This window comes from Spea bombifrons, chromosome 4 (assembly GCF_027358695.1).
Source record: "Spea bombifrons isolate aSpeBom1 chromosome 4, aSpeBom1.2.pri, whole genome shotgun sequence".
NCBI classification, from domain to species: domain Eukaryota; kingdom Metazoa; phylum Chordata; class Amphibia; order Anura; family Pelobatidae; genus Spea; species Spea bombifrons.
Genome location: NC_071090.1, coordinates 68,280,477 through 68,352,565, shown reverse-complemented (window position 1 = coordinate 68,352,565; position 72,089 = coordinate 68,280,477). Strand labels below are relative to the sequence as shown.

Sequence of the window (72,089 nt, the reverse complement as noted above, 5' to 3'; positions counted from 1 at the left end):
TGAATATCTGTTTTAGGCTAGGTTTCCACTTGGGTTTTTGTCCGGCGTTTTTTTCTTGATGAAAAACGCCAGGAAAACTGCCAAGAAAACTGCCACTGCATTTACCTGCGTTTTGGCGTTTTTTCTGGAGTTTTTTCTGGCGTTTTAGCCTTTCTGTGGAAATTGCTTTTTTTGACCTTAGGCAGTTTTTCCAGCCTTTACAAGTTACAAGTTTCACCCAGCTAAAAGGGATTAGGATAAATGGCAAGTATCTGCCCTCTCCTGATGTCATTTACTTGGTAGACCCTTTTGTCTCTTTTCTGTGGTTTGTAAGGCATGCTTTATTTCGAATGTCTGCTCCTCTGGGAAGATTGGCCCCAAATGATGGTGCAAATTGTTTGCTGTTGCTTTTGGCTTGCAGGATCCAGTTGATGCGTCGGGTATGTTTGTTTGTAATGGCATGTTTGTTCCAAATGGTGTAAAATTCAATATGAACCAGTCCAGAACTTTGTTTTGTGTGAAACTGTTTGTTTTCAGCCTATTTCTCGTAGGACACACAGATACTGGGTCCATCCTCTGCATTGTAACTGTGGAAAAAACGCCATAAAAAACGCCAAGGCAATAAACCCACATGGCTTTTTCATGGCGTTTTTTCTCTCCCATAGACTTCTATTGGAGAAAAAACGCCAAGATTTCTTGCAAAAAACGCCAGAGTGTGAACATGCTGCGATTTTGAAAAACTGCCACAGAGCCCAAAAAAGCAGAAAAACGCCAAAGAGGACTGAAAAAACGCCAAGTGGAAATGGCATTTTGCGATTTCCTATTGAAGAACAGCTAACATCTGGCTGCAGCCGTTTTTTAAAAAAAAACGCCAGGTGGCGCTATTGGCGTTTTTATAGGCGTTTTTAGCAAAAAAAACCAAATGGAAATCTAGCCTTAAGGCTAGGTTTCCACTTGGGTTTTTGTCCGGCGTTTTTTTCTTGATGAAAAACGCCAGGAAAACTGCCAAGAAAACTGCCACTGCATTTACCTGCGTTTTGGCGTTTTTTCTGCAGTTTTTTCTGGCGTTTTAGCCTTTCTGTGGAAATTGCTTTTTTTGACCTTAGGCAGTTTTTCCAGCCTTTACAAGTTAGAAGTTTCACCCAGCTAAAAGGGATTAGGATAAATGGCAAGTATCTGCCCTTTCCTGATGTCATTTACTTGGTAGACCCTTTTGTCTCTTTTCTGTGGTTTGTAAGGCATGCTTTATTTCGAATGTCTGCTCCTCTGGGAAGATTGGCCCCAAATGATGGTGCAAATTGTTTGCTGTTGCTTTTGGCACACAGGATCCGGTCGCGTATGTTTGTTTGTAATGGCATGTTTGTTCCAAATGGTGTAAAATTCAATATGAACCAGTCCAGGACTTTGTTTTGTGTGAAACTGTTTGTTTTCAGCCTATTTCTCGTAGGACACACAGATACTGGGTCCATCCTCTGCATTGTAACTGTGGAAAAAACGCCATAAAAAACGCCAAGGCAATAAACCCACATGGCTTTTTCATGGCGTTTTTTCTCTCCCATAGACTTCTATTGGAGAAAAAAAGCCAAGATTTCTTGCAAAAAACGCCAGAGTGTGAACATGCTGCGATTTTGAAAAACTCCACAGAGCCCAAAAAAGCAGAAAAACGCCAAAGAGGACTAAAAAAACGCCAAACAGAAAAAACGCCAAGTGGAAATGGCATTTTGCGATTTCCTATTGAATTACAGCTAACATCTGGCTGCAGCCGTTTTTCACAAAAAAACGCCAGGTGGCGCTATTGGCGTTTTTATAGGCGTTTTTAGCAAAAAAAAACCAAATGGAAACCAAGCCTTAAAAAGGTAAGACAGGTGGAGTTAGATCGGCCCCTAGGGTTGACTCAGGTAGGAGTGAGGACCCCGGGGAGCATCCAAAGGATGCTGCCGTGGCTCACCCAGTATCATAGAAGGCGAGACACTCTTGTTGTTAGATGGTTTTTCTCTGGGTTTCTGGATTCCGGTTGTTCCTTCAGCTATTCACACTTTTTCTGAAAATGTGAGTTTGGTAAGTGATTAAGAAGTTATAGTTCCAGATAAGTTGTTCAAAGAAGTAGATGTGGGTAGGATAGCGGGACCAGATAGAATAAGCTAGAGATCAGAATCTCTCCGTTAGGCCTTATACCTAACAAATACCAAGAAAAATTATGTTTTATACATCGTTTCTCTTACCCAGTTGGTACCTCAGTAAATGATGTTATAGATAAGGCTTTAACTAGCGTTCATTATGCAACTTTTGACAGGGCTTTACAGTTGATGAGGGGGGCTGGACACGGTTGTCTCCTAGGTAAGACGGATGTGGAGTTGGCCTTTCGGCTGTTGAAGGTCCATCTGAATTGTTTCCATTTGTTAGGATTTCAATTTAATGGTGAATTTTATTTTGATATGTGTTTGCTTATGGGTTGTTCAATTTCTTGTTATTTTTTTTGAGGTATTTGCCACTTTTGTGGAATGGGTTGCGGTTCATAAGTCATCTTTAAATTCGGTTTTGTATTACTTAGATGATTTTCTGTTTGTAGGTGAACCCGGGACTGTGGAAGTCAGCATTTGATGGATAATTTTCAGCAGTTACCACTGGAATTCGATACACCGTTAGCAGGGGACAAAACAGAAGGTTCAAAACGGTAATATCATTTCTAGTAATTTGGGGGCACTTAAGCTTTTGCTGGATATAAATGGTTCTCATAAGGTTACCTTAAAAATGGTTCAAGGTCTCTTGGGTCACTTGACATTTGCCTGCAGGGTATATACGGTATTACCGTATTGGCCCGTATATAGGCCACATTTTTTTTGCTGTTCTTAAAGACGCCTTGTGTAAATTTAGAGGATTTTAAATGTATACTTATGAAAAAGCAGGTTAAAAATATTAAAAATGTTAAAATGTAAAAACTTTGTTTTAAAAAATATTTAGTTATGCAGTAAGCAGACTCATTGAGCACTGTGCATTTCAAATTTGTTCCCAAATTAATCATAGGAAGCAACAGTTACACACCTGTGAATTTAGACCATTAAGAGAATATATTTATTAGGAGACATTATCACATTGTAGTTAAAAACATGAAAAAAATGAGTCCTTTTTTATTGTGTATGATTCCACCGCCCCCTGCTGGTTGTAGTATAACAATGCATTAACATTCAGTTCACATACTGCAGACTTTCCATTTTCTACTCATTACCTGACAATGTTAAAACTACACAGTTTAGCTGGGATGGTGGTTCTGGGGCAAGATTACACTAATCCTTCACTTCTGAGGCTGACTCATCAGACTTGCAGGCTATTTTATTTGGCACCATCCTCTGAATCCTATTATAAAGGCACTTATTATAACAAGCGCCTCATTATAAAATAACAAAATGCTTATCGGTTTAAAAAGTGCAGGATGTCCTAATTTATGTCAGCGTTTTGATTACCTGACAGGTGCTTTTGCAGCTGCTTGTTACACTACCAGATTTTGATTAGCTTGTCATTAAAACCTTTCTGGCCTTATTTTTTATCTCTGCCTTGCAAACAGCTACTAATGAAATATTGGAAGGAAATGGAGGTAGGAATTAACAGGGGGGGGGGAGATTTTGCTTTGATTAACAACAGTCTTTTGTGTTTGCAGCCACATTAAATGTCACAGTCTTAATAATATGTTTTAGATTTGAGATATTTGTAAAACCACATTTTAAGAGCTTTTTAAGAGCGCAGGAGAATAGAGAGATAAGCAGAATACGATGTGTAATATGACATAATATGTTAAATGTCCTCTAAGAAATGAGTATTGTGTTATTAGGAGAAACACAATTACCTCAGAAAATTTGAATGTACTATGGGATTCAAAATGTATTCTGGTGAAAATAAAGTTTGATTCTTGGACCGTTCCATTGGTTGCTATGGTGATAAAGCCACTTCTTAAACATAGCACTACAGCCACTTTACAAATAAATATCCCATGTGTATTACATAGAGGCATGGTATTCCTAATCATAAATAAAATACATTTTATTGTTTTCCTTTTGATATTTATGGGGTGTCATTACGATGGGCTTGGCTTTTTGTTTATTGAGCTACTGCTTGTCTATTTTAAACAATAAGTGCTTACAGTGTGCATTTTGATGCATTTTCCCTCTTTAAATTATGAGGTTTGAAATTCTCAGTGAAGGATCTACTGACACCTGCTATTGACGTGAAAGCTAGTTAACACACATACAATTGATATAGGGGGTATTAAAGCATATCTAGAAATTGCATTTAAAAATATTCAGATAACCAGTAGGCTGTAAAGATAATAAAAAAGTAAACTTTTGTAGCAAAATATTTTACAAATACACAAATATGCCAACTGTTTAACGTGCAGACTAGGTGGGTACCGTCAAATTCTGTTTCTATGTTTTCCACTGTAAAAAGGAGGAAACAATCTGCTTAGAGTATACAAGAAATACCTGTCTTTTTTGAATTTGACAACCAAAAAAGTGTTGTACGTGTGTTATTGAAAACCTATCAATTCAGAAGGTAGTAGGCCTAAAGAAAGGTAAATAATGTATGATAGAATCATTCTATTGTTATAACCATGAAAATGACTTTTATGTTTTGAATGTAAGATTATTCTGTAACTGTCTATAGGTTTATTATATCCGGATATCAATGAACTCTCGTTTTTATAATGAAAAATAAGATGTTAGGCAACTGAGGATTGCTTTAATGATCCACTTTTAGCAGCTCGAGTCTCTAGCAGAAGTTTGTCTTGTGATGAGAATTGCAGAAGGGCTTCTTGTAAATTTCTAAGTATGCAAAAACAGCAGCACATTTTAATACAGTATTTAGCAGTCAGCTTAATTTAACATTTTAACTAATTTTTTTATGAAACATATCTCAAATAACCACGCTGACCTGTTGGGTTAAATACCTTTTTCCTTACAATGTAATGTTATGTGTGGGTGATTCAGTGTTGGGACTGCCATCTCTATGATTTAGGGCCTCTCTTGGTACTTCCAGTATTCTGCCTCTAAATTTTGAAACCTGAGATGCCCACTGCTTCCTCAAACGTCATCATCACACTACCCAAAGAGATATGCAATGCCTTCTTACCTCCTCCTTCAAAATGTTTTAAGCTGTTAATATTGTCCTACTAATGTGCCAAGTTTTTATGTCTTCTTCAAAATCAACATAGGTTATCATTTGGAGAAAACCAATATAAACGTAGTGTTATATTTATATTTCATATTTCAATAATTTATTGTTTGTAAGCTTTTTATCTTTGTGTTCTGAATATATTTTGCATTTCTTGTGTATATCTGTGATGCAGAGTCAGTGGTAGATAAATGGAACACCCTCCCATCAGGTAGAGGCTGGGATAACCGTAAAGCTATCCAGGATCTACGAAAACAGCACAGACTAATTAAGGTCCGAGTTTTTATGTAAGCAAACATGAGCCGACTAGATGGGAAAAATTGTTATTTTATGTTTCTATACAACTAAAGAGAAAGAATAAGTAGGCTATGGATTGTGTGTAAAATTACACTTAATTCAAGGATTCCAGTGTGCTTTAATGTCGCGCGATTGCTATGGACGGTATAGCCAACCATTTGTATGACCTATTGCCAGGGAGCTCTAGGTTCTAGTGCCCCTTGCTGTATCAATATACACAGTGGTATGGACACCACCAGCAGTACTGTTTGACATCAGAAAGTTGCTCCCGGGTGAATAAGCAAGCAGCATGTATCTGTTCAGATTGCAGGGAAACAGAAACAATAAAGAAAACCCCATGACATGAAAACATGTGACTTATAGTACATGACAGAAAAAAAGTCCAGGTCTTCAAAAGGACACAAGAGAATGCAAAGGCTATGTGTAAGGCATTGTTGTTATACACAAACTCTAGCATGACGTTTCTAGACATACACTGAGGTACATTTACTGATGTAGAAATATTTTATTGAACATTGTTCCCCTTCACAGTGAAATCTCCATGCCAGATTTTGACTCTGTTGCCCAAGACTCCATTAATTAATTGAATTCAAACCGACTTTACACATGGTGGTTAAGATCTTCTTTTGCCCTTTATTTATATATGTACAGACAGATCTTGGAAGACCTATAATCATCATTGCTAGGTCTTCAGCAATTATGTAGAGGTGTAATGGAAAATGGAGGTTGAGGTCATGTGACTGCCCTAATTGGGTTAGAATAGAAAATTGAGCACATTTAAATGTAACATGCAGACAATCGTGTAACACCCTCATGACCTCGCTTCTTTCTTAGCTGCTATATAATCTTTATAATCTTTACCAAATGAAATATTTATTAACTTTATTATGTTTTGTTCTACGGCTTTTGATATAAAACACATAATAGTTCCATTATTAAAGTACACATACAAACTGATGCTACATTACTACAGTTATTGTATACATATAAACTCATGTGATGTACTACAGCTATTTACTTTTCATTAAACAGACCAGATCATTTTGTAAGAATAAATTGTTGCAAAAAAAAAGTTTCTGTTTACACACTACAGCAAGTGGCAAAGGTGACCTTCTAAGGTATATGATTGCATGAATATGGATGAGGCTTTAGAAAAGAAGCAGTTCTCTGCTAATTGCATGACCTGGTGGGAAATGGCAAGTGTTGTGCAGCCAAGCAAGCTATCCTAGGAAGCACAAGTACAGCCTTTGAATGAGTTGCTATAATGGGGGTCGCAGCCCTTTCATTTGGTTTACCAGATGCCACCTTCATATACAAGAGTGTGATATACAAGATGATGTGAAATTTTAATATTATGGGGATTTAATGAGATTATATATTAATAATACATTATTAATTATGTTTTGATTGAGTAAGTGTTGTATAAAATGTGTACTATCATCTATTCGTTAGTAATATGGGTACAAAGTAATTTAAATGGCTGTCACCCTGTCCTAAAATATGGTGACTTTTATGTCCATTGTGCTAGCCACTGCCAAAACATTATGTCAAGCTGAATATTTTCAACTTTTACCCCTAAACAAACAAATTCTGTTGGTTTAGGTCAAAGTAGGTCTTTATCAGGTTAAAGTGATAAAAGTTATGCTATATTTAATTCCTGTTAAGTAATGAACGTATTTAAATTAGCTTTCAGCAAAAAAGTAAGTTAAGAAAGGACTTAGAGTCATAAGTTAGCTGTACTTGTTATAATTGGTATTTATACAGTTGCATATTGTTGAGTAACCTAATTCATACAGCAGAATTAACAAAGACAAGCCAAATAAACATTTTAAGATTTAAGCTTTGCTATGATCTAGTTCAAAAATATATAGTATAGTCAACATTTAACCTATGACATCATCACTGCTCTCAGATTTCTAGGTCTAGCCGTGACGTCAACACCATTCTGCAAAAAATTAAATATTGCAAAGCAAAGTGCATAAGTATAAAAAATAGTCTATATTTCAGCTTATATAAATACCGTATTTGCTCGATTATAAGACAAAGTTTTTTTCAGAGCAAATGCTCTGAAAAATATCCCTTGTCTTATATTCGAGGTCGTCTTCTAATGAGACCTCAAATAGAGGTCTGATTACAAGACTAAGATCCAAATCCCCCTGCAGCACTGCAGAGGACCTGGATCCTCCTCTCTGACAGCCTCTGCTGCTGCTGGCACTTCTTCTGGGGGCTTCTATGATGGACCGTCAGCATCACATGACCTTCCGGTGCTCCACCATAGAAGTCTATAGAGAGTCTGAAGCATGGGTCACAACTAAAGGGATACACTGGTAAGTTGGGGGGGGGGGTTAAGAGTGGCATGGGGCAGGGGTTTTCTGGAGGCAGAGTGGCATATAGGGTGTTAAAATGCATGTCAGGGAGGCAGAATGGCATATATGGGTATAAAAGGCATATCTGGGAGGCAGAATGGCATATCTGGGGGCAAAGTGGCTTATAGTGGGTATAAGACATTTCTGGGGGGCAGAGTGGCATATAAGGGGGTATAAGGCATATCTGGGGGCAGATGTGCATAACTAGGGCAGAGTGGCAAATAAAAGGAAATAAAAACCAAAAAAAATGTTTTCAATCATATTATTAAAATAGTTTACATGTGAATTACCGTATTTGCTCGATTATAAGACGACCCTGATTATAAGACGACCCCCCAAAATCTGAATATTAACTTAGGAAAAAAAGAAAAAGCCTGAATATAAGACGACCCTAAAGGAAAAAAGTTTTACCAGAAAATGTTAATTCATGTAAACTATTTTTTTTAATAAAAGCTATGATTGAGAAAAATATTTTTTTTGTTTTTATTTCCTTGTATTTTCCAACCTGTCCCCCAGTTACGCACATCTGCCCCCAGGCTTGCCACTCCAATATGACACTGTGGCCCATGATATGCCTTTTAACCCTCTATATGCCACTGTGCCCCATGGTATGCCTTTTGACCCCCTATGTGCCACTCTGCCTCCAGAAATGCCTTATACCCCTATATCCCATTCTGGCATTTAGGGGGTTAAAATGCATATTATGGGGCAGAGTGGCATATAGGGAGGTATAAGGCATTCCAGGAGGCAGAGTGGCATTAAGGGAGTTAAAAGGCATTGTATAGAGCACTCTGCCTCCAGAAATGCCTTATACCCCTATATGCCACTCTGGCATTTAGGGGGTTAAAAGGCATATTATGGGGCAGAGTGGCATATAGGGAGGTGAAATGCCTTATACCTCCCTATATGCCACTCTGCCCCATAATATGCTTTTTTAACCCCCTTAGTGCCAGAGTGGCATATAGGGGTATAAGGTATTCCAGAAATGCCCTATGCCCCCATTTAACACACTAACACACACACACTAACACACACACTAACACACACTAACACACACACTTACCGGTGCTTCCAATTTCCTGCTGTTTTGCCGGGGCAGCGGGTTAACGTCTCCTTCCGCTGCAGCCGGAAGGAGGTGGAGTTGGCAGCGGGGGTTTGTCTGCGTCCGTCTCGTATACCTTCCCCGGCTGTCAGAGATCAGAGTTCCCCACACCGGTGCGGGGAACTCTGATCTCTGACAGCTGGGGAAGGTATACGCGACGGACGCAGACAACCCCCGCTGCTAGCCACACCTCCTTCCGGCTGCAGCGGACGTTGTCTACGCGGATCGCTGCCCCGGCAATACAGCAGGAAGCACCGGTAAGCATGTGTATGGGGGGGGGAGACAGGAGGATCCAGGTCCCCTGCAGCGGTGCGGGGGATCTGGATTTAAGTCTCATAATCAGACCTCTATTTGAGGTCTGATTAGAAGACGACCCCGATTAGAAGACGAGGGGTATTTTTCAGAGCATTTGCTCTGAAAAAAACCTCGTCTTATAATCGAGCAAATACGGTAATATTTACTACTAAAACTACTATAGGGTAGTCTTATATTCAGGCTTTTTATCTTTTTCCTAAATTAATATCCAAATTTTGGGGGTCATCTTATAATCAGGGTCGTCTTATAATTGAGCAAATACGGTATTTGAAATTTCTTTAAAAAAAAATCTAAAAATAACCACTAGATGGCAATAGAAAACAATGACAAGATCTAAGGAATTAAATTTATGGTAATAACCTGCTATGCTTAAAATGATCACAAGAGGCGGTAATGCATCTTCCAGAGCAATGCATTGTTTCATGTGTGCTCCAATACGCGCACAAGCAAAGAGCGTTTCAAATGGATATGCAATTCAAAACAGCACTGGGACTTCTAGTGCTGCTGGACGCCCAAACAATTAGTAGAAACAAATGCAAATTCTTGTCTGATTCTATTGATGTCATGTGACCTAGCAAATGAGAATCTTTGTTTCTTAAAATGTTCTGTGTTTTTATTTGTTTAAACCTTCAGAAGAAAAAATATGAATGACAGATCTGCTAAGGTTTATATGTTCAACAAAACTTAATCTGATTTGTGCAGATAAGTTCATAAATTTCGACTCTACCACTGTTACTTTACATTTTCTTTTTATCGAACATAAATTAGTAAGAGTTTACTATTCTCTTGGTAAAGAAGCATAAAAATGGGTGGAATTATAAACAATAATTTGTCTATTATTATTATCAATTATATCTTCACAGCTGTAGCCAGTTGCTAAAAGCCCATAGGGAATACTGTCTACTCTACACACCTAACTAATGGGGGAGCACGCATTCTGGCATTTAGTGGTTATCTCGTGTCAGTGAACATTCTAGCATTGTCGGGTAGGCCTGATCTAGACACCACAAACAGCCAAAAATAATATATATAGAAAGTATCTGACCTTCTTACAACATACTGTAAATTCAGAGGGGTTCGCCTTTCATAGTATATATTGTGAACTCCGTGAATTGCTTTTTAAACTCACCTGTAGACCTTGAATAATGCTGTCTAAGATAGAGCTCAATTGGACTAAACCTCTGTCATGTAACATTAAATGGAATTGGGTGAGAATGGAGGCTATATCCTGACACATGCTGGATATCTAATGTTACTTAAATATGTTTAAATGATTAATAGTATTGTGGATTAAAAAAAATATATGTCTCCATATACTTTATCCTTCAGTCTTCTTTCAAAGTATTAACGCTGTATTAGAATCATCTTCAAAATTAAACTGATATTATTATTATTATTATTATTATTATTATACTTTATTTATATAGCGCCAACAGTTTACGCAGCGGTATTATCTACCACTTTTCTTGTAGAAACCAAATTAAGGCTTGGTTGACACAATTCATCTTGAGAAAAGTATGTGGACTCCCACATATGTTACTATGCAGCTTGTACTTGTACATAATGTCTTTTAGTAACCTTTCACTGAACAAGATTTTGGAGTGTGTCTGTGTGACCCATTCAGCCAAAAGAGAAAATGTATGGTTTGGTGTGTGGACCTATACAGATAATATCTTCATTGAGTAGGCACCTCTTCGGATTCTGTGATGGACATTTGGCTAAGCACTAAATAGACATCAATAATTTCAACAAGCCTTGTCACTGGCACTTGCATATGAACACTTAACTCATTCCTGCCCATTATTACATCAAGTCACCTAATATATTCTTAACTGTACTTGCTGTTTGCTTGCTTTTAATTCGTTTTCCTGCATTCTCGCCAGAATAGAATAATGTTATTATGACTTTTTAATATTGTCTTGTTAATGAGAAATGTGCATTGTATACCCATCTTGGCTACATGCCACTGAGTATTTTAATATTAAACAGCATATAACACAAAACGTAATTAAACAAAACTTAAACAATACTAAATTAAATAACACTACATTATAGTATTCATAATATCATGTCAAAGTTTAATATTTGTTTAGAACAACATGTTTTGAAATGCACAGAAACCAAAGAAAACTGGCAAACGATCAATTCCATTTTTATTTTGTTTTTCATTATCAAGTTACCAACACAGAATCAGTGAAATCCAGGCCTCTTTATGCACTCAGCAGTCTTCAGGGTCACTTTCTCATACTTTGTTCTTCTGTTGTTGTTGAAAGAGGGCACCCTGTTAAACTTCCATCATTGTTTATTTATGGTGTTTGGAGTAAAAGTAAAGGATACAATGAGTGGTTTATTCCCTTTATACCTCTCATTATTGTTAACTTGGTCAATAACAAAAGAAATGTGTTGCCACTAGAAACAAAAGAGATTTCAGCAGTTGCTACACAATGAGATGTGGCAAAAAGAGTGCTTATACTTGTCAAATTAAAACATTGTCTTAAGTGTTACTTACCATAAGCACAGTTTTAATTCTGAAATACCTTTATTAATACATTATTATTATTAACAAGCAAGAACAGTATATTTGTTAATTTTTTTTAGTGTTAAGAAGTTCCTGGCTCTGGGAAGTGTATTTATAATTATGGTGCCCAGAAGTATTTGGTTTCATTATATCAGACTAAGTGTAGGTCTCCACAGCTAAAAACATGCCCGTATAAATGCCTGAAGTATTTAAAGTTATTCAATGAGTTTTGCTACGTTAGTAACTATATTATGCTTTCCCCTGTATTTTCAGACATACTGTGTTGGCCCTCGACCTTTACAAAAAGTCCCTACAGAGCATGTGGGCCCAAATATACAAATACACAAAGGGCAGTTGTGATGGGAAGGTTGAAGTGGGACTTCTACACAAGTAGGTGTTAAAAACTACTTTAATTTCACTATTACTATGTACCAATCACAAAACTGCTAGCCAAAACATTTTATCTAAGATCTAACACCTAAACCATAATACCCAAATGATCATCTACTGAACAAGGTAACCAAAGATCCCATACATTTAAGCAAAATATAACTGATGATAATCTTGTATCAGCTTGACTATTTATAGAGCTCTCACTCCCATCGCACCTGTACAGCTATGTGTGAGTTACGTCTATACAAAAAGGCTGATGCTGGCAAGATATCCCCAGTGTTAAGCAAACAACACTTCCCTTTAATCTAGGGAAGATATACATTAATGGAGGAGCTACATTTATGAACGAGTTCATTTATAAAGCTTAAATCTGTAGGCAGATGGCAATAGCTGTTGATCTAACCTCATTTTTAATCTGTGTTTAACTAATCCAATGTCTGCATTTACCAAGAAACAAAAAGCTGCCCGTCACAGTAAAAAAAAATGACCATTAGTTTTGTACAATTCCAGTCTATACCAAATGGTCAATCAATACATTAGTGATAATGTGAAGTTGGGTGAAGTTGTTGAATAAAAATAATTAAGTACCTTTCCTTGGTCAGTCTCCAAGAAAGACAAAAGACACACCACTGACCTTTCCACTGACCTTTGTTCTGTGGTGAAAGCTGGGAGTTAATTGAAAAACGAAATCCTAACATGCAATTTATTCACTGTGATTTGCTCTTTTTAACTGCCAGGAAGTTTGCATTTTCTGAAATTCCATCAGTTTTTCTGGTTTTTTTTTAAAGAACTATTTGATTGTAAATTTACTTTGCAATTCTTAATTTCACCAGTTATCCTAAGTAAATTATATTGCATAATTAACCAGGGGACATAATTTAGATCTGAGTGATTAAGCTAATGTCTATCTTACAGTATACCAGTATTGGTACAGTAATAAAAATAATACACACATATATATTATTCAAGACATGAAATTGTAAATTAAAAATATGTGAATGTCTGACCCTCAAATGTATTGTTTCTTTTATTCTTTTTTTGTTCTCACAAGCTTTGTAGTTCTGTGTGTTAACCAAAAATTCATTATGGACTTTTAACACCTTTTTTTCAGCAGAAGTGGTAGATGCTAATACATTAATTTAAACATGCATGGGGCAGATCTATAGTGATCCTGGGATGAATTAAGTTATTAGGCATACCTGGGAACTTTTAGGCTCCGGCTACCTGGGGCCAGCCTTGTGGGATGCAGCCAGGACTACCCGCTGATGCCGTGGGACGCCCCCTTATTAAAGGGGGGAAGTGGGGTGCGTCAGGACCCAGAGGATTTGGTGTTCACGCAGAGAACTGGAGAAGCGGCTTTTCTGGCAGATTCTCTGGGTTTTACCTAGTTATCTACCATTAATTTCTATGTTTCTATACAGTGCAGACCAGTGTCCTACCAGATGCTGTTTACTGCCCATGCTTAACCCAGTTGCAAATGTTCTATGTCATGTGTGCCTTCACCCACAACATGTGGGCACTCCCTAACTACATATGATTACATATGATCATGATTTCCATCTGCACTCACACCTTTTGGCCTAGTGCTCAGTTATTGATGCAATGTCTGCAAAGGCTCCTGGTTCCACCATTACTGGTTCCAAGCATCTGTTACAGTGATCCGTGCTTGTTGTTGGTGCTTTTTATTCTAGGCCCAGTTCTGCTTTAGTGTCAAACATCTTAAGGTGTCAGCAAACCAAATAAACAGAAACTGTTCTGGGACATCCAACCGCCTGGATATAAGCCCTACGCTAATAAGTCTAATACATATTTTTTGCAGGTGTAAAAACCAGGGGTTAATTAAAAACTATATAATTGTGCCAAATATTTCCAGCTCCTGACAATTAGTGCAAAATAACATAATCTGTTTATAAAGAAAGTTTGCTTCTTAATTTTAACCGATTTATACAGATTATACATTAAGGGTATGTAACAGGGTCAGATTTCATGTGTTTTTTAACCGTTTTTTTTTATATGAATACATCCAGCAATAAATTCTGACAGCCAAGTACCTGAGTACCAGACTTTTAGCCAATATACCTTGTCTAATAACTATTGTTCATTCTAATACCATTACAATTCAGGGAGTTATCCTATACCAATAAATCCCTAATGTCATGTCCCAGACCCAGCAACTAAATTATCTGCTTCTCTACCAATGCTTCAAATGGCTTAATGCTTTCACAATGCAATAGTTTCAATAGTAATTTTTTATGGGGTTGCAAATAAGAAACCTGCATTTGCAGTCTTGCAATAACTAAATAGAAATGTGATCTTGGGAAACAGGAACTTGTTATTAAATCCTTTCAAAAGAAAACAATGAAAATATTGTTTTGTTACTCCCTATTTGGGGCTATTTTCCTTGATTCAGCATTCTGTGATTTCCAATTAATTAGATGGTAGTTTTGCTGTCTAGCCCCCCCCTGAATGACATGACACATCTGTCCAGTCACTGCCCTCTTATGCTTAGCAGTGAGATTTCAGTCATTCATCTAGAATGTTTTAGCCATCTAATCTACATGCAAATAAAACTTTACTCCTTCAAAAATTGCTTAACTGTTAGACGTAGGTTATCCTCCCAAATGTGTTTTACTTTTTTTGTACAGATTTTATAAATGTGGAGTAAATTATACTTTGTGTTATATTTTAATTACCTTATGTTTGTGCAGTTTCATTGCCAAGGGAGTACCAATAGGTTAAGTGTATTTTTCATGGTAGAGAAGATTTGAATTATTCTATAGTAATGGGACTGATACACATGACTGTTTGTGATAATAATCCTAAAATCTTAAATAAGCAAAGCATAATTTTTATACAGTGGTCATTAGACAATGCACATGTATGAAGATGCACTATAAATGGAGTTACTGCCTGTGTATTGGCAAAGGAAACAAAAAGGTTGGACGCTAGTTGCTGCATTCAGTGTTGTATTGCATCAAGGAGTGTAAGTACTTAGGTGTTATGTTTATGTTATGTTTTCCGCAGTGTAGCAGCATTCCATTTGGAAATATGTCTCACAGACACTTCCATCTTTACTCATTAAAAACCTAATTTTAATCATTGGAATTCCAGTGCTATCTTAATAACAAATCTTCTATGGTTAATAGAGAGAGAGGAATAAAACCATGGATGCCCTAAGATCTCAGTATTACTGGCTACAATTGAGGAACAAACTGGGAACCTGAGATTCTAAAATGAAGCCATTCTTATAATAGACAACATATCCATACATAAGGGGTAGAAATATGTATCCTCAAATGACTTAATATCATAAATCCTAGACTAGGAGTGTAATTTTAGTTTTTACATTCCCAGAAATTCTACAAATATGTTGGTTGTAATCAGGATGTGTACTTTATTTATCTGACGCTTACCTCACATGTCTACCCAAGGACATATTTGTATGTTTATTGATAATACACAGAACAGTTGTGTAAAGTTGTTATAAATAGTAACAATAAATGAATAGGAAATGCATACATACATTCCAAATTAAGACTAAAGCAACAAAAAGTTGGCGGTGAAACATGGAAGCAGTAGCGTACCTAGCGGGGGGCGGGGGGGCGGTCCGCACCGGGTGCCGCTCATCAGGGGGGTGCCAACTTGCCGGCACCCGGCACCCCTCCAGAGACGGACAGTAATGTCCGCCGCTGGAGGAGCAGGCTCGCAAGGGAGCGGTATCGGAGGTCTTTAACAGACCTCCGGCTCCCTTGAGTGATTTTAAGCCGGTTCAAGGATCTCCCTTGAACCCGGCTTAAAATCACTCAAGGGAGCCGGAGGTCTGTTAAAGACCTCCGATACCGCTCCCTTGCGATCTGCGCGGCAACAGCTGTTGTGCGCCGGGGCTTGTTGTCAGATCCCGGCGCACAACACTGAAGCCGCGCCCACCGCTGTCCGTGCCCTCTGACCCGGAAGAAGAACTGAAGAAGAAGAGGAGTGAAGAGCAGGAAAAAGAGGCTATAAGGAGAAAAGAGGAAAGGTAGGAAAGCATACAGTGAGAGTGGATTGGTATGTGTGTGGATTGGTATGTGTGTGTGGATTGGTATGTGTGTGTGGATTGGTATGTGTGTGTGGATTGGTGTATGTGTGTGGATTGGTGTATGTGTGTGGATTGGTGTATGTGTGTGGATTAGTATATGTGTGGATTGGTATGTGTGTGTGGATTGGTATGTGTGTGTGGATTGGTATGTGTGTGGATTACTATATGTGTGTGGATTGGTGTATGTGTGTGGATTGGTGTGTGTGTGGATTGGTATATATGTGTGGATTGGTATATATGTGTGGATTGGTATGTGTGTGGATTACTATATGTGTGTGGATTGGTGTATGTGTGTGGATTGGTGTGTGTGTGTGTGGATTGGTGTATATGTGTGGATTGGTGTATGTGTGTGGATTGGTGTATGTGTGTGGATTGGTGTATGTGTGTGGATTGGTATGTGTGTGGATTGGTGTATATGTGTGGATTGGTGTGTGTGTGTGGATTGGTGTATGTGTGGATTAGTATGTGTGTGGATTGGTATGTGTGGATTAGTGTATGTGTGTGGATTGGTGTGTGTGTGTGGATTGGTATGTGTGTGTGGATTGGTATGTGTGTGTGGATTGGTGTATGTGTGTGGATTGGTGTATGTGTGTGGATTGGTGTATGTGTGTGGATTGGTGTATGTGTGTGGATTAGTATATGTGTGGATTGGTATGTGTGTGTGGATTGGTATGTGTGTGGATTAGTATATGTGTGTGGATTGGTGTATGTGTGTGTGGATGTGTGTGGATTGGTATGTGTGTGTGTGTGTGGATTGGTGTATGTGTGTGGATTGGTGTATGTGTGTGGATTGGCATGTGTGTGTGGATTGGCATGTGTGTGTGGATTGGCATGTGTGTGGATTGGTATGTGTGTGGATTGGCATGTGTGTGTGGATTGGTATGTGTGTGTGGATTGGTATGTGTGTGTGGATTGGTATGTGTGTGTGGATTGGTGTATGTGTGTGGATTGGTGTATGTGTGTGGATTAGTATATGTGTGGATTGGTATGTGTGTGTGGATTGGTATGTGTGTGTGGATTGGTATGTGTGTGGATTACTATATGTGTGTGGATTGGTGTATGTGTGTGGATTGGTGTGTGTGTGGATTGGTATATATGTGTGGATTGGTATATATGTGTGGATTGGTGTGTGTGGATTACTATATGTGTGTGGATTGGTGTATGTGTGTGGATTGGTGTGTGTGTGTGTGGATTGGTGTATATGTGTGGATTGGTGTATGTGTGTGGATTGGTGTATGTGTGTGGATTGGTGTATGTGTGTGGATTGGTATGTGTGTGGATTGGTGTATATGTGTGGATTGGTGTGTGTGTGTGGATTGGTGTATGTGTGGATTAGTATGTGTGTGGATTGGTATGTGTGGATTAGTGTATGTGTGTGGATTGGTGTGTGTGTGTGGATTGGTATGTGTGTGGATTGGTATGTGTGTGTGGATTGGTATGTGTGTGTGGATTGGTGTATGTGTGTGGATTGGTGTATGTGTGTGGATTGGTGTATGTGTGTGGATTAGTATATGTGTGGATTGGTATGTGTGTGTGGATTGGTATGTGTGTGGATTAGTATATGTGTGTGGATTGGTGTATGTGTGTGTGGATGTGTGTGGATTGGTATGTGTGTGTGTGTGTGGATTGGTGTATGTGTGTGGATTGGTGTATGTGTGTGGATTGGCATGTGTGTGTGGATTGGCATGTGTGTGTGGATTGGCATGTGTGTGGATTGGTATGTGTGTGGATTGGTATGTGTGTGGATTAGTATATGTGTGTGGATTAGTATATGTGTGTGGATTGGTATGTGTTTGTGGATTGGTGTATGTGTGTGGATTGGTATGTGTGTGGATTGGTATGTGTTTGTGGATTGGTATGCGTGTGGATTGGTATGCGTGTGGATTGGTAAGTGTGTGAGAGTGATGGGTGTTATGCTGTACCATTTCCAATGTATTTTTCATTATATAATTATGCTCTAAAGTACATCATAACTCCCATCACTCTATACTGTTCCATACAGTGGCAGAGCTGGGAGACAGAGGCCTTGCACCCCCACCGCAGGACTCCTGAAAGGTAAGTGAACTTCAAAGAGGGAGAGGGTAGATAGTTAGGAGGGGTAGATAGGGAGAAGGGAGTGAGAAGGGGTAGATAGGGCAGAAGGGAGCGAGAAGGGGTAGATAGGGCAATCATACTCCTATCATGCCAAGTCTGCGAGTGCCTCCTGGAATCTGGGTATGCCTGGGCATGATAGGAATGTGATTGCTGTTAACAATTATATATATATATATATATATATATATATATATATATATATATTGTTATTTAATTGTTTTGTCCTATTTTGGTGTGTTACTTATTTTAAATTTAAATAAAAGTGTTATATTTTTTATGGTGTGTGGGGGGGTCATATTCAGTTTCGGCCAGGTAGTTTTAAAGTGTGTGTGTGGGGGGGGTGCCACATACAGGATCCGCCCCGGGTGCCAAATACTCTAGGTACGCCCCTGCATGGAAGTGCTCACTTAACAGAAAAACAGGCTTCTCATTGTGACTACTCAGCTCAAATTCAGTTCTTAATACCCTACTCCTACTCCTAATTGTAGGTGCTTGAAGCATGTTAAAGAGGGTGCTGGCTCTAACTCCTAACTATTGTGCTTTGATATCTCTTGCTTGGACAAGTTAATTAAAATGTGTACCAAGCAGTGGATTCTAATGATCTCTGTGTTTCTTTTTTGTATATCTTATTGTCCTAGCATCTCACAGTCTTTCTTCCCTAGTCTCCTTTCTTTTTTTCATCCAACTCTTTTATTATTATATTTATTATTATATTTTACTCCACTCTTTCCTTCTTTCCCTGGTCACTTTACCCATTCCCTTCTCTTACAAAGTTTCCTCTATTTTTTTCTCTCTTTATCCATTTCATTATATTTTACACTTTGGTCTGTGTTGAGCTCTTCTACAATTTACAATCTGCCTCATTCCCTTCTCTCCTGATGTACAACGTCTAGGCCACCTCCCAGCTACTTATGTTAGCTGGCATGAGAGCTCAGACCTCTGTGCACAGAATACAAGTGCAATAGCTCTGTTCCCAGTGATGGCTCACGTTGGAGCATTGGCTATGGTAGATGATTAGAACCTGTCAGTATGAAGGGAACGACCTGTACCCCAACTGGGTACACCCGCCAGGCGATGCTTCCTTCTCCCCATGGCCACCGGGAACACGAAACTTAAACCGTCAGACAGGACTAGTTTCGAAGACAGCAGGAAACACAGCTCTTTGGGAACCTCGCAGCACTGTAGTATACAGAATCATAGCAATACAGTGCTTTACCTCCCTAACAACGACAGCACCGAGGCTTACCTCAATTATTTTTTTTTGGAAGCCTGAGGTGTCATGCTTCTCATGAGGTGCTCTGTGTGGTCACACTCTCATACTCTCATTCTGATTACCTTCCCATGCTCTCTATGAGGACATCACTGAAAGGGCCAACTAGGGGAAATATTTCGTTACCAAGTTAAAACATACCCTTGAATTTTTGGCCTAACTGAATGGGCAGGGAACAAATCATTTTTGGCCCTTTTGCACATGTGTAGTTTGTATTCCTAAAACACACTGATAGAATGATCTATCCACTCATGAGAAGATTCCTTGATAATTATGCCTAATGTGACGTGACCATGAATGCCAAGGCAAGCAAGAGGCAGAATTAAATACATGAGGTTCTTGGTTCCCATGCAAAGTGGGACTTTCCCTGCTATTTTAGATTTTATCCATATGATAAATCTAAGATTTCCATGGATATCTTCCTGCTGTAATGATATAAGGGATGCAAGGGAACAAATATTTCTGAACTACTGTTCAGTGGGTATAATTTAATTTCAAAAGAAGCTTCTCAGACTTGTCAATTGTCAACTGAGCTTCACAAACAATGTTTGGCATTTACATAACGCTGCAATTTAATTTTGGAGGGGTTTTAGGGGAGGGGATTATAGAATATGTGCGGTTTCATTAAATACTGATTTGCTTTTAATCGGGTGATTTCAATTACTTGTCAGTATAGATTGTGAAGACATATCGGATATTATTGTTTTTATTTTACCTGTCTGTAAAGATGTTCCAAAATAATTTCTCCTAGCTAAGTAATGAATTCAACCCTTATCAGGTACAGAGAAATTCCATGCATATTACAGCTGCGGTACAAAGTATAGCCTGTACCAGGATCGAGTTCTTAAGGTTACATTCTTGCCATTTGTGGAATAATTTGACTAAACATATTTTTTTTTCTTTTTTAATTCCAGTGCAGGAAACAGAAAACATATTAATCACCTAAAAGGAGATATTTATTAAAGTATATCCTTATGTTATATTAGGAACACTAAAATAAATTAAATATTTAATATATCAATGATTTTGGCACTGAACTGAAATGTGGAACTGATATTTACTAACAGTTTACAAATTATTCGAAGGAATACTTGTGATTATTTGTGACTTTCACAAATAGTTGTAATGTAATCTATACAGCGTAGTGGCCTAAATAGCTACCACAAACATTGCTTATTTCCGTGTCATGCTCATCCTTGGACATTAATGTCCACATCCTGGGCAATCCGCTTCCAAGACTATATATTGTTTAAAAATGAAGATTGGCGGTATGAACATTTTACTAATGGGGCTTGCACTCTGGTTCCGCTTACCACCCATGTGTGCAGTGTATGGTGCACAATACCTATGCACGATATTGTGCTGCAAACGCTCATGAATGAATGGCCATTCAGGCTCACTCATCTTTACGCAAGTTTGGATACTCCAATAAACAAGGCAAAGCAAAATTCCTGAATTCCAGGACTTAGTCTTTGTGTGAAAGGAATTGTATTTGTAGGTGGGACTGTTTGCACCATTACAGTTTGGCCATTTTGCAACACAGATTCTACAGAAACCACACCCCTGCCTTGGCCACTCCCTCATCAAAGCCACACCCCATTCCTAAATCAAAATTACAAAATGGGGCCACCCCACTGGGAATGCCTTCAGCTGCTTATTACTTTGTCCAAAGACTTTATAAAGGATGCAAATAACATTGAATGTATGAATTACTGATGCTTTCTGATAACTTATTCAACATAGTGTTTCTGAATTTTGTAAATAATATAAAATATATAGCCTAACTTATATGTTTTCACATGTCATGTTTATCTTGCATAAAGAATATATGTCTCCACAAACTTTTAGTAAAAAGCTTCTCGTTCTGTACATCAAAAAGCAATTCTGATTTTGAAACTGTACTGTATGCCAGGAGATACAACAATGTTTTGATACCTTTCTTATCAATTTGTTCTTTCACTCAATGTTTCTTGTAGAAATAGAAGAATTTGGGCGGAGCGACCACCTGCATTTAGGTTTAATTTGAGCAGACCACTACCATGATTTCGAAATTTATGTATTACACAAACTATTTTGTGTTCATTTGAGTTGTTTTTTCCATATCTAAATCCTGTGATACGTTGCGTTATAATGTCACCTACATGGTTTTTTGTGTATTATATATATATATACAGCCATACATACTATATGGACAAAAGTATTGGGACACTTGACCATTACACCAGCAGGGACTTTTATGTCATTGCATAAAAAAACATTACTATGTAGTCGGTCCCCCCTTTGCAGCTATAACGGCTTCCACTCTTCTGGGAAGGCTTTCCACAAGATTTTTTGGAGTGTTTGTTTTTGTTTTGCCCAGTCATCCACTAGAGCATTTGTGAGTTCAACGACTGATGTTGGACAAGAAGTTCATCCCAAAGGTGTTTGTTGAGGTTGAGATCAGGACTCTGGTAAGTTCTTCCACACTAAACTCATCCAACCATGTCTTTATGGACCTTGCTTTGTGCACTGGGGCACAATCATGCTGTAATAGAAAAAGGCCTTCCCCAAACGGTTCCCACAACGTTGGAAGCATAGCATTGTCCAAACAGTCTTGGTATGCTGAAACATTAAACTTTACGGTTGGCACAATACAGTCAGGGAGGTAATGTTTTAATGGCATCTGCCAAACCCATACTTCATTAGACTGGCAAACAGAGAAGTGTGATTTGTCGCTCCACATAACATATTTCCACTGCTTCAGATCCAGTCTGCAGTACACCACTAGATCCTATGCTTGGCATTGTACTTGGTGATGTGCGACTTGCATGCAGCTGCTCTGCAAACCCATTCAGTGAAGCTCCCGCCGTATAGTTTTGTGCTCATATTAATGCCAGTGGAAGTTTGGAACTAAGAAATCCGCAGGGTGTTGGCGACTTTTACACGCCTCAGCAAGCCAGTATATATGTGTGTATGGGCAGGCATGTTTATGAGCAGGTACGTGTAAAGGCAGTATGTATGGACATTCATGTGTATGGGCAGTGTATGTGTATATATGTGTGTGTGTGAGGGCAGTGTCAAAAAATAACCTTTGTAAGAATATAGAGGGGGTACAATTTTTTATTCCTGCCTTGAGTACAAAAGGAGATAGCTATGGCTCTGACCAGCTGGTTTAGGTATATTTCAACCACTCTTGAATTCTCTCTTGGGTCAGCCACTTCATCTTTGAGGGATTTCTCACTGAGGTATACTGTAGATCTGTACTGTAATGTAATCTCTTGAAACGGTGCCTCTGTCACACATTTCATTGGGAAAAAAAATTAAACTTCTTTATTCAAAGAGGACAGGTCATATATAGAGTATACAATACAGGGGAGCCAAATCAATGTGCAAAAATACAACATGCATACATCACTATTGTGTAAGGTACAGTAGTCAAAATGGTAAACACAGAAAACACACAGTAGAGGCGACCCGAATCCAGGTGCAAAGACACATTGGACATATTGCAGTAGTACACAAAGCACATTAGGGAAAAGAAAAGAAAAGAAAATTTGTTGCCAACTTTATTAGGGTGAGAAGCGCAGACAGTATTTTGTTTTTTGTATACATTGTACAGCCAACACACTGTATTTGCAGCATGCTCACACTGTTTGGTAGGCCTCATATTATACATTTGTATTATTTGAGCCTGAGACTAGCTTAGCGCACCGACATTTTTTCTTTTCCCTGTTTGCACATATTTGAGGTTGTTGGCTCCTCATCAGTCTGGTTGCAGCTTGCTGTCCAGGGGTTAATTGGGAGGAGGTTTAATTGCACCTCCCCCAACACATTAATAAGGTTTTGGTAGCAGTATAAACTGCTTTGTGTGCCCACTATGTAGGAGGTGAGAGTAGGATCTCACCCTATTGAGAGTGTGCCTTGACGTGGCGGGTGAGCTTAATTATGCTTTGGCAAATACATATAACCAAAACCTCTCATTTATATTATGTTTATACATTTGTTGCCAACTTTATTAGGGTGAGAAGCGCAGACAGTATTTTGTTTTTTGTACACAAAGCACATTAGTTGCAATTTCAAACATAGAAAGTACACAATACACGCGTAGGGCGCAAAACTATAACACATACATACTGGTAATACAGAAGGCCCTCAGCTACCCCGACTTCAACTCTAGAATGCTGAAACCCCTGTAGCGGAGAAACTCCGTGCAATGTCTGAAGGCAAAACCAGTGGGTGAATGGAAACGTATTGTTTGTTGGATTTTTTTTTCAAACTGCTCCAGTTCTACCTCAATAAAGGCTCAGAGTAAAAATGCTGATAGAAAATAAGGGTGTGATGTATACAAGAAACTGTTATTCTCACCTGATCCCAAGCTGAGTTAAAGTGCACATCGGGTCATACAGTTTAGATATTTAACATAATACCTACACTGCTGGGACAAAACTTGTGCACATTTTTAGCCATGTGAGCAGCAAGGGAAAGGGTAATCCACTGCAGGAAAAACACTACTAAATGGGATGAAAAAAAATCCAATGTTGCTACAAATTGATAAAGGCTGTGGCATTGATTTGCCTGTGAGGTTGGTTGTTCCACTTGTCTTATACATCACATTGTGAGGCTGGTAACTGGGAATCTGCAATCATTTGTTTCCCTATTCCACAATGGTATTTTTTTATTATTGATGGTCATGCACTTAATGTAGACCACAAGCATTTTATATTTAAACAAAGTTCCAGTATGTACCAGTTTACAGATAACACTCAATTACGGTCTGCTTCATCTCACTGGTATGCAGGTAATACTCCTCCTCCACCACCACCATTCCTCATTTCTTGACCCTGCATGATCTCATAAATCCTCTCTTAATGAAACAATTAGGATAAAACTGCAGGAGATAGTCTGCAGAACACCAGCAATGCTGTCCCAATCTTTCCTGCAGCGTTTTAAAAGCATCCAGCAACAAAGGAGTGAAATTAATTTTCTGATATGTTTTTGCAAATGAACGGACCAGGTCTTAGGAGAAAGTCAAGCTCTCTAACAATACAACTTGTGAATTAAAACAGAGCCACTGTTAAGGTGTTATGGCATTGTATCTGACCTCTAAGACTGAAGACTAACCTCATTAAAGAGGAACCCCCACTATACTTTTATGTACGTTTTGTCCAATGCATACATAGGTAATATTTGTTGTAAAAAGTTGCCGACACAGTAACTTTGGAGTGCAGCAAAGTTTGTTTTAAAATGTATTTTATTCTACTGACAGAGGTATACAATGTTTGGAATATTATGAAGCCTTATTTTTTTATTTTTTTTTTAAATATTCTCGATTTTTCTTTCATTTAAATGTTATCAGAATTTTTTTGTATTTCTTCATATAACGTAGCTTGTTAGTGGCTTAAAATAGCTCAATTTATTTCCTTTCCTAGCAGTTGGAGTATAACAACCTGCAGCATATCCCTTGGCATTTATGGGTACTATCTACACATACAGAAAAACAATCTGTGATGGCTCTCTGGATCCACACACAACTATCATGACTAGAATACCCACTGTACAGTAGTTACAATGCACTATGTAGCTTTGAAATAGAGAGGGTAAATGAATTAACAAAGAGAAAAGACACAAATTGTACCCACAATGCATCATTGTACTAGTATTATCATTGTTATTAACAATAATATTATATTACTTTTTATAATGCACAGGTCATTGAACTCCACCTATCCACTTAATATCCTACGAAATGCATTCCAGAATGCTTCTTTCTATTTCATATACCTTTAAGTACTTGACGCTCATGACTTATGGTTTTGACATGATGTGTGCAATGGTAATATAGTTATTGTGTTCATTGAACACTAAGACAATTTTTTTTAAGATTGATTCCTAAGGGTACTGACTTAGATTTAGCAATCAATGTCATGTGCCCTGCACGTGGACACACTGTTTGTCACTCACCTAGAACCCAATAGCATGTCCTTCATCTATCTAGTTGCAACCAAGTTAGCTAAGCTCAGCACTGATGGGAGACCACAGGGACCCAGCCGAACACAGTTCATCTTCATCTGAACCAAAGAGAAAAGGGTTAGGAACATATTTTTAGCTGGTTAATCTAAAGAAACTTGAAGGCAACAAAAAAACTCCCTTATAAGAACCCCCGTTTTCCATATCACTAGTCTCTTTACCAATCCATACTAAGCTGAACACTGTGTATGTTGAGAATATTATTTGCCAAGTCAAACAGCCCTTCCATTACTGTCAAATGCTGGGCTGCTATTTAAACTCAAGAAGTAAAACATATCTGACCTGGACCCATGGCTCTGTGCCGTATTGCATTCCAATGTAGTCCCAACTACACAACAGAGCTCTCACTACAACACATTAAATCTACCTGGAAATGCATGTTAGTGTATGTGTCTGTCTGGGTATGCATGTTAGGATGTGTCCCTGCCTGGGTATGTATATATGTCTGGTGTGTGTGTCTGTTTGGGTATTTATGCTAGTGTATGCATGTTAGTGTCTTCCTGGATTCGTTAGTGTGTGTCTTCCTGAGTATACATGTCTAGTGTGTGCCTGGGTATGTATGTTAGTATGTGTTAGTCTGGCTATGTATGTGTGTGTCTAGCTATGTACGTGTCTGCCTGGATATTTTAGTGTGTGTCTGGGTATGTATGTTAGTGTATGCTTGTGTGTCTGCCTGAGTATGTTAGAATGGGTATGTCAGCATGTATATCTTGGCATGTTAGTGTGTAAACATGTGTTTCTGGGTATGTTAGTGAAAGTGTGTCTGGGTATGTTAGTGTGGCCAATGACAACAAATTCCCTGCGCTGCAAAACATTATGGAATGGCAACCCGCACGACATAGCTTCAGAATCCATTTCAATTCCCAAAAAAACAGATGACTTTACATAGACCCTCGGGCTTGTCTTCAGCCAGTGGTACCCCAAACTTTCCTATAACTAATCGTAAGGTCTGAAACAACATCCAAGGCAGGTTTCAATTTTTTTTGCTACAAAAACAGCCCTCCAACATTAATGCGGCCTGTCTGACACTATACCTGTTGAGCCACAAAAGCATCTCGTCTATCTTCATCGGGGATGCTCCCTTGACTCAAAGCTCCTAATTTTCCACTCTTGGAAACATCTAGTGTAGCAGTGTTTTCCATTTCACATTCTGTGGACCTTCCCTATACTGTCCAAATAACAGAATACCACTGAGCAATTTTCTGGATTCTTCTCCCCAATAACACTGGCCTGGATGATGAAGGCCTGGAGCCAGGTTGAAAAAGTCTGTGGAATCGGGCAATAGTGGCTTTTTGCCTCATACTCTTTCTTTGAATCTTCTTCCTAAGCTGCCCTACCCAAATAAAATTTCTCTAGTAGCTACAGGATGAATATGTCAGCCACAAGTGGGGCCTCATAACAAACATAGATCTCGACTTTGGCCGAATTAGACAGGTAGAAGGAATCCTTATCCTTCCCAGCTGCTGCCTTAGAAGCGGCAATGGTTCTTTCTGACTCCTCCACAACACCTGTCCCTTCCTCTTTAGCAGTGATCACTGCTTAACCTGGCTCTCACCCAGCCATCTGGTTTGAACGCCGCACAGCTGGTGGCAAACCCTGTGCCCCATTGCCACTCCATTCATCCACTGGGCCCCCACTTGCTGCTGAGACTGTGGCACCCGCATGTTGTCTTCCCATTTCTTAACCAAGTCTTCTACAGCAATCTTCTACAGCTGGTACCTTGTCACGTCCGTTTGGTGAGACGCTTTCAACCATATAACCACCCCCTGATGTCCAAGAGGGCAACCCAGGGAGCCCAAATACAACTTTTATAGCATTATATTTCTGCATTGGAACTCCAAAGGTCTCTTTAATTTTGTCATAATAATGTATAATGTCATCATTGTTTTACTCTTCCACATGAACAGTAAAGTATTATAAATTGCACTAATACCCTGTGGCTCAATAATAATGTTTTATAAGGAAATGTTACAAAACACTAGAGGTTTTCAACTAGAAGTGTCAAATCTAAATTGTTTTTATGCATTATATTATTGGATTTGAAAAGGTGCTTTTGTCTTAAGTTTAAGAAACTGTGTGCCTTTTTTCTCTCCAATGTCTTGCAAATGGTTAATGTAGCACAACATGACGAATATCTGCATATGTGGGTGATGCATCTATTTTTGGAACTATTTGCAATTATTCTATCAGTGTTGTGCAGACACCTAGTCTTTGTATCTTCAAGTGTCAGTAAAATATCGACCTTCTAAAGAAGGAATTCTTCCCACTGACACTATAATCTTATCTCTCAACTGTGCAGAGACAATTGCATTTATTCTTGTCATTTGCTCTTGTGTGACTATTATTGCAATGCAAACAGTTATCACCTATCTGGTGGGGTGAATCTTTATGTGCATAGAACCATGGTGTGGTATTATCATTATTTTAATTTGTTTTATATAGCGCCATCAAATTCCGTAGCGCTGTGCAATGGGTAGACAGGACACAACAAATAGTATGTTACATAACAGTTTGACTTACAGAGACAGCAGGTGAGGAGGGCCCTGCTCAAACGAGCTTCCAATCTAGAGGGATCTCACATACCTTAAGAAGGCACATTTTACTGCAAAGGCACATTATTGGCTTTTTTGTTTTGTGGTCCCCACTGCACTTTATCTCACTCTGTGGGTTCTCTTCTTCTGAAGTGAAATCAGTGGGACTTGGAGGAGGAGATAATCTCTGAGATAATATTAAATAGCCATCCATTTAACAATATATTAACTGCAACACTATTTATTTACTAAAGCAAGAGGTGTTTCAATTTACAAATGCATTTTAAACTCCATCAATAAAGACTTAGGTGGCCCAGAAATGTATTTGTTGGTGCTTCCTGACATGAAGAGTATGCTAGCTAGGCACAGTCCTCCATTGTGTGACTGGCCCATTGAGCTGAAGGGCACCTTTGAGCCTAAATATGATCTCCTACTGGCTTGCAACCTGAGAGGTAGCCAGCTAAGGCCAGAATATGACACTGGTTGGCCCTGTATAATACACCGTTCAGTCTTCAAGAGTGTAGAGTCAACTCAGGATTATGCAGGGCCAGCCTTTCTGCACACACTTACTCATACTCACCCACATACACACACATGCTCACACACAAACACCTACACATCCATGCTCACACACACACACACATGATTACACATCCATGCTCACACACAATTACACATCTATGCTCACACACAATTACACATTTATGATCACATATACACATATATACCGTATTTGCTCGATTATAAGACGACCCTGATTATAAGACGACCCCCCAAACCTTAATATTAATTTAGGAAAAAAAGAAAAAGCCTGAATATAAGACGACCCTATAGGAAAAAAGTTTTACCAGTAAATGTTAATTCATTTAAACACTTTTTTTAAATAAAAGGTATGCTTGAGAAAAATATTTTGGTTTTATTTCCTTCTATTTTCCAACCTGCCCCCCAGTTATGCACATCTGCCCCAGAAGTGCCTTATACCCCCTATATGCCACTGTGCCCCATGATATGCCTTTTAACCCTCTAAATGCCACAGTGCCCCATGATATGCCTTTTAACCCTATATGCCACTGTGCCCCATGATATGCCTTTTAACCCTATATGCCACTCTGGCACTTAGAGGGTTAAAAGGCATATTATGGGGAAGAGTGGCATATAGGGAGGTTTAAGGCATTTCAGGAGGCAGAGTGGCATTAAAGGGGTTAAAAGGCATTTCACAGAGCACTCTGCCTCCAGAAATGCCTTACACCCCCCATTTAACACTCCCCCTCCCTCCTCCAAACTTACCGGTGCTTCTGAGTTGGGGGGGCGCATAACACAGGAGGGTCCAGGTCCCCTGCATCTGAGCCCCAGATGCTTAGTCCGGGCAGCATGTAGAGCTCCACGCGAATCGCGTAGAGCTCTACACGCTGCCCGGACTAAGCACTGGGGACTCAGAAGCACCGGTAAGTTGGAGGGGGCATAACACAGGAGGATGCATCCTCCTGTGTTATGCCCTCCCCCTCCAGCTTACCGGTGCTTCTGAGACCCCAGTGCTTAGTCCGGGCAGCGTGTAGAGCTCTACATGCAGCCCGGACTAAGCACCGGGGACTTAGATGCACCGGTAAGTTGGGTCGGGGGTTGACACGGGAGGATCCAGGTCCCCTGCATCTGGGTCCCCAGTGCTTAGTCCGGGAAGCGTGTAGAGCTCTACGCGATTGTATCGCGTAGAGCTCTACAAGCAGCCCGGACTAAGCACCGGGGACTCAGAAGCGCCGGTAAGTGAGGGGGAGGGGGTTAACACAGGAGGATCCAGGTCCTCTGCATCGCTGCGGGGGATCTGGATCTTAGTCTCATAATCAGACCTATTTGAGGTCTGATTATAAGACGACCCTGATTATAAGACGAGGGGTATTTTTCAGAGCCTTTGCTCTGGAAAAAAACTCGTCTTATAATCGAGCAAATACGGTATATATATTTATATATATACATACATCCTACCTCCCTCCCAACCCCGATTACCTCTCACCGCTCCAGCAACTTTCTCCCTGGCTGCTCGCACACTGTGTGGGCAGTGTTGGTTTCATGTGGCAGTTATTAAATAAGACCCCAAAGATGGATCTGGTATTGTAATAACTAGAACAAAACGTTAACTTATGATTTAGTTACCTGAGCTAATTAAAGTTTTCACCTCCTTGTTGGGTAGATAAGACAACTCAGACTTATGTGGCTATTGTCTGGAATGTGATATTTTAGCTAGAAGCACAAGTTGTTTTCAGGATTGTAGATTAATAATTCCTCTTTACGTTTATCTATAATTTATAATTGTTAACTTAACGTATATATATATAATTATACAAAACCGATAGCCTGTGTATTAAGATAAGAATGTCGGCACAGCCCGGAGAATTCTCAGGCTTCAATTACTAAACATAAGTTGTTTATTTATCATACACTTAACAATATGATTTATTCAGAAATATGACCCGATTTGTACACAGGTGGGAAAATAACCTTCTTCCTTCCCTTTTTACAGTCTTAAGATATTTTAACTGAGCTATAAGAAGTGAAAAGGGCAATTAGGAATATCACTGATGGGTGTTATGCGCTACTTTATCTAAACAAAGAGGAAACACATTGAAATTCACTGATGTAACTTGGCAGAAACCCCAGAGGTTTGTGTTTTGCAATTGATAGACTTCTATACAATGAAGAATAACATCAGTTGCAATGATGGGAAATTTTAGCATTGAGTGGTGAAAGCCAGATTATATGCAGCTGCATACCTGCTTTACAGGTGGAGCATGGTTAGCATACCTGGGAACTCTCCAAGTTTCACCCAGAGACTCAGGGAAAAGCTTTGGTTCTCCGGGTCGACACACGAATCCTCCGGGTCGCAGGAGCGGGGACATGACATGCCCCGCCCATTTCCTAAAATATGGGTGTGCCCTGTGACATCAGGAGGAATGCCCACTGACCTCGGCGGGAACGTGTAATCCGTGGGACCACCCGCGACGGCTGCGAGCCCCGGATAACCAGAGCCTAAACGTTCCCTGGTATGGTTAGCCATATATTAAATCTGTAGGCACTTTATTATTGACAGTTTGTGGTCACACCTGGAAATGGCATTAATGTCTATGTTCCTATGTTGTAGTGGTTCTCTGTCATTTTGTGATTGAGCACCACTTTAAAAAATGTTTTGACACTGTGGACGACTTCCAATCTGCATGCCACTGGCAACCATGAGAAAATAAAGTGGATAATATCATTAAGTAGCTTAAATTAATTCAGAAAATGCTCATCCAAGAATTTGGTTTACCCAATAAGTAGGGGGGCTAACAACATTGAACGATCTTTTATTTAACTGCATTTGAAGGTTTTAGGAGAAAACTATACCTGCAACAAAACTCTATCCAACATAAAAACTTTCCTATACATAGTTCAATTTCTGAGAAATATACAACAGCAGCCTCTTGCCCAGACGGCATTCAGGAAGAGCTCCTAGAACAAAGGGAAATTCAACCTTACAGCCAGTTTGGAAGAGAAGCAGAGATGGTGCCAGACTCCTACATGGTCTAGAGAGAGACTAGTTCTATTTGAGTGTGACTTATGTTCCTGGGTGGAAATCCTGTCTCAAACATACTGTTGTTGCACGATGTTGTGAGTTTTTGTGTTCACTTAATGTTAAATAAAACATCCTCTGAACGGGTACTTGCCAAAAAACCATGATATTCAGAGGAGCTGTTACTCATCTTAAATAAATACGAGGGATAATGTCAGAACACAAAACAGAGCAATGCTGGTGGTTAAGCATAACTCTCTGTATTCTGTATCAAAGGGTATGCTATTGTTGTGAAAATGTTTAGGACATGTTTTGTCACTTGTGCTGTATAAATTTCATACTACTGATATTGAACTGCTGGGATCACTTGTACCACATGTTGGTTCAACCATTATTCTCTTTTCTGTAAATAATGTACCCATAATATACTAGAGTATAATATATAAATATATACCGGTGTATATATATAACATTTTAGTAAAAACTAGTTTTCCTAGGTTTTCTTATGTAAATACACAATAAAACCAGTTAAATCGACCGAAAATACGCAGAAAATATAAGAATTCTGGTGTCTCGATTTTGGAAATTCATCGGTTATATAGACATTTTATACATTTTGAGGAACTACAGGGCCTATAAATTGGTATGAAACTGCATAAAACAATTGGTAACGCTAAGTCCTGGCAAAGAGGAGCAGTGGTGCCCAATGCCCCTCCAAATTACTTATTTTTGTTTAAGATATCAAACGCTGCACCTTTTTCTACAACTTTTTTTTCATTGTGCAGATTTTTTTTTTCCATTGTGCCTGGGATAACAATTCTCGTTAAGATTCTCACTCTCCCCCCTTGATTAAACTGTTTATTTGGCACCCTGACCTTGACCCTCTCTCCTAACATACTCTAGCATGGACCTAATAAATGTATCGCCACCTTAGATTGCAGTGACCCGCATTAGTTTGTTTTTGTAGACTGATTAAAACTACAAAAAAATCTAATATATCACATAATACAACACAGAACACGGCTCATTTCCCGAACAGCTACATAGAATGATATGCCTACATAGAATGATGACAGATAAGAACCATTGAACCCATCTAGTCTATCCATTTTTCCTGATGTAAAGACCCAAACCTTAATAAGTCCTTGATTCGTCTTAGATTCAGGATGCCCATATACATATCCAATGCATTTTTAAATTCCATCACTTATCTATCACCATCTAGTTTTCTCTCTACGTCTCATTCTTTAAGTTGAAGATGGGTGTAAAATTCCTGATTTACTTGTAAGACTGTCACTGTATGAAAACCTTTCCTGCTAAAACATAATAATCTGAAATCCACAAAGTACTGAATATTGTGGAAAATTTATAATATATTTGTACATTGTTGCTTTTAATTACTGCATATTTTCTATAATATGCTATTAGCAGTTATGACACAATTATGAAAAAAAATTTCTACACTGCAATATAAGAGTCCACCCAAAAAGGGGACATTTTTATCATAGCTTAATTAACAGCATAAACATGTTTGCAGCCTAGAAGGAGGACAATGTGGTTCCCGTATTAGTATTCCTAGATGCAGGACATGACGCGAGGGGTGAAAGCACTTCAGAAATTCCACAAATACTTGTGCTTATTATGGTAGGCACATTGATTTTTAACAAATAATTATATTATAAAGGGTGTAGCATTTTTAAGTAAGTGATTTCCTGTCTTGAAATAGGATAGAACACATACAAATAGCTTATGGGAAACGTTAAACTATTTGTTTTTTATAGTGTTTAATAATTTAATCTTACATTTACATTTCACTGACAGGGTGGTAAATACCCTTTTAGCAAACATGGGAGAAGTTAATGGGGCAAGGGAAATAAAACACACATGGGATAGATACCATATTTGCTCGATTATAAGACAACCCCCTAAAATTTGAATATCAATTTAGAAAAAAGGAAAAAGCCTGAATATAAGACTACCCTATAAGAAAAAAGTTTTATTAGTAAATATTCACATGTAAACTATTTTTATATTATAACCCCTATATGCCAATCTGCTCCCCAGATTTGCCTTATAACCCCCTATTTGCCACTCTGCCTCCCTGATATGCCTTATACCACCCTACTTACCACTCTGCCCCCAGATATGCCTTATTCCTCCCTATTTACCAATCTGCCCCCCAGATATGCCTTATACCCCCTATTGGCCAACCCCAAATTACCAATGCTCCAGACTCCCTGGTGTCAAGTGGGAGCAGCCAGTAGACGTCTGTGTGATGCATGCAGACAACCTCTGCTTCTACCCGGGACTTCTGCCGGGGCCTCTATGACTGAGCACCAGAAGGTCACATCACGCCAGCTACCAGTGAGGAGGATCCAGGTCTCCTGCAGCACTGCGGGGGATCCTCCTCTCTGGCAGCCTGTAAACGTCTGCATGATGCGCATAGACAATCTCTGCTGCTGTTGGCCGGTACTTCCGCCAGGGTTTCTATGGTGGAGCACCGGAAGGTCATGTCACACCGGTGCTCTGTCATAGAAGCCCCAGAGGCAGGGAGCCCATAAAGTCAAGGCTAAGGAAAAAAAAGTGATGCACCTTGTCAGGGGTGAAACTAGAGTTGTTGGCATCTGGGGTGGATCCTATATTGAGCCCCCCCATCAGCCCTTTGCCAGTAAGCACATACGCACTGGCACACATTTTTACACAGCTTTCACAATTGCATAGACTTATACAGTCACACCAATGTACATGCACCCTACACATCCATGTTAACACTCACACACTTACACATACATACCCATGCTCACACACACTTACACGTCCACGCTCACACACACATCTACATCCATGCGCACACATTTAAACATTCATGCTCACACATTTACACATATACATATGCATGTGGGGAAATGCATTAGTGGGTCTGTTCAGCTTAAGAAAATAAATGCATGGAGTTATCTTAAACAGCTAGTTGTAGAAGTAAAGCAGACCCATAGGTGTCAACCTACTAATTCTGTACCTGACCCTGGATACTGAGCTGGTTTAATTACAATTGTTATACTCCCTCGGTTCCAATGACAGATGACATAGATCTAAATAAGTGCAGAAGTACACAGTTTGTCATTGGCTGCTTTTCTACCCATTCCTTAACAGTCTGTTAATTAACATTTAGAATTCACCAGTCACTGTCGCTTTCAAATTATGTGTTTATGTTAGTGGAAACTAGCAAAAATGGTTGGAAGGCATGGATAGGGCTGGTGGCCACATACAACTGCACTGGTGTCCTCACATTAGAAACTCAACTCTAGGGGTATTTGTTTGACAAAGTCAATTTTTTGTAACATTTAAATATGTATAAATATGTATAAATTGTATAAAATTGTGGCTGCCATATAAATAAATGATAATAAATTAGGAGTAACACTGCATATTTGTCTGAATGCCTGACTCTGTTGCAACACTCTTATCTGTAGGATAAAAGAAAAACTTACATTTCTGAAATATCTTTAGCACCTTTAAAACATCTCTAATAGAATCGATTATAATAAATAAAATTATGAATGCCCGATATATAATTTCAAAGTGCCACAGAACACGCCATTAGGGCAAGTCAATACAATCTGTTAAAGAACAGCAAGATGCTTAATAGAGAGTGAAATTAGAGAAGAATGTGTGGACCTTTACAGCTTTTATCTCTAAAACAAACAAAGAATTCCTTAGGGCTGCTGCAGGAATTAAACAAAGATCCACTTGGGGAGGATTTAAGTTTTAAGCAGTTGCCATGGGAATTTACAAGCTGTTCTGCTTGAGCTGGGGGGTTTATTGAAGGGGGGGGACAAGATGCCTTTGTGTGAAATCATTTGCATTTGGTGGGATACACTTTAAACCAACCCCTCTCTACCATTACTACAAACATAATAAAATACCTTGGCCATCACAGTAACATGTTTGCACACACTCAGAGGAATAAAATAATGACCTTTACTCAGAAAAATTAGTGAAGGAGACGAGCCAAAATAAATGCTATTAATATTCACCTCACTTTCACATTATCTATTATTTGTTATTTCTCCCAGATAAATTACCCCTGTATTTTTCCTGCATTAACCATGCCTTTCAATTATCCTCCACTATTTTTTTTTTTACCAATCTGCCATCTGAATTCAGAACATTCTTTAAACTTTCCTAGCAAGAAATGTTTCCATTCCAGGAGTTCCCCAGGATTAAGGGTTACAAAAACTAGCAGAGTGCAATCTATTTTAGAGGTGTTGCATTCCATATTATTGGGATTCTAATGTCACATCGGGCATTGTTTACATAAAAAAATATATTTTTCTATTCTATCACAATTGAAATGTAAAAAGTATGAGTTTACAAGTTCCCAATCTATATATATATAGAGAACATGAATAAAATTACTTTAGAGCAGCTTTCAATCAATATTTCTCTTTGGAAGGAGCACCTTCTGTCTATTTGACATTAGCTCTCAATTGAAGTTTCACAATGAAATGCTTAATTATGATCATTTTTATATATATATATAAAGTAGCTAGAGAGAGTGACATAACTTCACCCAGGCCAATTAGCATAGTCTAGTTCTCATTGAGCTACTTTGGGAGACCTTGAAATCTGTCCATGTACTATAGATATACAGTTGAGGTCTGTGTAAATATTGGTAGCTTGTTTATGTATAAGGAAGTTCCAGGATATAATGTTATGTTGTGCAAAGAAAAAGCTCATGGTAGGACAACCTTTGTGATAGAATTGGGGGTTTAACCTTGCTGAAGAAGGCAAAACACCTCACATCAAAGCAAATGGCAACTGTTGCATGAAAAGTGGAAAACATCCTTCCTGATTCCAAAAGGGCAATCTGCCTATGGCAGCGCCCCCCTATTTGCATCACTGCCTACAGTTCTTCCAATGTTTTACAGCTGGAGTTATATATAATATATTTAAACAAATATAAGGGTAAGCTGCCTGTTAGAACTTAACATTAAGTGACTTTTTTCTTAACTCATGCTCTACAAATTGTGTCTGTGTGAAGCACTCTGCTCCTCGGTCCTTCCCATTCTGACAGGATGATATGTTAGCTCGTTTGGCAAGCAGGCATACCACTGTGAGCTTGTCCCGTGTAAAGAATGGTTAAATGTTTAATATTGTCCTCAGTGTCCTCAGATACACTATATGAGCAAAAGTATGTGGTCACCCTTCATAATTAATGAGTTTAGTTGTTCCAGCCACACCCAGTGCTAACAGGTATATAAAATCATAGGCAGCCATCTCGGTAGACAAACCTTGGCAGTAGAATGGGTCATACTGAAGAGCTCAGTGACTTTTAAACATGTCACCTTCGCCACAGGTCAGTTTGTTACATATTTGCCCTACTAGGTCTGCACCAGTCCACTCTGCCATTATTGCAAAGGAAACATCGAGGACTAACAAAATGATAGACAATGCACACTCACAGTAGGGCTACTAATTGCTAAAACGCTTAGCCTAGCACATAAAAATCGCCCATCCTTTGCTGCATCGCTCACAAGCGAGTTCCAAACTACTTCTGGAAGCACAAGCATGTGCGTCGGGAGCTTCATGAAATGGGTCACCCTGGCAGAGCAGCTGCACACAAGCCTAGGTTCACGATGCACAATGCCAATGAGCTCTACTTGTAGGGCAAGATAGGCTCTTCATTATGGATAGCGCTTAGCTGAACGCACAGCTCTTCTACAAACTCTGCATTGGATTATTATATGTCAGTGGCACCGCTGGGAATATAAATAGGGTTGCCAGTCGGCTTTGACTAAAATATCTGGAACCAAAAAATATCTGAAACTCCTGGAATGCAAAGTACATCCCATCATTTTTGGAGAGGGATTATTTGCCCTGATACTGGACAGGCCAGTTCAAATTCTAAAACTCCCTGTATGGCACAAGAGTGTCTGTTCTGGGCTATATTTAACCTCTAACTAGATATGTCTAGTTTCTCTCCGTTTGATGTGTTATTCTACAGATAAAGACACATGATAGAGATGAACACAGGTCTGAGCAGCTGCAACACATTTAATAAGTAAAAACTGTATAGCCAGAACCCTCCTGTTACTATTTACTTGAGATATTCTCCTGATAAGAACATTGTACTTACCTAACTCGGGTTAAAGATATCAAATATAAAATCAAACCATTTTGCATCTGATTACACCAGGTAATATTAAACAACTACTTAATAAAAAGCTGTTAGATACTTTATCAATGCATACAATATTTTATTATTGTTCATGGCTTTACAATCTTTATTCTGCACATGGTCAGTTTAAACTCAGAGATCCAAGCATTTTATACAAAACAAAGAAGACTTTGAATGTTAACCATTTACATAGTTCCAACATTTCAAATGGCCATTTGTGCATTAGTGGTTGTGGTTAAAGGCTCATCTAGGGGCTGGGCGTTAGACTTTGTGACCCATTGATAGCAGTATATCTAAGGAATTTGGAAGAAGAAGAATGTATTGTATTTACACAATTACGTTTAGGAACATATTTCCTGTTGTTTCTATACACAATATTCTGATATTTAGGGCTGAAGAACACGGTGTTACCAATCATATCCACCAAACAGTCAGAGCTACGGGAAGAGGGTCATGAAAAAAAGGGAAAGGTAGTTTGGGCTCCCAAGTAGGGATCATACCTATTAAATGGGGGGATATGCTATTCAATTTTTTAAAAAGTGCTGTGTAAATTACTACTACATAAATAAAAGATAATAATTTTTAAGTTGTGAATTGAAATGCTTCAGCTACTCACAACTCAATTTTAAACTCACAATTTAGTGTAGAAACCACTTTAAAATACACGCTGCCTGGCCTACTCTATTCTTCATCTTTACAATGGTGCGATAACGATGTAGTGATATGTGAATTTATTTACGATGTTTCCAACTTACAAAAGGGAACGTAACTCCGTTGTAAGTTGAGTACCTGTTGTATACATTTGTGTTAATTGCATTTAACCCCTTAAGGACAATGGGCGGTCCCTAAACCCATTGAAAACAATGCATTTTGAGCCCGTACATATACGGGCTTTGTCCTTAAGGGGTTAAATTACATTACCCTTGTTTATGTAATGCTTGCCATGAGCTGTGAAATACAGGATTTAAGAAAATACTCTGTTAGACATTCTAATTCACAGTGTTTGTACTAACCATGCAAGCATTTAACTTAAGATAATTTGTTTTTCTTCCCTTGTACCACACTATGGATATGGATTATGTTGGCACTTTATAAAGATATTTTTACCATTATTCTAATTATTAGAATAATAAAAGATCCATGATCACCTTTGTTCTGAAAATCATAAAAATTCCAAATGCAAAATAAATGTAAACATAATCACTTTTACAAAAAGAAAATGCCCCGTGCACCCTATCTCTCTTTATATTGTGAACCCTTGCTGTCAAGTATCTCCTTAACTTTTATTTCATTAAATGCTTATTTTGTCATTCTTTACTAATTTACATTACTTAAGATCTCTAGAGAGAGCGTAAGCTTACGAGCAGGGTCATCTTTACATAATGTATTGGTTTGTCTTAGTCTGCAAATGCTAGTTTTGTCAATACCCTTGAATATATGTAATTTAAGAAGTGCTGCGTAATTTGTTGGTGCTATTGTTGTCTTATATAGCACCATCATATTCCATAGCGCTGTACAATGGATAGACAGGTTATAAAAAGTAGTATATAACATAATAGTTTGATCTACAGAAACAATAGGCGTGGAGGAAGCTATATAAACAAACGATAATGATATGGTTATGTCCAACAAAATAGACTGGAAGGCTTTAAAGTGTCCAATAAGGTATAGTGTGTGTGTGTTAATCTAGCATTAAATGAATAAGTAGTCAACATAACCCTTTGTGTTCCAGATTGCATGGCTCTGGAAGATTCAATCCTCTGTATCCCAGATAAACCCATCCAGCAATGATGTGGTCAAATATGTAAAGTGAGTGGATCCCCTTTAATCCCCCTCTATATAACCCAGAGAGCCCAGATGTCTAGGGCAGATTATCTCTGTTTTGCAGTTATTCTCCACCATACATCTGTTTTGTCATATTAAACTCTGCAGAGCACCCCATTCAGTCTGATGATTGTTTTCGCACAGGACTTCCTCAGCAATTCCTTTCATGGAGTAATTTCCATTTAACTCGCATCCTGCAGATATCTTGATGTTCACTGCAGGAGGAGGAGTTTCCTATGTTATTGTTTTTTGGGGGCAGGGTCCACCCAAGTTTCCTATTGGTGAGAAGAAATGGATTAGTTCATATCAAATCCCCTTTCTTTCCATCCACCCGGGGCAGTGCTGTTGTGGGAGATCAGCGATACACACCGGTGCAGGAGTCAGAGCAGCGCACCATTCCTCACCGATCAGTAAGCAGGAGCTGCTGCGCGGACATCGGTGGCTGCTGCCGACTACTAGGATCCAGGAGGGGCTCAGTTACAGAACCTGAAGAATACCCGACACACGGAGAACACTGATCTGTGCTGCAGGGGTCGTTAAGAACTGTTAGCTTACTTATACGGAGCCAGACCTGAATGCCAAGGATAAGATAACCCAGACTTTATCAGCTCCTGACCTAAGGCGAGATCCGCTGCAGAGCCCACGCTTTGAAGACACCAGACATCCTCATCTATGAAAACTGTAGGCATGGCTAAGCTGAACCTCTTGCTGGGACTCCTATGGGCAGTAGGTAAGGTGCATTTTATATCATCTTGCTTGGAATTCATTAAAACTTCCCGCTTCACCGATCTCATCCCCTCCCCTCCTGATGTGCTGATTAGTCACAGAGACAAGCATTGACCTGGTACAGGGAACACAGCACATAGAGAGAGCTGAGAGTGATGGGGGATGCTGAGGAAAAACAGACTGCCCATCTCAACTATTGTCTCCAATAGCTTCAGTCTGAAACTACTAGCAACGAAAGTGTAAACAAAAACACTGGTGTGCAAATCAAACAGACACATGAGCTGCAGTTATATGAATTTTTTAAAGCAAAGTTTTATACGGTTCAACAAATAAATGTTGAAGAAGAAAGTGATCCTGTTAGCCAGGCAAAGACTTTACCTTCTGTGAGGCTATTGACTTAATCTAGATTACGAGTCTCCTGTAAAAAGTTTATAGTGTTTATTAGCCTTTGGATAAATGGGTATTATAATAGATCTCTAGGAACAATCCACACAATGTTTAGATTGTACAAATAACAATAATCAAGAACATATCATAACACAATTGTTTTGTCTTATTTATATGATGTTTTGTGAATCCGTTTATTGGAAGTGGCTGAGTTATGGATCTCAACATCTGTCCTCTTATGTCCCCAACAATGAAAGCTTTCCAGGATCATCTCACATGAGCAGTCTTGGTTGGCAGTTATTTCTGTCAGAATGAGTGGCTTTTCCACGTGCACAGTGGGTGGGATAGGTGGGGATCCCTGGGACTGGTCTGTGTGAATGGCTATGGGCGACTTACTCCTGCTACAACACTCTGTCATCTCCTTATATGTGTAAAATCCAAAAGTTTTGATTAGTAAAAGTAAGATTAGTAATTAAAAGTACTGTGTTTAAAATATATTTTTGTGAGTGCTGTCATATTGGCAGTAAACACTTTTCACACTTCCACCGGCAGAAGTGATGATGGATAAAGTGATCCCCAGTTAAAACAGCCCTGGATATGCCCCACATAAACCAACTTGTAAATCACCAGCCACACATGTTTTACAGTTTTAAACTTATTTTAATCAAGAAAGTAATTTGTAAGAAACAAGTGCAACATTCTCCCATTCTTTGGTTTCTGATAACTTTCCAATGACAAAAAGTCAGGTAACCAGATCAGCAGAAAGCATGAAGAATGTGGCATAAAACATTTACGTTTTTAGTTTGTGTTTTTACTATTTAGTCCTAGAATTTGTTGCATTATTTTTTGTACAGAATGGGTTTTTAAATTATCCTTTACCCAATTATGCATTCCTCAACAAGTCTTTTAACCTGCAAATGCTTTACTAGTTTGTTTTAGCTTATTTGTTTGTTTCCAAAAACAAGTACCTTCTGATAATAAAAAGCTGGGTAAGTTCTTAATATTGAGCTTCAAGATCTTGTGTTAGAGCCCCCACCAGGATGCACCTATAGGCAACCACCTAGGTCACCTATATTTTAGCACAGACTTTATCTGAAATGGTTAATTGCTATCATTATATGACATTTTGGATGACTGATTTGACTTATTAGCATAAAACAAAATGTGACAGTTACACCATTTTATGACTTACCTTAACAACTGCAAACCCACCCCGCTAATTCACTAATAAACAGATAAGACATTTAAAAAACCCCTACTAAATAGAATACCACTGACAATTGTTGTAGATGTACCAGTTTTCTATTTAATCCAGTAAATCTGCTCTACCATATTTGTTGAGTGGATGTAGCCTTTAAGTTAACTGTATATTATAGAGGAGCTGGTGGGATTTTTTATAAATTCAGTTTTTACTGTTAACAAATATAATGCAATAACTTTTTAGCTAGGTTGAGAACTCAGCAGGCTTTGCTGTGGACCATTAATGTCCAAAATGTGCGTTGGCTACTGGCAGACCATAATCAGCTTTTTCTTTCCTTCTACAAAAAAATCTTCCATCTTTTGACTGCATGGCAATTGGCAACTAAACTTATAAATAGAGAACTGTACAGATTATTTGCATTTTTAATGGGAGGCTCCCATACACAATGAAGAAGCTGTTAAGAAATCTGTGTCCAAAAAAGATGGTATAATGGGAAGTAAATATTTATAACATAGTGCTGCTTATTAGAAATGATTCTGATGCACAGCTTAAAAGTACAAAAAATGTAACAGACCTAAAATTGTATGTTTATTACAGATTTTTTTTTCTAAAGAAATGCTTAAGGTCTAGTCAGCGTACAAATATAAATGAATCCCACCTGTCTCTTTTTATTATGTATTCTTTAGGAATATGGTTTTCTTTCCTAATACAGCTGTCAGGTGTTTGTAGTGGTTGTTTTCCTTTCTTTACCTCACGCTCATGATTTGCTGATGAGCCAATGTAGGGACATACTAAAACGAATGACAAAATGGAATGCCCATAGACTTTAATGGGGAGGAATGCCCATAGACTATAATGGGGAGGAATGCCCATAGACTATAATAGAGGGGAAAAGAATCATTGATTTTGAAATAAAAGCTTAAGAAATAGCATTTAGATCTTTGGCACACATACTCCCCTAGCACACACATGTGATCTAAAACTCAGATTACGTTGGATTATAGCTGTTTTCTATGGAATGACAGGTGAATGACGGTATTGATGGAATGCCCATAGGATATAATGGGAGAAAAATTAAACCTGTTTTTCAGACAAAACCCTCTGAAATATCATATAGATCTTTGTCACACATACTCCTCTAGTACAAGTATAGGTTCTAAACCTCATATTAAGTGGAATTATAGCTGTTTTCTATGGAATGACAGGTGAATGACAGTATTGAGGGAATGCCCATAGGATATAATGGGAGAAAAATCAAACCTGTTTTTCAGACAAAACCCTCTGAAATATCATATAGATCTTTGGCACATATACTCCCTTAGTACAGAGACAGGATCTAAAACTCATATTATGTGGGATTATAGCTGTTTTCTGTAGAATGACAGGAGAATGACAGTTTTGAGGGAATGCCCATAGGATATAATGGGAGAAAAATTAAACTTGTTTTTTTAGAGAAAACCCTCTGACATATCTTATAGATCTTTGTCATGTATACTCCCCTAGTACAGTTATAGGTTCCAAACCTCATATTAAGTGGAATTATAGCTGTGTTCTATGGAATGACAGGTGAATGACAGTATTGATGGAATGCCCATAGGATATAATGGGAGAAAAATCAAACCTTTTTTTCAGACAAAACCCTCTGAAAAATCATATAGATCTTTGGCACATATACTCTCCTAGTACAGATACATGATCTTAAACTAATATTAAGTGGGTTTATATCTGTTTTCTATGGAATGACAGGTGAATGACAGTATTGATGGAATGCCCATAGGATATAATGGGAGAAAAATCAAACCTGTTTTTCAGAGAAAAACCCTCTGACATATCATATAGATCTTTGGCACATATACTCCCCTAGTACAGAGACAGGATCTAAAACTCATATTATGTGGGATTATTGTTGTTTTCTATGGAATGACAGGTGAATGACAGTTTTGAGTGAATGCCCATAGGATATAATGGGATAAAAACTAAACTTGTTTTTTAGAGAAAACCCTCTGACATATCATTTAGATCTTTGTCATGTATACTCCTCTAGTACAGCTATAGGTTCCAAACCTCATATTAAGTGGAATTATAGCTGTTTTCTATGGAATGACAGGTGAATGACGGTATTGATGGAATGCCCATAGGATATAATGGGAGAAAAGTCAAACTTGTTTTTTAGAGAAAACCCTCTGACATATCATATAGATCTTTGTCATGTATACTCCCCTAGTACAGTTATAAGTTCCAAACCTCATATTAAGTGGAATTATAGCTGTTTTCTATGGAATGACAGGTGAATGACAGTATTGATGGAATGCCCATAGGATATAATGGGATAAAAATCAAACCTGTTTTTCAGAGAAAACCCTCGGAAATATCATATAGATCTTTGGCACATATACTCCTCTAGTACAGAGAGAGGATCTAAAACTCATATAATGTGGGATTATAGCTGTTTTCTATGGAATGACAGGTGAATGACAGTTTTGAGTGAATGCCCCTAGGATATAATGGGATAAAAACTAAACTTGTTTTTTTAGAGAAAACCCTCTGACATATCATATAGATCTTTGTCATGTATACTCCTCTAGTACAGTTATAGGTTCCAAACCTCATATTAAGTGGAATTATAGCTGTTTTCTATGGAATGACAGGTGAATGACGGTATTGATGGAATGCCCATAGGATATAATAGGAGAAAAATCAAACCTATTTTTCAGACAAAACCCTCGGACATATCATGTAGATCTTTGTCATGTATACTCCCCTAGTACAGTTATAGGTTCCAAACCTCATATTAAGTGGAATTATAGCTGTTTTCTATGGAATGACAGGTGAATCACGGTATTGATGGAATGCCCATAGGATATAATGGGAGAAAAATCAAACCTGTTTTTCAGACAAAACCCTCTGAAATATCATATAGATCTTTGGCACACATACTCCTCTAGTACAGATACAGGATCTAAAACTCATATTATGTGGGATTATAGCTGTTTTCTATGGAATGACAGGTGAATGACAGTAGTGATGGAATGCCCATAGGATATAATGGGAGAAAAATCAAACCTGTTTTTCATACAAAACACTCTGAAATATCATATCGATCTTTGGCACATATACTTCTCTAGTACAGGTATAGGTTCTAAACCTCATATTAAGTGGAATTATAGCTGTTTTCTATGGAATGACAGGTGAATGACAGTATTGATGGAATGCCCATAGGATATAATGGGAGAAAAATGTAACTTGCTTTTTATTGAAAACCCTCTGACATATCATATAGATCTTTGTCATGTATACTCCCCTAGTACAGTTATAGGTTCCAAACCTCATATTAAGTGGAATTATAGCTGTATTCTATGGAATGACAGGTGAATGACAGTATTGAAGGAATGCCCATAGGATATAATGGGAGAAAAATCAAACCTATTTTTCAGACAAAACCCTCTGAAATATCATATAGATCTTTGGCACATATACTCCTCTAGTACAGGTATAGGTTCTAAACCTCATATTAAGTGGAATTATAGCTGTTTTCTATGGAATGACAGGGGAATGACAGTATTGATGGAATGCCCATAGAATATAATAGGAGAAAAATCAAACCTGTTTTTCAGAGAAAAACCCTCTGACATATCATGTAGATCTTTGGCACATATACTCCCCTAGTACAGAGACAGGATCTAAAACTCATATTATGTGGGATTATAGCTGTTTTCTATGGAATGACAGGTGAATGACAGTATTGATGGAATGCCCATAGGATATAATGGGAGAAAAATGTAACTTGTTTTTTATTGAAAACCCTCTGACATATCATATAGATCTTTGTCATGTATACTCCCCTAGTACAGTTATAGGTTCCAAACCTCATATTAAGTGGGATTATAGCTGTGTTCTATGGAATGACAGGTGAATGACAGTTTTGAGGGAATGCCCATAGGCTATAATGGGAGAAAAATGAAACTTGTTTTTTTAGAGAAAACCCTCTGACATTTCATATAGATCTTTGTCATGTATACTCCCCTAGTACAGAGACAGGGTCTAAAACTCATATTAAGTGGAATTATAGCTGTGTTCTATGGAATGACAGGTGAATGACAGTATTGATGGAATGCCCATAGGATATAATGGGAGAAAAATCAAACCTGTTTTTTTAGAGAAAACCCTCTGACATATCATATAGATCTTTGTCATGTATACTCCCCTAGTACAGTTATAAATTCCAAACATCATATTAAGTGGAATTATAGCTGTTTTCTATGGAATGACAGGTGAATGACAGTATTGATGGAATGCCCATAGGATATAATGGGAGAAAAATCAAACCTGTTTTTCAGACAAAACCCTCTGAAATATCATATAGATCTTTGGCACACATACTCCTCTAGTACAGAGAAAGGATCTAAAACTCATATTATGTGGGATTATAGCTGTTTTCTATGGAATGACAGGTGAATGACAGTAGTGATGGAATGCCCATAGGATATAATGGGAGAAAAATCAAACCTGTTTTTTAGAGAAAACCCTCTGAAATATCATATCGATCTTTGGCACATATACTCCTCTAGTACAGGTATAGGTTCTAAACCTCATATTAAGTGGAATTATAGCTGTTTTCTATGGAATGACAGGTGAATGACAGTATTGATGGAATGCCCATAGGATATAATGGGAGAAAAATTAAACTTGTTTTTTTAGAGAAAAGCCTCTGACATATCATATAGATCTTTGTCATGTATACTCCCCTAGTACAGTTATAGGTTCCAAACCTCATATTAAGTGGAATTATAGCTGTCTTCTATGGAATGACAGGTGAATGGCAGTATTGATGGAATGCCCATAGGATATAATGGGAGAAAAATCAAACTTGTTTTTTAGAGAAAACCCTCTGACATATCATATAGATCTTTGTCATGTATACTCCCCTAGTGCAGTTATAGGTTCCAAACCTCATATTAAGTGGAATTATAGCTGTCTTCTATGGAATGACAGGTGAATGACAGTATTGATGGAATGCCAATAGGCTATAATAGGAGAAAAATGAAACTTGTTTTTTAGAGAAAACCCTCTGACATATCATATAGATCTTTGTCATGTATACTCTCCTAGTACAGAGACAGGATCTAAAACTCATATTATGTGGGATTATAGCTGTTTTCTATGGAATGACAGGTGAATGGCAGTATTGATGGAATGCCCATAGGATATAATGGGAGAAAAATCAAACTTGTTTTTTAGAGAAAACCCTCTGACATATCATATAGATCTTTGTCATGTATACTCCCCTAGTACAGTTATAAATTCCGAACCTCATATTAAGTGGAATTATAGCTGTTTTCTATGGAATGACAGGTGAATGACAGTATTGATGGAATGCCCATAGGATATAATGGGAGAAAAATCAAACCTGTTTTTCAGACAAAACCCTCTGAAATATCATATAGATCTTTGGCACATATACTCCTCTAGTACAGAGACAGGATCTAAAACTCATATTATGTGGGATTATAGCTGTTTTCTATGGAATGACAGGTGAATGACAGTTTTGAGTGAATGCCCATAGGATATAATGGGATAAAATTAAACTTGTTTTTTAGAGAAAACCCTCTGACATATCATTTAGATCTTTGTCATGTATACTCCTCTAGTACAGTTATAGGTTCCAAACCTCATATTAAGTGGAATTATAGCTGTTTTCTATGGAATGACAGGTGAATCACGATATTGATGGAATGCCCATAGGATATAATGGGAGAAAAATCAAACCTGTTTTTCAGACAAAACCCTCAGACATATCATATAGATCTTTTTCATGTATACTCCTCTAGTACAGTTATAGGTTCCAAACCTCATATTAAGTGGAATTATAGCTGTTTTCTATGGAATGACAGGTGAATGACAGTATTGATGGAATGCCCATAGAATATAATGGGAGAAAAATCAAACCTGTTTTTCAGACAAAACCCTCAGACATATCATATAGATCTTTTTCATGTATACTCCTCTAGTACAGTTATAGGTTCCAAACCTCATATTAAGTGGAATTATAGCTGTTTTCTATGGAATGACAGGTGAATGACAGTATTGATGGAATGCCCATAGAATATAATGGGAGAAAAATCAAACCTGTTTTTCAGAGAAAAACCCTCTGACATATCATATAGATCTTTGGCACATATACTCCCCTAGTACAGAGACTGGATCTAAAACTCATATTATGTGGGATTATAGCTGTTCTCTATGGAATGACAGGTGAATGACGGTATTGATGGAATGCCCATAGGATATAATGGGAGAAAAATCAAACCTGTTTTTCAGACAAAAAACCCTCAGACATATCATATAGATCTTTGTCATGTATACTCCCCTAGTACAGTTATAGGTTCTTAACCTCATATTAAGTGGAATTATAGCTGTTTTCTATGGAATGACAGGTGAATGACAGTATTGATGGAATGCCCATAGGATATAATTGGAGAAAAATCAAACCTGTTTTTCAGACAAAACACTCTGAAATATCATATATATATTTGACACATATACTCCACTAGTACAGAGATAGGATCTAAAACTCATATCATGTGGGATTATAGCTGTTTTCTATGGAATGGCAGGTGAATGACGGTATTGATGGAATGCCCATAGGATATAATGGGAGGAAAATCAAACTTGTTTTTCAGAGAAATCCATCTGACATATCATATAGATTTCTGTCATTTTGAACACTGGTGACACTTGTAATATGTTGGTCACCAGAATGAGGAATCTGCACACACACCAAAGGAACTCTGGTGCTTAACTGTGCCAGGAAGGGCCAGCTCCCCAGTAGATCAAAATAAATAAAGGCCCCAGGCACTCAAGGGTTCCAGCTCAGGCAGATTTATTAAAGGAAGACAGCAACAACGTTTCAACCTTACAATGAGGTCTTTATCAAGTTGATAAAACTGTTATTTTGTTGAATTGAGTCCTCACACAAGTATGCCTTCCACTCTTCTCTGATAAAACATAAGTTTGCCAGTTGGTAACAAGCAGCTGCAATAGACAATAATATGTCCCAATTTTCTTTTGCTTTTTCTTTTTCCTTCATGGAATCTATGACAATCTTTTGCCATATTTTTTGGTTTTACCCATTATGATCAATGACTAAGGGAATTTGGCCTATGTGTTACCTAATATTTATACCCCTGTGAAACAGGAAGTCATGGTTGAACAACTTCCTATTCCAAGTCACCCAGATGTACTAAAAAATGTAAACTATCAATGGAAACATACGTCAAGACAAATTTTCACAGCATTTTTTGCTCATATTTACAAAGTGTGTCAATATTAGTGAAGGGCACTGAATACCTTTATACAACAGTATAGCTTTTTCTATACTGTTGGGGCCAAACTATAATATATATATATATATATATATATATATATATATATATATATATATATATATATATATATATATATATATATATATGTTTGAAAACAGTGATGCACATCTTTCATATTTTGCCCAGTAACTACCAAAATAAATATAAAAACCAGGCACAGGAGGTGTTTCCAAAATCAAGGTAAATACCTAAATAAAGTTAGATTTTTTATTCTACTTACTTTACACTGGCTATGTATATTTTTTAATAGAAGCAACTGTGAAAAGAATGGTATTTTTTCGAATTTGTTTTCAATATTAAATGGTTTGTTTATATATAAGATCCTACTTGTCCTCTAAAAACTCAATATATAATTTGTGGGGATGCACTGAATGAGTTGGTAGGAAATTATAGATGAATAAAGATGGAAATTTATCTGGTAGTTTTTTGGAAAGCATTGTAAAATAGATGCTGGTGTTAATCACATCCTTTAAAGAAATCTTACCAATTTAATTATGTATTATGCTGGGCTAATTTGGAAATGTTTTAACAGCCGAATAAGACTAGTTCGGTCCAGCTTAACACATGTCTAAATCAGCATATTGAAATATCTAGCTCTATTCAGAGGCTTAAATTAATCTATCTCAGCTCATTGAATACCATAGACGGAAATATAACCTATTTAGTCAAAAAAACAATAATTGATTTATCTCACATAATTGGATAGAACCCACTATCTCAGTTTATTTTAATTAATAAATATCACTTTAAGCCTCATTATAACATTTAAACCATTTATCTAATTTACTAGGGCAATGTTTACTTTATTTGAAGTTGCTTCCTATTGCCTGTAAGTATGAGATGGTTTACTTTAGATAGTGGTGAGAAATGCAGAATTTGCTTTTGCAGCTCAGTTATACTGGCCACATAGTCATATAGCTATAATTGAGTTTGTTATTTCCATCAAATCCTTGGGCCAACTGTCTAAACACTCAACGCCAAAGAAGGATGGGCATGAAATGAATGAACTTGTTGCATGGGATGACTTAACCCCCTGGAACCTGCCACCAACAGATTCAGATAACAAATTGCTAGAAACAGTAAAAGAACAGATTTTGAACACTGGATCCCGGACAATGGCTTTGTGATGAAGCTATTGAAGAAGCCATAAGCAACTTCGTCTGCCAGAGAAATCTTACAGAAAAGATTTTGATGTGCCCCACCTACATTTACCAAAGTTTGGTGCGAGGAAGAGCAGGCATTTTCTACAGCTTCTTGGGGGAAAATGTCGCCTTAAACAAAGACATTTTGTTGGTTCCTTTTAACATGGATTCCTGGGGCTCCGGACAGCACTGGTGCCTTGGTGTAGTCCTTTTTAATACCAGGGAGGTGATAGTCATAGATTCCATGAAGGAAAAAGAAAAAGCAAAAGAAAATTGTGACATATTATTGTCTATTGCAGCTGCTTGTTACCAACTGGCAAACTTATGTTTTATCAGAGAAGAGTGGAAGGCATACTTGTGTGAGGACTCAATTCAACAAAACAACAGTTTTATCAACTTGATAAAGACCTCATTGTAAGGTTGAAACGTTGTTGCTGTCTTCCTTTAACCCCTTAAGGACAATGGGCGGTCCCTAAACCCATTGAAAACAATGCATTTTGAGCCCGTACATATACGGGCTTTGTCATTAAGGGGTTAATAAATCTGCCTGAGCTGGAACCCTTGAGTGCCTGGGGCCTTTATTTATTTTGATCTACTGGGGAGCTGGCCCTTCCTGGCACAGTTAAGCACCAGAGTTCCTTTGGTGTGTGTGCAGATTCCTCATTCTGGTGACCAACATATTACAAGTGTCACCAGTGTTCAAAATGACAGAAATCTATATGATATGTCAGATGGATTTCTCTGAAAAACAGGTTTGATTTTTCTCCCATTATATCCTATGGGCATTCCATCAATACTGTCATTCACCTGTCATTCCATAGAAAACAGATATAAACCCACTTAATATTAGTTTAAGATCATGTATCTGTACTAGAGGAGTATATGTGCCAAAGATCTATATGATTTTTCAGAGGGTTTTGTCTGAAAAAAAAGGTTTGATTTTTCTCCCATTATATCCTATGGGCATTCCATCAATACTGTCATTCACCTGTCATTCCATAGAACACAGCTATAATTCCACTTAATATGAGGTTTGGAACCTATAACTGTACTAGGGGAGTATACATGACAAAGATCTATAAGATATGTCAGAGGGTTTTCTCTAAAAAAACAAGTTTAATTTTTCTCCCATTATATCCTATGGGCATTCCCTCAAAACTGTCATTCTCCTGTCATTCTATAGAAAACAGCTATAATCCCACATAATATGAGTTTTAGATCCTGTCTCTGTACTAAGGGAGTATATGTGCCAAAGATCTATATGATATTTCAGAGGGTTTTGTCTGAAAAACAGGTTTGATTTTTCTCCCATTATATCCTATGGGCATTCCCTCAATACTGTCATTCACCTGTCATTCCATAGAAAACAGCTATAATCCAACGTAATCTGAGTTTTAGATCACATGTGTGTGCTAGGGGAGTATGTGTGCCAAAGATCTAAATGCTATTTCTTAAGCTTTTATTTCAAAATCAATGATTCTTTTCCCTTCCATTAAAGTCTATGGGCATTCCTCCCCATTATAGTCTATGGGCATTCCTCCCCATTAAAGTCTATGGGCATTCCATTTTGTCATTCGTTTTAGTATGTCCCGCCAATGTACTTTATTATATGTACACTACAACTAAGTTTATAGCTTCCAAGTTAAGCTGTAACTGTATATTTGTTGTGAACAATATCTATCCATAAAGCATATAATCTGATAGTAGATTAGAGCCATTTGTCATGTTGTTCCTACTCTAAAGACCTAACCAGTCGATGGTCTTGTCTTAGATTCAGGATAGCCGTATACCTATCCCATGCATGTTTAAATTCTCTGGCTCTATTAACGTCTGCAGGGTAACTATCCATCAACCGCTTGGAAAGCATTCTTACATTACATCTAAAAGATGTAAAAAAAAAAGGGTGAAAAAAGGAATTTAACAATGTATACAAGTAGGAAGGAGATTTTCCTGCACTTTACAAGTGAAGGTCATGCCTTCTTAGTTTAACAGGATGTGAGCACACAGTAGGATGTTATCCAGTAACTCCCTGTTCTGTAGAACTATCTCTATACTAGCGTATTTAAGTAAGGGTGGTAAAGTCAAAGAGCTATTTAGCAATATGACGTGAAATTTTACATCTTACATTTCTAGTACTGCAGTGATCATATATAAAAATGTGTGTAAAAGAAAAAAGACTTACCACACCTAAATTACTAATACCGTAGCTGTGTGCCTACCCACAATACCCCCATGAAATAAACTATAGCATGGGTCATCAGTTAGAACTGATCTGTTATCCTTGCAGCTCAGACTACATGAGATAAAAATAAGAACATAAATATTTTAAATATTTTTAATCCCTTGGGAAATCACCTGTAAACAGAGTACATATGTTCTCCGTACATGTGTAACAACGTAACAATTCTCCTTTACAGAACGTTCCCAGTCCCGTTCCATAAAAACAAATGAAACAGTGTTTCACTTGGTCACAAATCTGGCAAGATTTTATTATTCGATGATAGTAACTGGAAAATCCACAGCAAATGTAACATAAACAAAATAAGAGCAACATGGAAAGTATGAGCAAGGAGGTTTTATGAGAGACTGCGGGTTATATAGCAGTCTGGCACCTGCACCAGGATCACTGCACAACAATATTCCCACTGAAAGTCATAGGGCTTTCCTGAATTAATACATTCAGTAGGATGTTCTATATGACCCAGAAATAGTATGTTGTTTCAATCCTATTACAGTGGCTGTATACACCGATCAGCCATAACAGTATGACCACTGACAGGTGAAGTGGATAATTGATAATCTTGATAATTGATTACCATGGCATCTGTCAGTTGGTGGGATAGATTAGGCAGCAAGTGAACATGTTCTCTTCAAAGTCAATGTGTTAAAACCAGGAAAAGTGGGCAAGCGTAAGGATCAGACTGGCTTTGACAAGGCACAAATTATGGCGGGTAGACGACTGGGTCAGAGCATCTCCAAAAGGTCCAAGGAAGGAAAAGCAGTGAACTTAAAGGATCTGCTGCTTAAGTCTTGGTGCCAGATACAACAGAACACCGTCAAAGGTGTAGTGGAACCCATGCCTCTACGGGTTGGGCTGTTCTGGCTGCAATAGAAGGACCTACACAATATTAGGCAGGTGGCCATAATATTATGGCTAATTGGTGTGTGTGTGTGTATATATATTCCCATTACAAAGTGCAATTTCAAATATCCCTTAAAGCTGGTGTTTGATTCCAGTTAGCACATTAGTTTAATTTACCATATTGTTTCACAGAAAAAGGATTTTCCCTAACACATTGTACATTCAGACTACAACCGCTGCATACACGATGGATATGCATGGGGTCTATACCCAACATAAACACCCAGCAATGGCTCACTTGATTGTTCTGTATAGGGAACCCACCTCCACAAGTGATCTGGTCAAGACATTAGTAAGTCAGAGATCAGATGTCACTTCTACAGTTTGCTTCTAGGTCTTACAGAGATCAGCTGCATATACCAAGGATATTATTTCATCAATGAGGTCTAATATATTACATTTATTCATTATATATTATTATATTGCACATTTATACTATGTTAGTTCAACTTATGTTTAGAGTCAAAACCTTCTGAAATACGGTGTTTAATACTTGTATCTCGAATATGCACAAATACACCGTTATATCATATGTGAATCTTTTACAATGCAATATGACTTTTTTAATTGTCCCAGGAGCTTTAGGCGTCCCAAACCCTTTTTGAGCGGAAATACTTTTGTAAATATAGCCTGGAAAATATAACTCATTTAATCTATGAATAATGGTGGGAATAAAAATGTGAAACATTCCTTTGCTATCACAAATAAGCCTAGTGTACTGTCAAGCACAGATATGTCCAGTCTGACAAATGTAATGTTTCTGAAAAAAGTGCATTTTCCTTCAACTGGATTTTGTGAGATAACAGAGGTCGGTTACAGCCTGTAACTATGAGATGAACAAACAGATTTTTCCTGTTATAACCTGACACAAGCCAAGATCTTTGGATCTCATTTAGTCATAGCGGAATAGCATTTAGATCTTCCAACTTGGGGCTAAACTGATTCACCAAAGGTCACTTCCAGCCATAGAGCTTGGTGGGTACAATAGAAACCACATCTAGAAACACCTTAAGTTTCAGATAGGTTGGTTTTGGTTCATTTATTTGAAATAAGGACTTGGTTGCAGTAATCTCTGTTGTTAGAGACTCCCCCCAGGTAAGGTCAGTGAAGCCATGCTAAGATATGACACTAAGTGAACCAGTACCTCTATTATCTAGTGTACATAAAATATTTTTTTTCCAATCTTAAAGTAGATAGTAGTGTAACATAGTATTGGGGGCTGTCTTTTTTTTACATTATCCTTTTAATAGTTGAAACTTTTATTTTGCCTGTGGCTGATGTTACAAATTCGGGAGAACATCATGATGAAAGACAGGGTTTATGGATTCCTGTTATATGAAGGACCATCACACAAAATGCATGTGTTTTGTCTCATTGTAAGAAGGACAACGGGTGTACTAGGTGTAGATGTAGTTTCTGAATCATTGATCACTGTTACTTTTAAAGATATAACAACTCTTACATCTACATGCAGGTGACACTTACATTTAATCTCTAGAGTGTAAGCTTGCGAAAAGAGCCCTTTTCACTTAATGTATCGGTTTCTCTTATTCTGTCTATTCTAGTCTCGTCATTCCCCTTGAATATATGTACTGTATGAAGCGCTGCATTAATTGTTGGCGCTATATAAATAATAATAATAATAATTTACAGAAACAAACGTATTATGCTTTTGTTATCTCAGCTTGCCTTGGTATTGAGAGTCCTTGAGCCAAACACCAAAAAACACTGTGATGACCCCACAGCACTTACTAGAATACACCTTTAAGAAAATAAATACTAGCCATATAAGACAATATTACATACAATAAACATAAATCACTCTATTATTATTATCATTTATTGTTTTATATTTTATATTATTGTTTTATATATCATCGTCATATTCCACAGCACTGAAAATAGGTAAACAGGACATAACAAGTAGTATATAACGCAACAATCTAGAGGATATATTACAGATGCTTGTGGCTATTAAAACTTGTTGATCATTGTTGTTGATCACTTGTTGTAAAATTTTTAGGAAAGTAGTGTTTTGCAAAGCACAGGATCATTCCTCATTTATAACTGATCTTCTTAAAGAATAGCCAGCTATAAAAATGCATATGTAGTAATATGTAATTATTACATAGTAATACAATCTGGCTCTGGAGATGAGAACTGAAAGGAGTAAAAACTGTGATATGATAAACAGTTTTGAGTGATTCATAAAAGCTGCACCATGTTCTTTGTAGTTTATCCTCCCTTGGAAATAACTAAAATAGTTGAATTTACCTGATGCAGGATGTTCCACATTTCTGAGTTTAGCACTAATGAGTTTAAATGTCCAGGGTATTCATTTAAATCAGAATTCATCTTAGATTGAGGGTAGCCAACTATGACAAACTATGACAAAGTTATATGGCTAAATGCAGTAGGCTTTACTACAACTGATGTTATCAGCATCACATACCCCTCTGGTAGACCAGAACGCATGAGATCTGGGAATGTTGGCTCATATGTAAACTTTGTAAAGTTCACATAAATTGCTGCCACTATGTAACTGTATGATGAAAATAATAACCTAACTTGGTTAGACTGAAAAAAATCAGGAAGCATCACATAGAATGTGTGGTTTCTTGAAGCAGTGGTTAAAATGACATTGTCATGTTTTATTGTCTGTTCCTGTAGGTACTACAATTGTTATGAACACGTGGGCTGGGTTTTCACTTATATCCGTCCTTTATGTAATTGTTTCTTTATTAAGAGAACTGTAAATTGTTCTCGTGGGTTTTTTTGGACACTGTAGAATTCCATGGTATATTTTAGCTATTCATGTGCTTTGATTCACCTTTGCCCCTCTCCTTTTGAAAGGGTTATTTTTACAACACATCCAGGAAATGAATCTAGTCCCTCCCTTTGGCTGACTCTTTTGAATTGTACTAAGAACCAACCATGCATTAAATAAGAACCCCAAATCCATGTACTTCAAATAATAAACTATACTACATTTTATAAATGACAATTTCCACTGCTTCATAATGGATTTGCGGACAGAATTATTTTGATTGTTGCAGTTTATATGTCTCTTTAAGGCCACCACTTGGACATCTTAAGCAACTAAGTGTTCCATTGATCTAAGAAACCCATTAGATTTTGTAGCCAACTTACTATGAAATTGATCTTCGGAAACCCCATGGAGGGATGAAATAGAGAGACAATGAGTGCACAAATTTAGCATAATATTCCTTTATAATAATTAATTAAAAAGTTAATACATGGGCATAAAATTTGCATTCAATGGGTTTTTTTATAGTTATACATACCTTAAATTGGTTTTCAAGAAGAACCTAAAAGTCACTCTTATACTTTTATTATTAATATATGTGCATCTGGAGGCCTAGGCTGTACAGAGCATATGGACAGCACAGACAAGGGGGGCAAGAGGAGAGCCAAGGAAGCACACAGTTAGATCCATGTCTATCAATACCGGAAGACTTTCATATTATCCCATCGGTTGATTAATTTTTATTATTATTTCTATTTCCCTGCAATATACCAGATTTTGTTCTTTGAGATCCCCTGTGATTCTTTTCCTGTCTACACTGTCTGCCATCCGGTGCAGGAAGCAGTTTGATGAAGTCAGGGAGGAGACTCCTTTTTGTTTCTAGTGAGAAATGTTACCTTTCATTATTAGAACAATAGTTATGGTTTTAATACATCCAGGCTAAATAAATCTTTTTTAGCATTTCTGCATTAGTTAGTTACAAATTCTATTGACCAAACTTGTAAGATTAAATGTATTGCTAATGTAGGAGTGTAGCAGCAGACTCACCATATGATATATTTCATATTGTTGTAATGTGGGACCTGGCTTTGTACAGTGTGATATTTTGGCTGGGGGTTGTCTCGGCCCTGACCCACGGCAGTGCTTCTGTCTTCCCTGTAGCTTACCTCTGCATCTACTGTCCTTTGTGTTTGTGGCCGGCGTACAACATAATATTGTGTAGCTCTGTCTCTGAAACACAAGCAGAGGCAGGTAAGGTTACTATTAAGGCTTTCCCGGCTTGGCACAGTGTACCTTGGCTAGTTACAAGGGAGATCTGTGATCTTTCCCACATGCCAAAGAGCAATGGCACACAGGGGACCCTGATCACCCAATCTGGAGGTTTGTACTCGGTTATGCGGCAGAGGGGCTGCCGCTTCTTTCGAACTATTGGACTAGGCCAGAATACACCATTGACTTTGTATGACAGTTGGGTGACTGTATTAAAAATTAGACTTTCTGGGGAGAGATACGTCTAGGAACCTCATTGTCATAATTGTTGTCTAACAATTGGGTGTTAGGAGCTCCTTTTATAACGGCAAATGATTTGGCATTAACTGATTTTGCCGTAATTGGGAGTTTCATGGCTCTTTTTTAAAAAAAGATTAGCAAATGCTCTGTATACAGTTGGTTGCGGCGGGTTGGTTTTCTGTTTGCATGATGGGATAACTAAGCTCTCGTAGCAATAGAAGCTCACTTAGGCTGTCGTTTCATAATGCATGGTGAATTTAGCGAGTTGAAACTACAACACTCCAGCCATCCCAAGTAAGTGCACTGTGCTTTATTTCTATTCAAGCGCACATAGGAAAATATGAACTCGAACATGGATCCCTTATTTCCATTATTTAGAACAATTTTATTTCAGCATTCATAATTTTATCACTCAACAAATAAAATGCAGTGTTTATCTTTCATTTTTTTTTATTTCTACACGAATGTTCAAATTTATTTTTATTTCACATTACACAGCATGATAAATTATAAATGATATCTTGAAACATTTGTGAACTGTAATAGTGGTAGAATGCTAGGCCTCATAAGGTAACCAAGATCTAGCTCTCTAGTAAAGGAAACAAGATCTTCTTGTAAACCAAACACATTAAATATCCCCTATAAAAAAATATATTTTTAGTAAAGTGCAGTTGTTACCATGCAATGATTTATCAATGGATTTCAGTCCATACATACAGTAATGCCATATTACACGATCTAGGGGTACATAGACCTGGGCCTGCTGAACCTAATAGGTAACCAGTTGAACATGGCTGCTTGTAATTTTGTGGCTGACAAACAACATATGCAGTGATGACTCAAAATGCAATGGGTTAAAGGGTCTGTAACGTTAAATTTCTACAAATGCGGCTGTCATATAAAGAAATGTTGCCCTGGTTGCAGCTCAAAAAAGGCACATATAGATTTAGGACTTAGTAGTAGGACAATTGGGAGGGATGGAAAACAAGAATATGTGTCTGAGGTAATAGAATTCCTTTTGTGAGAATTGACATTCTCTTGACTATTCTACACACTAAATATAATTAATGTAACTTAATGTACTGATAAAGGAGTGTTATTCTGGTGTCATTTATAAGAATGGGGACAATTTAGTGGGAACAAAAGCATACAGTAGCTATATTAAAATGTTTTCTTTCAACACACGAGCACATTTCCTTTATTCTTGACTTAAAATTAACCTTAAGGGAAGCAGACAATGGTATGTAAATAAGCTTTTTGTCCCTTGCCGACCCATGGGATATTAGGGTACTGGAGCCATTAAATCTGTGAAAGTCTATATAAATATTTGCAGTCATATTTACAATGCATCTTCTCCTGGGTTAATGCCAGCTTAATGAGAGCGAGAGTACGGATTTCCTAATGTTTCACAGCATCTGTGAGACCCATCAAGTTTTCTAGAAGGCATTTCTCTGTACAGTAAAGGTGAATACAGTGTTACCGTGTCCATCTGTGTTGCCTTAGTCCACTAAAACTGCATGCTTACTATTTACAATGTGTTGTTCTCCTCTTTGGCATACAAAGGCTGCTTTGAATTTCCCTATGCATGAGTTACTGGCAAAAGATGAAAAAGACAATTTAATCCCGATTAATTTAATATGCGGCATCTCTGAACCCTCTCGGGAGTTTAGAAGCTTATCCATAGTTAATGCTTATACTGTGTTCAGTTCTACGATGAGTTGTACAATGACTATAAAATATTACACATTTTACTCATTTTCAGACCTTGTATTTGTGTCCGGCAATAAAAAGTAAGGGTAACTTTGCTTTTTACTTTACTCGTAGGTTGTTTAGACGTGCAGATGTTAAATAATATTGTATGTTCAGGAAGGCATTATGATGGATTAATAATCTTGAAATCAATACAAAATCCAGCAGTAGTTTCTTCAGTATAAACACTAACTTAATATTACGTAGAATCCATCCAGGGCTATACTACATGAGCCTAAGACAGTTACATATCCTATGGCCGCATTTTAAGTTTTGTTCATGTAGTGTCTTCAATGCAATGCCTGTAAAGCTAGAATGACATGATGTGCCAAACCTAATTCCCATTTCAATTCACCACTCATGCACACTTTTTATTATTTTAAGTAAAATGGCCTAATGGTAGCCTCATCCACACTCTTCGAGCTATTCTCGGTATGTTTACCCAAGTAGCACCCCTTCTATACCCTGCATCTACAAAATGCTTTCCTTTTAAAAAATTATTTTAGGGAGTGGACGGCAATTTTCGCCTCTTAAGATGTAATGAAAGCCCAGGCAATGAGTCTAAACTAAGGTCGCACAACTAACCTTTAACCTTTAGCCATAGAAGGTGGTGACAGAAGTCATAGGCACTAGTTTCTGGTGCTATTCACAAAATGTGGTCCTTGCTGATCCAAGACTGCCCCTACTTATATCTAAATAATAACACTGGATACTCTCTGACCACATAAAAACATAGGCTCAGTTATATGCAAACATGACATACTTATGCTCTGAGCTCTGATTCATGTTGGTTGTCTACAGTTGTTTGCAAAGACATTATTCTGGTTTAGATATAACAGGATTTGAAAGACGAGTCACCCAACCCCTATCTACAATATAAAGACCTTCAATAACGATATCATCTAAAATAGATTTGGTACATATACGCAAAATAATAGATGTTTTGTTCAAGGCAAAAGTGGAAACTGTCATGCTGTCCAAAGGCATAAAGAGAGAGACAAATGCCACAGCAGGTACTTGTGTCCCTCTGTCCATGTGAACCAAAGTGATAAGAGCTGTAGCATTCAAAGCCTGGCAAATATCTTTGTGGGGTTGTTGGCAGGACATTGTTATCAGACCCAATTGTTTGAATTGGAAACAATACACATTTAGCTGTGATCCATGTACCTTTGTGATTGCTGAGACACCATTTAATCTTTGGGTCTTATGATTTTACTGTGTAAATGATTCCTCTACCATAATATTTGTATTATTTGTTAGACCAAAGCTTACCCCCCATAAGCCCACTATAAAAATCCTGATTCTCCAATGTAACTACATCACATTACATTTAATTATATAGCGCCAGCAGATTCCATTAAAAAAAAACAACACACAATAACAAACTGGTACTTACAATATAGTTGGTGGTTAAGGGGGAATAAAAGAGTAGGAGAGGACTGCTTGTAGGGAATGATTTGACTATGTCAGGATGATCTGTAGCGGTTGTTGGTTGTTCAGTTTAGGTGGCTTGATTAGGATGCTGGCTGAGTGTTAGGAGAAAATGTTGTATGGTTCTCAAAAAAAGGTGGGTTTATAGAGAGCTTTTGTACGAAAGGGGTGCAGCACATGGGAAACCCTGAATAAAGTACTTGGAATAGGTAAGGGTGGTAGAAAAGAAACGCAGTTCATGAGAGCAATGAAGAGAGCAGTTAGGGTTTTATTTGGATAGGAGGGTAGAGATAAGGAGAGGGTGCAGATTTGTTAAGGGATCTCTAGGTCAGGGTCAGAAGTTGGAATTTGATTCTGAGGGGTATGGGGAGCCAGTGGAGACAAAGAAAGACTGAGTAGTCTAGCTGCAGTTTTGAGGACGGCTTGAAGTGGTAAAAGGCAGGAGAGGGGGAGACCAGTTAGAAGGGAGTTGCAAAAGTCCAAACGGACTTGTGCGAGGAATGGCCGAATTCGGGAGATGTTTTTCAGGTGACAGGATGGCAGGATTTGGTGAGGTACTGGATGTAAGGGATGAAGGAGAAAGCAGGGTCAAGTGTGACACCAAGGCAGCAAACTTGGTTAGTTGCTTGGAAGAATACCATAGCAATATTATTCAATTATTAGTTCTAGCTGTTTCTTTTCAAGACTTATTTTAGATATAACTGTCTTTTGCAAGTTATATGTTGGTGAGGTTTTTGTTAGGGAAAAAGACAAGGTTGTTTTATTTCATATATATAGTATATATAAATATATGTGTTTTTAGTACATCACCTGGTCTTCCACTTCTACACGTACTAACTGTGAAGTCCATTGTCTTTCCACAGCTGCTTTCTTTTACTCTATAGAAGCCACCCTAGTAATTTGTTTTTTCCCATGCCTTAACCTTAGAAGAAATGGAAACCATTGCCAGCATTGTGCATAAAAATGTGTCCGCCTGCCTGTCTGAATGGGGTGTGCTCACATAATTTCCTCCTATATTATTCTCGGCTTCCCTTTCACTATTTATAGATCAGAGCCAACATAAATCATCTTACATATACTCATCTGGAAGGGCATATTACTGTATGAGGGAAAACATGTAAATTATAAGAAGATGGCCACTGTTAGTTACTACTTGAATAGTGTGGATAGGATCGCCATGCCAATCCAAAAATCTTAACAACCAGTGCTTCTAGAATCTGGCAGTGTTATATATAATATGTTCCTCCATATACTAGGACAGTTGCAAGTATTATGAGTTGGCTGCTTCTTAAGATCTAAGATACCATGAAATGTGTATGTGGATCACTTTCCGACAAATTACTCCAAACAAATGCACTTCCATCTGTCAGTAGTACACATAATAATAAATGGGATGCTAGCATAGTCCTTCAGCTAAGTAAGCAGCATTTAATGTAGAAATGCCACTCGTTAACTTTCTGTGAAGGCTACTTCCTGACTTCAGTCAGTCTGCATCTCCTGATCTTTGCATGCATGTGTACAGTTATAGTGTGTGTCCGTGTGCTCTAAATAAATTCTTCTCAAGAGACTTCTTTAGCATTTTTGGTTAGGTACAGAACTTTTTTGAATCCTAGACTTCTGTTAAGAATATACCCCTTACTTCTCCCATTTTTATCCTTTGCACACATCTGTTCTTTTTTTAAACACTCTATTGTTTCATCTTCTGGGACAACGTAAGTCTTTGGTCGACCTTGAGATCTAGATTGTTAAATGCGTGTTATACTAATGTAATTGCCTTTTTTCTTTTAGGATTTGCCACATCATTGGGTTCAACTGTAATAAGCAGTACAGTGTCTAATAACATAGTTGCTACAACGGGTACAAAGACTACACAAAACAGTGCTGTAAGTACCCCTACGGCAGTCATTCCCAGCGTACAAGATGTCACTACTAAACCAGTTTCTTCTCCTTCCTCATCGCAAAAAGTAAGTGCATTGAGTCCGCTGCCTACTCCTACAACTAAAGCAGAAAGTGTTGCCACCGGCAGTGCCAGCATCCCAACAACAAAACCTGTTACCGCTACTACAAAAGTTACAATAACCAGCAAAAGTACTGTTAGCGAAGCTACTACTCCAAGCCCAACGCAGCCTTCTGGAGTTGTAACCGATAAACCAACAACAGCCAAGACCACACAGAGCAGCTTATTGACTACTAAAGTGACTACTAAGGAAGGTATGGCTTCAGTAAATATATGTTGTCTTGGGTTTTTTTTTTTTTTTTAATTGTCCTCCTTCTGCATCTGTACATTTAGGAGAATGTAAATAAAAAAAAATAAGAGGCATTGTTTTGTTATGCTAGCCTGGGGAACTTTTGACATTCATACTTGAGAGAAGCACTGGACAACTCAAGTCTCAGATGGCCTTCAGCTTAGATGTTCTTAAGTGCTGATTATTATTACTGTTTATTAATTTATATAGTGCTAACATATGTAGAGTTGTAAAATGGGATGAAGTACGGTCTGTTTTCATCAAATACTACAAAATTGAAGCAGATATTGTTACCCTGTAATTCCAATATGATCCATGTCTTTTATTTACATTATACTTGAGCCGTTGGCTACCAATCCTTCATTAAGAGAAAGATTTACTCACTCCTCTCTGTTATTAGTCTTTAGATTATATATTATATAAAAATAGGTGATATTATTTACTGCAGCCTCTTGAAGGTGCCAGACCTCCTGTCTAAATAAAATTAAATAAATATATGTAAAGGTAAATTGTAAGCTTGTTTGAGCAGGGCCCTCCACACCGGTTGTCTCTATAAAAAATAAATAATAATAATAATGTTTTTTTATATATGTTTGGATTCCTAAAGCTACAGTACAGATGGCCACAGGCACAAAACCTCTTGCAACCACTACAACTCATGGCACATCAGCCTCTCCACAGCTAGAAGTTACCACACGAAGTCCGCATATGCACACCTCAGCCATCTCCTCGACTACTGCATCTCCTCAAAGCACATCCTCTCCAACAGTTTTAGTTGGATTTAAAACTACAGAAACCCCTAGTAAAACCACTAGTGAGACTCAGAAAGTATCTACCTCCACCATCACTGAGGGGAAGTCTACTGTTACCACCATCACCACACAGTTTCCAATTACCAGGGAATCCACAGTTACTCCTGAGCAATCCATCCAGGTAAGTAATGCAAACTTTGTATTTCATGATATCACTTTGTATATTTTCCGTAATTTTGGTTTGCCTATTTTGTGCCATCATTTCTTAAGAAACAGTTAAACAGTATTGACTGTGCCTGCCGATATCTTCTTATAGAAACAAGGGCATATATACACTCGCTGGTCACTTTATTAGGTACACCTTGCTAGTGCCGGGTTGGAACCCCTTTTGCCTTCAGAACTGCCTTTATTCTTCATGGCATACTTCTACAAGGTACTGGAAACATTCCTCAGAGATTTTGGTCCATATGGACATGATGGCATCATGCAGTTGCCGCAGATTTGTTGGCTGCACATCCATGATGTGAATCTTCCATTCCACCACATCGCAAAGGTGCTCATGTAGTGCTCAAAGGTCATTTGACTACAGTGAACTCATTGTCATGTTCAAGAAACCAGTTCAGTTTGAGCTGATGCGAGCTTTGTGACATGGTGCATTATCCTGCTGGAAGTAGCCATCCGAGAAGGGTACACTGTGGTCATAAAGGGATGGACATGGTCAGCGACAATACTCAGGTAGGCTGTCATGTTTAAAAGATGCTCAGTCGGTACTAAGGGGCCCGAAGTGTGCCAAGAAAATGCCCCCACACCATTACACCACCAGCAGCCTGAATCCATGCTTTCACGTTGTTTATGCCAAAGTCTGACCCTGCCACCTGAATGTCACAGCTGGAATCGAGACTCATGAGACCAGGCAACGTTCTTCCAGTCTTCCATTGTCCAATTTTGGTGAGCCTGTGCGAATTGTAGCCTCAGTTTCCTGTTCTTAGCTGACAGGAGTGGTGCCCGGTGTGGTCTTCTGCTGCTGTTGCCCATCTGCTTCAGGGTTTAACGTGTTGTTCGTTCAGAGATAATATTCTGCATACCTTGGTTGTAACAAGTGATTATTGTTATAACAAGTTGCTTTTCTGTCATCTCAAACCAGTCTGCCCATTCTCCTCTGACATCAACAAGGCATTTTCATCCACACAACTGCCGTTCACTGGATGGCGTTTCCCTTTACTTAAATTTTGTTTTTAATTAGAATCTCTATTTTCACAAAGTCAAACTATACCAGTGGTGTCAACATGTATAGTTTAACAGGAATGTGTTATGAAAATGTATTTTTTTGTTACACTGTATGTGTAAAGTTACAGTGAGTATAGAACAGATCTTAAAGTAAAAACAAAAAATACTTAACTGCTCTATCAATGTGTTTTTCTTTTTAGGTTGAGTGCCAAAATATTGCCTTCAACAACTCTCACATAAAGATTAACGTCACAAAAATTGCACAGCATTGTGTAAGTAAAATAAGCATCTTTTCATTTTGTCTCTATATATTAGAATGTTTGATTATTACTTATGAGTGAGAAATACAATAAGAAGAATCCAACCTCTTCAAACCGTTTTACAGTTTTTACAGAGGTAAACTTCTCAGATGTTTAGAGACTATTCTGAATCTTCTATGTAACATAATTTATGTGAGTTTGTATATACTAGAAAAATAGCTTTCCTACACATGATAAAACACTGGAAATCCTAAGTAGAAACATGTTTTGCTCTACCTTCAAAAATGAAAATTATTAGCTAAAGGTTACTCGTAGCGTTCAGAATTTTAGCAGTACTATCCTAGTTTGACTTAGCTGGTCAATATGCAAACACGTGACTTAGAACATTTGTCGGTACATTTCACACATCAGCTTAATAATAAGGCTGATCAGATCATATGATGCTAGTAAAAGCAAAGGTCACTTGGAAAAGTGGAAAATTTAATTTTAATACAAACCAGTCAAAACATTCTTGTTTCAACCATTATGTTGGAGATATAAAGAAAATGCTAATTTCTATTGCCGTTCATGCAAAAATTGTCCAATGAGCAAGCACATATATTTTTTTTATTATATTAGTTTTTGGTTGGTTTGTTTTTTTGGTATATCTTTGAAGGTGTAACGAGGGGTTACATAGGTTCACATTGCAGCTGGTGAATAGGTTTAGCGCTGTTTTGTTTGCACATTATATGGTGGTCCACTACAAATATGGCGTATAAGTCGTCTTCATTGGCATGTTTGCTCTCCCAGAACACTCTCTCTGTTGTGCACACAGGGAACATTTTCGGCATACACAGCTCACTTAACAACAACAGAATCAAACATCAAGTAACAAAAGGTTTTATCTATACATGTGCTAGCACTTTTCACGGAGAAGACAGTACTTACCAAAGTTTTATGTTACTTTTGCCATTTGCTTTTAGCTAGTTATAGGCACCAAAAAAAAAATGGGCGCCACAACTTCAGCCAGTTACTTAGTAGCTGCCATACACACCCTGATATGAAAAGAGCCACCAGTTCCAGATTTGTTGTCTTTCTATCCTATTGTTGTTTCTCAGCATGATTCTCAGCAAATTATTAGCTGTCTAAATGTTGGATGAAAACCAATGTAGTCAGAAACATCACTCCTATGTAGTGACCCACCAAGTACTATATTAAAATATTTAAATTCATTCATTTTATGTATTCATTTTTTATTTAAGCATTTAATCAGAACAGGTAGCAATAGAAAATAAAAAGATGGAATACCTTCATCTTGGAGTATTACAACTACAAATAATCATTATAAACTGTGTTATGCTGCTTTGTAGAAAATGGACAAATGTAGGTAGAAAAAAAATTTCACAGGTGCTGATGGATATAGTTATTTAAAATACGAAATATAAATGTTTTATCACAAATCCACAATACCAAATGACAGGTTTTTTTTAAATTATTAAAATTTACGGGTGACATTCTTGTTCGCCACCTTCTGGACATTTTAAGCCATTACATGCTGCAGGTTCTGTTCTCTATTGTAATATTGAAATTGGCTATGCTTGAATTGTATATTAAGTATTAGCAGACTACAAATTTCCCAAATTAATATTGATTTTTTCACTTTTTTGCCAAAAAAAAGATTTAAGATTTTTAGATTAATAAGAATACCAAAATTAAAAACAAAACAAAGTTTTCTGATTCACTGAGACGTTTCAACCTTTTGTTTTGAAGAGATTAAGTTGGATGTTAATTCTGTTGTATGTGCTGCTGGACCAAGTATGCGTGAGAAGGGTTTGTTTAAGAGAGCATTCTGTTTTGCGCGACATATCCCAAGGGAACTCTGGTTCCTCTGAATCCCTGCTGTAACACTCAGATAAGTGATAAAAATATACACCGGTGGTGATAACAATCTGCTTAAAAGTAAATATGAAACTGAAGCTTTCTCTTATACTGAAAAAGGAGTAACATATAAAATTAACTTCTGGAATGAGTATTTCTCTTATCTTAGATCTATATACACACACACAGGCTCTTGCAATGGAACATCTAGTCTGTCTATGATACTACAGATATAGATATATATAGATATATATATATATATATATATATAGATATATATATATATATATCTATCTATATATATATATATATATATATATATATATAGTAAATTTAATTTGTCTTGAATAAATCAAAATTATTATTATTTTGTTCTATTGATTTTCAGGTTAACCCAACTGCTAGCAAAGCAGTTGATGTCATGGAAATAGTTTGCAAAGCCATAAAACCAGAATTCCAGCCTCCCACAGACAAGTGCAAAGTAGTCCTAGGGTACAATAATGAAAAGAACAATGAGGTAGCGATACTGGAAGCTGTAGTGGAAAGTAAGTACTGGGTCAAAAGTACAGCAGTGGAAATGGCTGATATCTGTTATAATGTAGAAATCCTTGTCTTTAATTAATACAAAGTTGATTGAACATAGGGTATCCAACATACTTGGAAAATTTCTGGGGTTGTCATGGCAATCACAGGCAATTAATAGGCCTTGTATCTCCAGCTGTGAAGGAGAAACATTTGACCTTGGGCTCTACCTCCCCTCACCTTCCACGAGGAGCAGGAGAGGAGAGCCCCCCATGTAGATACTATATACCGTATTGGCTCGAATATAGGCCGCACTTTTTCCCCCCACTTTAAGACTTTAAAGTGGGGGTGCGGCCTATATTCGGGGTCTAGCGCCCGACGCCCGGCACATGCAGTCCCGGGCGCCGGGCAGGCAGCGGGGTTAGGATACAGATCCCCCGCAGCGGTGCAGGGGACCTGTATCCTACTGTCTGATACGCTCAGACAGCCTCCCCTGCCAGCACTTCCCACGGGGGGGGGCTTGTGCCGGCACGGGAGGTTGTCTAAGCGCATCGTGCGGATGCGTTTTATCTCTGCACCCCCCCGGACTTACCGGAGCAGACTCCCGGGTGTCTTGCGGGGTCGGCGGGGGATGTACCCCGCCGACCCCGCAAGACACCCGGGAGTCTGCTCCGGTAAGTTGGGGAGGGGGGGCAGAGGAGGACAGTGGCAGCGTATCTCGGGGAGGGAGGACAGTGGCAGCGTATCTCGGGGAGGGAGGACAGTGGCTTTTTCTTTAAAAAAGCACCAAACTTTTAGGGTGCGGCCTATATACGGGGGCGGCCTATATCCGAGCCAATACGGTATATATAAATTTAGCTTGTATAACTAGAAAGATCTGTAAACAAATTATTGGGCAGTACACATACACATACTTTTATTTTCTAATATGACCAGTATTGTATTTGTAAGGTACTTTGCTATTACTTAGTAATAATTCACCATTATGTTTAGCATGCAAACAATCACAATAACATCTTTTGCAAAATCAACCAGAATTTGTGTATACTGTTATACGTTAAGCAAACTTTAATTCATCTGTTTTCCTTTTAGCACATCTAAATACAAATGATCTTCATTCAAAACTTAAGAGCATCAAAAATGAGGTATATTTTTTAATATTCCTTTTCCTTCCTGTCGTTTACAGCCAAGGTTCGTGCTCAGTGTGTTTACTGAAACCTTTTTATTCCCTTCATTTTCAGGATGGAACACCCATGTTTGTATATAACTCTGTGGAACACAACACTTATTACGAAGATTGGTTAAGCATGCCCCTTATCATAACTATTGTATGTCTGGCAGTGTCCCTGCTTATTATAGCAGGTGTTTACGGATGTTGGCATCAGAGACAATCTCATAAGAGAGAGCAGGTAACTGCGGTTCAATTAAATGTTTTAACACGTTTAAGTATAACATACTAGGTTTGTTCAGCACAGGTAGTTTTGCACTTACAATCAGTATGGAAACTTCAATATGTAGTTATTACTTGATAAAGACCTCATTGTGAGGTCGAAACGTTGTGTATTTTAAAGGGCCAACCTTGCTGGGCTTCTCCTCCAGGAGCAGCTGGCCCTGCTCATAATGCACAGTTAAACTAGCAATCCACGCTATTTCATTTAACTTTATCTGCTAAACTCTGCAATAGCAGATTACACTGTTCAGGGTTGGTCGATAAATTTTCTGTTGTGTTTTTTTGTAGAGGCTCACAGAAGAACTCCAGACCATGGAAAATGGTTATCATGATAATCCAACCCTTGAGGTGATGGAGACCTCTCCAGAGATGCAGGAGAAAAAGGGAGGTCTGAATGGGGAGCTTGGGGACAGCTGGATTGTCCCACTGGACAACCTTACAAGGGAAGACCTGGAGGAGGAAGAAGACACCCATTTATAAATAATAGGGATATCGGTAAAGAGTGACTAAGGAATCCAGCAATATCAAGCAAAGAAAACATATGATATGGCTGGTCAAGCAAAGCAGGCCCTGATCTGTCCCATTACACAAAGTGCCATCCATAAAATAACATGCCTTCCCTGTGATCTGTTATATCCACATTCATTTAGTAGGATGTGATCAAATGCATACAACAACCTGTTATTAATTGACTATTTCAGATATGTCATAGAGGAGGGGACTTGTTTTCCTGCATCCAGGAGCACTTCAGTTGTATTCCTCAAAATCAGAATTATAAAGCATTTGGGTGGAATATGTGCTTTATGTACACACACTGTGTTATATACCTAGGTTATAATGCACTCCATGTTGTCTTTACAATGCACAAATGAAGACACTAAATAGAAATAGAATAGAATGTCAGTGTTCAATGAACTCTTGGTGAAAAAAAACCCACACACACTTGTTACCCCCTTTTAAAGAAAAACCAGTTACGGTGAAAGAAAGGAGACTGGTTGCATGCTCTTCAATGCTGGATTAAATGTAAGTGTGAGAAATCTCTTTGAACTTGTACTTTATATGCAAAGGGAGCAGAAAGTTGTATTTAATGTATATATAGCACTATATATATACAGGGATGTGTCTTACATGATTTGCTTAGATTTTGCCGACGTATTTTATTGGCGGTATCTCTATCATGTGTAAGTTTGCGGGAAAAAGCAACTTGACTAAAAACCTAATTACTCGGGTGCCACTGGTAAATCACGACTTAACTGAAGCTATGACAAGTGCTACTGAGAGGTTTTCTGTTTTTGAAACTTTTTTTTAAGATGTATGTGCCATGCATTTTTATATTTGCTAATTTTATATAAGGTCACAATATATATTTTACAATTTTCACCTTTCTAACTTGACCAATACAAAGATTTTAGTTTGCTATGTAATTCTTACACTTCCGCTGTAACATTTTAATGTATGTCCATGTCACATGCAGATATTTGCTTTGGATATTACACATTTGTTATTTGGTATTAGATATAATTGTGCATTTTACCTTGTACAACATACCGATTATTATTATTTATATTGACTTGTATAGCACCACCAATATTCCAGTTGACAACTGACGCAAGGTGGACTGCATTATGAGCTTGATCCATGCATGACAACCAAACTGCTGTTAAACTACTGAAATTATAATCAAGCAACACCTAGGAGTCATACTAATCTCACTAAATTGAGAAAACAGAGAATGTTCCAATATTATTATTTTGTTTTAGTTATATAGCACCAAGAATTTATGCAGAAATGACAGACTACCAAAAGGTAAAGAGGGCCGTGCTCGCAAGCTTATAATAGTAATGTGAACTTTCTTCACGTGTTACTGTGTAACACGAGATCAAACATTTATTGTACGACAGAAAGCCACATTTAGGATTGCTGTATATGCCTGGAGTGCTTGCTTGGCTGGATCTAATCTGTACTGCTTTATCTGATCACTGTTATATTTCTTATGAGCTCCTCTGTTTCCTTGAATTTTATTTATTGCCTATTTTTGACATCTTAACCCCTTAATGACAAAGCCCGTACATGTACGGGCTCAAAATGCATTGTTTTCAATGGGTTTAGGGACCGCCCATTGTCCTTAAGGGGTTAATATGAATACAACTATTGCCCTAAACCCTAGCTGAATTAAGTGCCAATGTATTCCACAATAGATAAGTATAATTTCATTAAATTCTTGCCTAAAATGTAAAAAGTTTTGAAAAACTTTATTATTACCGTATTCAGCTCTTAGAAGCATTATGTAGCACAACAGTGTATTTTAATTTATGCCCATTATACTAATGTGAAAAGGGCAAGGGATGACATATAATGTATACAAGACATAAGTGCAACTGGAATAAGCTTTGCTAGGTTGCCAAATGTTTGTCAGCAAGAACCAGGTGAAAGGAGGCAACATTCGTAATGCTTTATTGATTACCCGCTACTTAATGCCTGTCTTCCTAGTGCTGTATATATTCCTGGGTTATATCCCAAAAAATGGAATGTTTATTAAAGTCTTATAGGTTAGATACAAACAAATTGTTTTTTTACATGTAGGCAGTTAACAACTCCCATCATACTCTGAGACAAGGCTGCTTCCAGCTGAGGTAGAGAAATATTAGTGATTTATGGAATTTAAGCTATTTTGCAATATT

The 72,089-nt window shown here is 37.8% G+C and overlaps 1 protein-coding gene across 1 annotated transcript; it reads left to right on the top strand.

The window, feature by feature from the left end:
- The first annotated feature begins 40,309 nt into the window (after nt 1-40,309).
- On the top strand, nt 40,310-71,154 carry PODXL (podocalyxin like). Its single transcript, XM_053464183.1, has 8 exons — nt 40,310-40,385; nt 62,883-63,305; nt 63,948-64,273; nt 65,520-65,591; nt 67,825-67,981; nt 69,051-69,103; nt 69,200-69,367; nt 69,697-71,154. Exons 1-8 carry the CDS (start codon nt 40,328-40,330, stop codon nt 69,886-69,888), a joined length of 1,449 nt encoding a protein of 482 aa, XP_053320158.1. The 5' UTR covers nt 40,310-40,327; the 3' UTR covers nt 69,889-71,154.
- The last annotated feature ends 935 nt before the right edge of the window (nt 71,155-72,089 follow it).

What these genes read in the sequence shown, in the direction of transcription:
- PODXL (XM_053464183.1), top strand. Translation starts at nt 40,328, where the DNA reads ATGAAAACTGTAGGCATGGCTAAGCTGAACCTCTTGCTGGGACTCCTA. An exon ending in TTAAGAGCATCAAAAATGAG is followed by an intron (nt 69,104 to 69,199) that starts GTATATTTTTTA and finishes CTTCATTTTCAG; the next exon opens with GATGGAACACCCATGTTTGT. An exon ending in AATCTCATAAGAGAGAGCAG is followed by an intron (nt 69,368 to 69,696) that starts GTAACTGCGGTT and finishes GTTTTTTTGTAG; the next exon opens with AGGCTCACAGAAGAACTCCA.